Source organism: Musa acuminata, chromosome BXJ3-2, assembly GCF_036884655.1.
Source record: "Musa acuminata AAA Group cultivar baxijiao chromosome BXJ3-2, Cavendish_Baxijiao_AAA, whole genome shotgun sequence".
Classification (NCBI taxonomy): Eukaryota; Viridiplantae; Streptophyta; class Magnoliopsida; order Zingiberales; family Musaceae; genus Musa; species Musa acuminata.
Window position 1 is genome coordinate 21,589,216 of NC_088350.1, and position 62,879 is coordinate 21,652,094.

The window sequence follows — 62,879 nt, forward strand, 5'->3', positions numbered from 1 at the left end:
GCACCATTTACACTACTGTTAGAAAAGAAATTATTTTTTCAACTCATTCCCTAAGGACTCATTACAATATTACGATCTCCTTTTATAGACACATGTATAAGAAGAAAAGGAAGGATTAATAAGAAAAAATCTAAACAGTCAAGACTAATCAAATGAATAATTATTTTACACTCTTCGGACAAGAAAAGTTTCTAGGTTCATCTTACCAAATGATCTTCCTTTTCTTGATACTTAATTGTTTTCCCTTTTATTTAGCTAGATTATTTCTTTCCTCCCTTTTTAAAATTACTTTCTTTTTGTCTTCATCATAGCCAATCTATGAAACAACACCATGTGGTAATTTACAGAATTTGTAAAAGATTCTTTCAACAAATAGAATTTTTTTTTAATGAAACCTAACATAATTTGCTACTGCTACATAGGAAATCTTCTTAAGTGTATATGATTGATATATAGATCAGAATATCTTGGCTAAACCAAAAGCTTTAATACCAAACTTGACAACGGGAAGTAATATTTTTTTATAATATCAAAATAGAAAGAGGAGAAGAGAAAGATAATAATGATAAGATAATAAAGAAAAAGATAACTACGAAATCATAGGATTAAGCTTTGACATCTTTAGGTACATGGACAATTAAATTATATCATTGAAGAATTAGATATGGCTAGATGCCACATATACAAAATGTCAATTTATTGATTTTTTAATGATTCTATCACAATATTTTGGCATCTTTTATAAGAACCAAGAAATTACAATCATATCAAGGCTAATCAAATAAATTATATTTTAACTTTTTGGAGAAGATAAGTTTCTATATTTGTCTTGACAAATAATAAGGAATCAACTTATTGTTACCATATCGAGCCTCATTCATTGAAGGTATTAGTTTAAGCTTGGTTACAGTACAAACTTTAATTTGAGTGAAAATACTTAAATTTTTATTTTTTAGTATTAATTCTTAAATATTCTTACTTATGTAATAAATTAGGGTTAATTACAAATTACTCCATGTAGTTAGCTACCTTTAGCGTCTTAGTCCTTATACTTTAAAAAGTTATATTGGTATACCTATGGTTACGAAAGTGAAACGATTAGGTTTATTTACCTTAATGACATCAGTTTTTATTGATAGAAATATAAAAATAAAATGTAAAAAAGAAGGTAATTTTAAGTTTGGTGGTGGACGATGTCGATAGCGGACGGTGACATCGTTGGCATCGGTGGTGGTAGACCCCTCCCCCTCCCCCCTCATCCCCGATGTCAAGCAGTCATCGCCCTCCACCTACTCGACTACTTCCTCGCCACTACCCCCTTTGCCTTCCCCCTCGTCCTCCCCTTCTCCTTCTCCTTCTCCACCCTCACCCCTGGCATTGAGCACGTCCACTATATTTCCCGCTACCATCTTATTCATAGCGTTGGCCTAAGAAGATGAAGAAGGTGTCATCTCTCTCGAAGCTCGACTTTGTTAATGACATACAAAGGACCCTATTTCGCCCCATCGAGTAAGTAGTGTCATCGTCTCCCACTCAATGTCACACTAAGATATCCATGATTGGTGTCGGGAATGTGGGCATGGCCATTGCTAGATGATCCTAATGGATGAGCTGGCACCGGTGGATGCCAAACTTGACAAACTATAGAGGGGGATGCTAGACCTACAGCACGTCGTAGCTTGTCTCCTGCGCACTTAGATCCTAGCATCTTCGGACCACATGGCGATGATGAACTTGACCTTTCTCCTATGCACCTAGATCCTAGCATCTCCGAACTACATAATGATGAAGAACTTGGACATCTATATCATCACGGTCGATGCTTGGTAGATCTGGTGGAGATGTGATTGAACCTGTTGCAACGCAATCTGGTGCTATTCAAGGAGATCATGCCACTATTGGCAAGGTACTCACTAGGGACGACACTGCTAATGGTGTCAAATCCAATGATGTTACGTGTATCACTTGGAAGCTGTCGAGGTTTCTACCTAACAAAGTGATCGAGTTGGGGACTAAGCTTGACTCCTCTCGTTTCTAATTCTTGCTCACCAAGGTCGATGGTGAGGTGGTGGGTCAAGTCGATTAAGAAGTTGGAGAGGAGGGCAAGTGAGGGAATGGGACTAGGAGACGATGGTAGGGCAGAGGGAAGAGAGGGCATGGATGAGGGCGGTGATAGAGTTGTCGTAGGAAAGGTGCGGATGTGCTCAATGCTAGGGGCAAGGGTGGAGAAGGAGGGGGGGGGGGGGGGGGGGAGGGGTGGAGTGGTAGCGGTGAGGAAGTGGTTGAGGAGGCGGAGGGTGGCGGCCACTCGACGTCAAGGACAACAGGGGACAGGGAGGGGTTCGCCACCACCGACGCTAGTGGCGCTACAATTTGCCATCAACATTGTCCACCATCAAATTTAAAATTATTTTTTCTCCTTTATTTTTATGTTTCTAATGATAAAAACTGATGTTCTTAAGGTAAATTGACCTAATCGTTTCACTTTCATAACTACAAGGATGCCAATATAATTTTTGAAGTATAGGAACCATAATACTAAAGACAGCTAACTATAGGGGGTAATATGTAGTTAGCCCAATAAATTCATATTTAATAGCTTATTCGAAATGTTGTGTATTCTTTAAAGAAGATAAAGATGATTATAAGGTAATTGATATATATTTTATTTTTAATAGTATTATATATTTTTAATTTTTTATTACTAGACACTTTATATATATATTTTTATTTATGTAGGATTCATCATGCATAGATATGTGATCATGAAAATTGAAAATATGAAATTAATGAAGAAAATTGAAAATATAAAATTAATAATTTATAGATTTATTTGGATATATTTGTATTTGAATATTCTTATGACATGCAAACTTTATAAATATAGTTATTATTATTTATAAATTTTTGTATAGTTAATTAGTTTTGATAATATTTTTATTTTTTTCTAAAATAGAATGGATTAATTAGGAGAATATGAAGAACCTATCAATTTCTCGCCCATAATGTAGATTCTCTATCCCCTCTCCTATCCCATCTAAATGAGGAATGGTGTGGGGATGAGGGTATTGAATCTCAAATTTTGATGATAAAACGAATTGATGAGTTTATTAGACTAATATACTTTTGAGATAAGTAATGCAGGAAATACTTCAATTGTAGACTTAAATCATCAAAAAGCCAATTGTCGAGTAAGAGAGTCAGATGTTATGTCAAAAAATTATCATGTTGAAAATTGGACGTCGAGTCAAAGGATTGATCGTTGTACTAGAGATTGAACTTCGTACTATAGGATCGGACATCGTGCCGCAAGGATCAAATATTGTATTGGAAGATTAAATATCGTGGGAAAGTCGACATATTGGTGGAATGGATAATATGTTGAAGAAAAGAGTGATATGCTAGAGGTTCAAATGAAGTATCAAAAGATTCGATAATATACCAGAAGAGTGTATAACATGTCAAAAGCTTCATAAATATGCCAAATGTTTGATTGATTTATCAAAGTATTGATTGAGGTCGTTATAAGTTAAGTTTGTATTGGGCTAAAACAATACAAACTTATCAAGATAGCCATTGGGTATAAAGCCAAGTCGAATTGGGCCCAATAGGAGGCCAAATCAATGGCCTAAACTAGGATTGAGTTATGGTACCTCTTTCATCATCTCTCATAGATCTATAGGTTTTTAGGGATATATGATCTCCCTTGATAACATATCTTTTACATACATGTAGTTTTCGGTTTTGTGGGCTTTTGCGCATGCTTTGTCTAGGTTTCCCAATAGTTCTGAGTCCAAAAGAGTTATGATATGTGCACATTATGGCCAGCTCGATATTGGGCCTAGAGGGTCATACACATATAGTAGATAATACGATGAATAGAGGATCAATATGGGATATCTACTAAGCTCCTGTTTTAATATATTCTTGAGTGAGACCCAATAAGGCATAGAATAGTTATTGGATGGTGATCTAATATCCATTAAGCTAGGGGTTATTGGATAGATATCCAATACCCAAAAGAAGGATCCATTAAGGTTAGTTAAATGAAACTCTTTATATATAGGAGTTGGGGCTTAAAGAGTCATAGGTTAGACCCCTACTATTGCCACCTTTTACATCTCCTCCCTACCATTTCCTTCAGTCAACTATCCCCTCTTTGGTGTGAGAGGACAGTAAGAGGGATCGATCCCTCCTTGGTTGTTGTAGTGGGGTGGTGCGCAAACACGAGGAAAAAGCATGCTTCGTGTAGAGATGCGTTGTCACCACATCTACTATGTGGATCACCACTAGAGAGGAGTTTGCGAGAACTCCTTCATCCACAGATTGAGATATATAGATTAGGGGATATATGATTTCTCCTATATGAAAACATCTCAACTACTATATGCAGTTACATGATTTTTATCGCTTTGAAGTTTTATGCTCTCGATCTTCGCACGATGATTTGATAAATCTATTTTTTGAAAAACTAATTTTTGTTTCTATTTTATGCTACACATGTGATACTCTCTGCAGTTTCCTAATAGTTGTATTAGAGCTAAGTTGTCCATGCAAAGATCGATCATTAACTGCATCTTGTGTTGAATCACATAGAATTGGTTTTTGCGTAAAGTTACTAATCGCATATTTGAACTACATATGTTCTAACACTTTAAAAGGCTTCATTGACCACTAGTTTGTCATCAAAATAGTTGATAGAAAATTGAAAAAAAAGGGCAGCAAATGTTGCAGCCCTATAGCACTAGCAAAAGGTTGCTTGAAGCCTTGGCCGAGAGCAGCACTTGCTGCTCTCAACCTAGCCAAGGGCTACATGGCCGAGAGTAACCTTGCTACCCTTAGCCAAGCCAAGTAGAGCCCTTGCAGCCAGGGTTCCTTGGCCGCAAAGGGGACCCTAGCGACCAGGGTTTCCTGGGTGCCAAGGGTACTTGGTATACCTAGTGCCTCCGCTTGACCAGGCTTCAGCAGCCCTGCATCTTTGCTTCATCCTTGGTAGTGCCAAGTACAGCCCAAGATACCAAGCTTCAACAGCCCTACGCTTCTACCTCGCCCTCGACAATGTCAAAGATAGCCTAGGGGACTGGGCCTCTATAGCCCTTAGGGCTCCTTACCTCTTAGGATACCATATAGTATGAAAATTGTAAAGTTTTCAAAATTGAAATAAGGGTTAATTCAAGTATTAATTAAATAATTTAATTAATTATTATATAGTTAATCCTATATATGCATATACATGTGATGTATGATGTGGACAGATGATCATGGGCCATGTGTGATGATGTGTATATATGTATGTGATTATTATTTAGGCCTACGAGCCTCCCTCTCTCTTATTATATATAGCATGTAATAATATCTCCCTCAGTATTATACCTCCCTTTGATAAGATCAAAGTTTCTCATTTATGCAATATAAATTTTGAACCTCTCTCTCTCTCTTGTGATAAGATTAAGATTTTCGAACCGACGTAATTTTATCCGCTGCACTAATTCACCCACCCCTCTTAGTGTCAACTCATTCCTAACGTGACCAATATATGATTGGTATATGACCAACATATGATTGACACATGACTTACACCTCAACAACCACCCATCGTAATCGACATCGATTATAGAAGTAACCATAGTCCATTATAAAAGGGCTCCCTAGATGTACTCCCGAGGACCTTTTTAAATATTATTCAAGCCCTTGGTTGAATCCTCTAAATACAAAACTAACTTAAGTTTTGAAATAACATTTGTCAAGTATGCTCCAGATGTGGTTCTACAAGATTCAACCTCTTTAGGGTCAGTAAAGTTCAACCTTTTCAGAGTCGATAGGGTTCGATCTCTATAGAGTCGAAAGGATTCAATACCCTCGAGGTCAAATAAGTGTGGTGTCAATTGAGATTGAACTATGACAGATGTGGAAGGAACTTTGATTGGCTCCAAGTCTACATCTAAATTTAACAACCAAATTCTATACTAATAAAAGGGTATACAAATGATTTGTGTTTGAGTCGGGATTAACTCAAGCGTATTTATAATTGATTTTACATGATAAATAGTTTACTTTTCTTTATACATTTAGCCAATAAGTATCAAACTATATAAATATTTTACATAATAAATAGGTGAGGTGCTAAGGAACATGAGTAGGTATAAGTTTAATGACCCTTCGAAGAAACCTAATGGAAGATAATAGTTGTCAAATCATCACCAATAGTGATTGGTGCTACTAAGAGTATATTGTCCGCTTCATTTCCCAGAATATCAATTGAAAGTAGAAGTGATATGAATTTACTTGGAAGTGGCAACTAAGTGAAAGAAGAGTCGATGGGCAGATTTTGTGGAGGATGGACCCAAAAAATTAAAGTCTGTGAGGCGATGCTTACCGAGTTCAAGCAGCATGAGGTATTTGAGACCGTAGGCTTAACAACCCCATTTTCATTGGCTTTGGTGGCCACTTTAGACTTGTAATCGAATATTGTGTCTTATGGACACTTATGGGTATTTCAGTTTGTAGTTGACCATTTTGGACCCTTTGTTGTGTGACCGTTCAGAGCTTATGAAATTTATGTTTGTAAATTATATTGGCTATAAAGTGTTTGCTAAAATGGTTACTTATAGATCCCGAGTGAAATGCTTTCTCTAACTTATTTCTCTTTTGTAGGTCCTAAGGGACCATAGTGGGTTTCGAGGAGGCTAACCTTTGTGGATAGACATGAAAGGGTACCGCACGACTTAGGTAAAATCAGCTAAGTTTGTGATATAAGATTGACCTTTGTGGACGGACATGCAAGGGTGCCACATAACTTAGACAAAATCAACTAAGTTCGTGACAGAACGACCCATAGCATATAAATCAATGATGTGTGAGGCCTTGTCAACCCATTGTGCACCACTACCCCTAGCCTAATTGACCCATTGTGCATCATCGCTCCCTGCCTAGTTGGTCATCGTGCACCACCATGTCAGGTCTAGTCGACCAATGGTGCGCCACCATACTTGTCCTGGTCAACCCAGTGCACATAATCATGCTTAGCCTTGTAGGCTCATCGCGCGCTACCTCGCCTAACCCACTAGACACCATCGCATGTGGCCTAATCAAGCACATGACATTATCGGCTCATCGAGCATTGCCATTAGCCATAAGGACCCATCCAAACTTTAGTGCTAACAACTAATCAAGCAAGTACCTCCTAACCTAATTTCGCTTTGCTCCCCAACTCGAAAAGTGGGGGGTATAGGAAAATTACATGGATGATGGGGCTAACACCTCACCACCACATTAGTGCCATGTGGATGCCATCCATATAATGTGGATATCACATTAATGCTAGTGACTGCCACATTAGTACCAAATGGCAACGTCAATATCATGTTGCTGCCACCTTAGTGTCATGTGATTGTTGGCACGTGACCAACATATGACCAACATATGATTGACACATGACTTATACCTCAACAACCGCCCCTTATAATCAATATTGATTATAGAAGTAATTGTGATCCGATATAAAAGAGCTCCCTATATGTACTCCTAAGGACTTTTTTAAATGCTATTCAAGCCCTTGGTTGAATCCTCTAAATACAAAACTAACTGAAGTATTGGAATGACATTTGTCAAGAATGCTCGTGATGTAGTTCTACAAGATTCAATCTCTTCAGAGTCGACAGGGTTCGATCTCTATAGAGTCGGAAGGGTTCGATACCCTCAAGGTCAAATAAGTGTGGTGTCAATTGAGATTGAACTGTGACAGTTGTGGAAGGAACTTTGATTAGCTCGAAGTCTTCATATAGATTAAACAATTAAATTCTACACTAATAAAAGGGTAAACAAGTGGTTTGTGTTTGAGTCGGGATTAACTCAAGCGTATTTGTAATTGATTTCACATGATAAATAATTTAATTTTCTTTATACATTTTTAAGTATTGACTTTGAAGGTTGGATAGTCAACATGCCTTAATTCGTTGGTGGCATTGTTGAGCAAAGCCTTCCAATGACAACGTTCATAGCTGAGTTCATGATCTTTCTGGACTCTTGCAAGGGGATCCTGGATATTCCCCTTCCTCCTTAACTTAGAACAATAGTTACTGCATACAGAAAACAATCTAGTATTGTATTTAACTGGACCAAAACAAAAATTCTAAAGATCAAAATGTAAGACAAGTCTTTGAAACTTTTAAAATGCATAGAATCAGATGTATATAGTTTAAAACAATAACCAACAAGTTTGGACAGTAACGTATCGAATATTCGATTTAGAACAACAGCAGCAAATGCAAGATTGTTTGCCTTAAGAAAAACAAGAATTAATTTTAAAATGATTGTAAAAAATTTGTAGCAGTTTTAGATATGGTAACATTGTTTATAATGTTGTTTTAAGAAAGATGTCTTTAACAAGTAAACATATTCTAAAACAAAACAACAAATAACATCTTTAAAGAATTCTTAATTTTTACTTCTAAAATTTAGAAAAATCCAAAACTTCACTTCAAATTCAAACAATAGGAATTGAAACCCGAAATAATTTTCCCAAAAAAAAATTGCCTGATTTATTTTAAATATAAATATCAGAAAATTGGAAACTTAAAATTTATTATTATTTTGATTATTAAATAAATCAACTTTTTAATTTAAAATTCAGAAATTTTGTAAATTTTATATAGGGATTTCCTTTTCAAAGATAGAATAATTATCCAACTGTTTCAAGAAAAGATTTATCAAAGTTTAAAATTAAGATATTTTTCAAAAATTTCTTGATAATAGATGTAGTAAGTAAATTGTTTTAATTTTCTAGAAAAGAATAGTCAAAAAAAGTCTCAAAGATTATTTTTTTGACTCACTAAATCTAGATACACTTAAGTTGGCTATTCAATACAAAGTTTGATATTTTTCTTTTGGAAACAGTAATATGACAATATTTTGTTAACTAATTAAATTGTAGTAAGTCTATCCTCATGTCCCTCAACACCTTGCTTCTGTCATCATCTATGCCAACCTAGTTCAATACCAGAAGGCCTTCAAAGTGGCGAACATGCAGTAGAGACTTCCATCGCCGCCAACAAGACTATCGATGAGGGAGAAGATGATGCAGGAAGTCACGCATAGAATCGTAAGGGCCGAGGCCAATCACTTGTTTGAATCATAGCAACTGACATGGTCAGTGAAGAAAGACTGGGACAGAACTTGAGATGGGGAAGAGCTTCGCGATGTAGAGAGAACGTTGCTGATCGAGGATCCGAAGACGTCGGAGAAAAGCATGTTCGCTGACATCAATGATGTGTGTGCTTAGGGATGTTAGTCCGTTCTTTAGTACATACTGGTGACACAATTTTGCAGTTGCTGGTGTTCAATGCAAATGTCTCCATGCTCTTCCACTGCTTTCCAATCGGGACACCATGGCTCAATCTCTAATAACACTTCCCCTTGATAAACACCCAAACAAATGTTTGGAGGGCTTGAGAAGTTGAATCACATCAAATGTAAAATATATTGTACATTTTGCTCTTTTTGCAAACAAGGTCAAACCATGCAGTCAGGTAGTTGTAGTTGGGTGGATGATCAAAGAACTGGCAATGGTCAGAATGAGCAACGAGAAAGGTGTGATAAGTGAGAGGATATTAGGACTCGTTATTGGTTTCACTTAAGCTACATTTGGTCATCATCAGTGGTTTAAGTTAGACACCTCTCCTGCATTCCTATCCCAGATACAACCCCCCAAGCACCCGTCAGCATATCTAAAATCTCCTTGGCATTAGGGAGGGGGAACTGCCCATTCATTATTTGGAGATTTTATCTCTCATGATCACCTCCTTCAATTTCATTGGTGCCAAGCGCATCCTTCTCATCCTCAATGTTAGTAGTGCTGGCATTGATCACACTTTATGGGTCAAGATTATATCCGCTAAGTATGGCACTCCTCACCACTGGAATATCTCGCTGCAGAGGTTTATGGTTTAATCTCTTACTATTGAAAGCTATGATTTTGATTTATTCTTTGATCTGATTTGTATTTTGGTTCCTTTAGGTCCTGGAGTTGGCTGGAAATGTGGCGAGGGATAACAAGAAGAATAGGATCATTCCGAGGCACATCCAACTTACCGTCAGAACAATAAGGAATTGAGCAAGCTCTTGAGAACTGTCACGATTGCCAGCTACAGTGTTCTGCCTATTATCCATCAAACCCTCTTGCCCACTAAGGCTGGGAAGGAGAAAGGAGACAATGGATCTGCGTCACAAGAGTTTTAAGATCCTTGCTGGCTTATATTGACTCATCATGAAGGTAAAATCTTACGAGAGTTTGCTGTGGTTTCTGGTGGGAATATGGTATATGGAATATGCTTACTGCATGATAGGATGAGCCAATGTAAATCATATATGGAATATGGTATATTCTAGTGGGAATATACCATATTCCCACCGGAAATATAGCAAACTCTTACAAGATCTTATTATGAGTCAATGTAAACTAACAAGAATCTTAAAACTCTTGTGACGCAGATCCAATGTCCCCGTTCCCCTTCCCAGCCTTATTGGACAAGAGGGTCTAATGGATATTAGGCAAAACACCATCGCTGGCAATCATGATAGTTCCCAAGAGCTTGCTCAATTCCTCATCATTTCTGATAGCAAGTTGGATGTGCCTCGGAATGATCCTATTCTTCTTGTTATCCCTCGCTGCATTTCCAGCCAACTCCAGGACCTAAAAGAATCGAAATATATATCAGATCAAAGAAAAAAATCGAAATCGCAGCTTTGAAGAGTAAGGGATCAAACCACAGCAACGAGGTACTCAAGGATGGCTGCAAGGTAGATGAAGGCATTGGCGTCAACACGGTCGTCATACTTACCGACCTAAAACATTCATTAACCTTTATACCACATATCATAACATATACATGTACTAAAAATTCATAACATTATCTCTCGTGATCATCTTCTTCAACCTTTTCAAGATAGATTAATTAACAAAATCATCTCTAAATTCAGGGTTGGTAGACGAATATGATTTCGCAGGTAGGTAAAACAATACTCATCAATTTTATTCTCAACTCTCTTCCTCTGTACTTAAAACAATAACATTTCTATGAGTTTCTTTTAGAGAGACTCTAATGCATCCAAAAAGTTAAGACTTTCAGTTAGAACAATATCACCTTCGCCAAATCTTGTGTAGGCCTTGACTTTCAAGACCTTTCTCCAATTAGAAATTCTATTGGTGCCAAACTTATCCTTCTCATTCTCAATGTTAGTAGTGCTGCCATTGTTCACACTTTTATGGGTCAAGATCATATCCGCCAGGCACTCCTCACTCCTAAAATATTTCTCTCAAAAACTTATCCTACACTTTGGAAAAGTATTTGTTCTAACTATAGAAAATGCTAAATATAGTCTTGAGAAACTTATCAGTTCTAATACCTTCACTGACATCTAGGACGATTCCCAAATTACAACATTTCTCTCTCCAAATGGTCTTTCTTAACATCAATGCTCTGACATCAGGAACGACTCTCGAATTACCAACATCCCTCTTTCCAAATGATCTATTTTTATTAACATCAATACTCTTGGATGCCACTATCTCAAAAGGCCCTTCCAACTTTTTGCGAGATAGGCATTGGGGTCATCTTTCCACTTCCATTGGCTTGCAAACATCATTCACCAATTTCCGTCGGATCTACCATATGGATTCTGACTCCATTGAATACATTTTTTTCAAATGTCATTTGGCTTTGCATTAATTGGATCTAGTTCCAACACTTACCTCTAGTCTTGGCTAAAAGAGGGAGAAGGTTTTGAGAAAGATTCCTTCAACAAATTAAGATGTTTTATTACCACGTCTCTTGGATGCTTTGAAAGAATCGAAATAAAACGTTGCACAGCAACTACTATTCCTTCCTTATTTCCATATTGGCAAAAAGCTCTCATCTTATTTGATGAGAAAAAGAGAACCTACCACCTGAGATGGATTTCATGCTGTAATTATTGCTAGCTACTAATCAAATCTGATTTCTTTGGAATGAGGATTTTGTCCCGCATAGCTCAGATGTTTCACTTTGCAAATAGTTTCTTTGCCTTGGCAAAAGAAGAAAAACAAAAACTCACACGCAGTCTGGATGACCCACTGACTTTGCAACTGTTAAACCTTTTGGCGAGACTAAACGAGACCATACTGTCAAAGCCACAATATATTTACTTGTTTTACGGAATTGATATGAGCATATGTGAAACATGTGCATGTTGTGTGACCAATGTATCACATAATACAATGAGCATAACTATGATGAAATAAGTTATCTATCATGAGTGTTCAAGCTTCTATACACCACAAAATAAAACATGTACTACTGAGCCGTAAATATTTATGAATTCACCAATAATGACCAAAGAAATAGTTCTCCAAACGAACAATATAATATCTGGGCTGCACAAACACCTCATAACATCACAAAGCTGAAGCTTTCTCTAGAATCCAACATTACATCAGCTGGTGACCAACAGAAATAAGTATCGGTTCTGTTAAGATTAAGTTCATTCAAACTATATTCTTTGTGGAATCTACGTCGTAAATTTCATACAGTTAACAAATAGATGGTAGCAGTTACCTTATCAAAGTATCTGAAGAAAGACAAAATCACAAAAATGAATGTAAATAATATAGCACCAGTCAGGTATGTTATACTAAGATTCTTATTTATCTAGCCTTCTGCAACCTCATGCATCCTATTTATGATTGGAAAGAGAAGTAACAACTCCAGTATATTGGCCAAGTTCATGGATATATATACTCAGGAATTAGCATCTGAAGAACTACAGCGTGAACACGAATTTGTTACGTGCCTCTCTGAAGAGATGTAGGTTGTCTTCTTTCCCCTGTGCCCACCAAGTTGTTTACACAAAATGCAACGAGCTTCATGAGAAGAAGGGTATGAATAATTGTCCTTCTTGAAGGACCTGTATTTTTGGTCATCAGAAGTTTATTTCAATAATCCATTTCTTGCATTAAAATATTTCAATAATCCATTTTTCATAAATAGATTTACCAAAGTTTTAGAATAAGTTTGCTTCTTTAAAATAGATTTCTTATAACAAATTTAGTAATTAATTTTTAATATACTTTAAAAGAAAAGTCAAAAAGGATTTCAAACTTTCCTTTTTGACTTACATGCACTGGATTTGGTTGTTCCTAAAACAGAAAAGACTGATTTTTTTTTTGTTTGAAGCAGTTATATGGAAATTTTGATAAGGAATGAAATTGTAGAAAGGTCTTTTGTTAAATTTCGGAATTTGAAGTTTTTTTAAATAATGGAATATTTCAAAATTGGTAATTCTGAAACCTTCAAATTCTGAATTTTAAAATATAAAAATAATTAAATAACCAAGTTGGTATTAAAAAAATTCAGTAAAAGGTTACATCTTGGATTTGATTTTTTTTAATAATTTCTAAACAGAAATTACTTTAGTAGAATTTTTATTCTTACAAAAAATTATACAAACAAATTTTTAGGGTTTTTCTTTTTACCAGCAGAAGTTCAATGGAAACAATATTTTTATCAGTAGTATTAATTTATTTTTTTGATAAAATGTGCAAAATATTATGTTAGTGTGGTGCATGAACATCATAGCAAATTGCAAAAGATTAACCATTAGCAGAATATTAATAACAAATACATAACTATAAAATACAGCATGGATTAGCATCAAAAATTATAAAATGATGCAAGAACTCATCAGAAGCTAATCCAGTTATATATGTTTAATTTAATGATAATCAACAAAATTAAATTTTCAAATATAAGAGAAAGGAATAAAAATCACGTTGGATGTTGGCCCCATGCAAAACGAGAAAGAAAATTTGGATGATTAGGTATTATAAGGAAGTCCCTGGTAAATAATATTTTTGTCCTTAACAACCCAAAAGATTGAATATCAATAAATAACATTGTAAATGCCAAAACATTAAGAAAAAGGTACTAATGAGAAGAGTAATGAAAATTTTTATTTTTCCCCTCATTTCTAAAAATATATTTTTGAAACATAAACTAATACTAGACTATAATTAATTAATAAATCAAACATAATTATATTTTTTAAATATAAGATAAAGAAATAGAAGATGAGTGCAGAATCGTGTAGGACATTGTCTTAGGGCAAAATCTTGCCCTATTGCAAGTTGACTTCAAGAAAATGTCCCATCGTGGGTGGTTGATAAGATATGAGGTTGAATTGATAATAGTGAAATATTTTTTATAAAAGAGAAATTGTAAGAAAGGAAGAGAATAATTTATCAAAATTTTTTTATAAAACATAACTACTGTCAGAAAAATAACTAATTTATCAACTCATTACAATGTTATGGCCCGTTTTTATAGACCCATGTACAAGAAGAAAAGAAAATAATTAATAAGAAAAAAGTTCAAGCATATCAAGACTAATCAAATGAATAATTTTTTTTACATTCTTTGGAGAAGAAATGTTTCCAGGTTCATCCTGCCAAATGATCTTCCTTTTCATGATACTTGATTGTTTTCCCCTTTTTGTGACTAGATTATTCTTTGTCCTTTTTTAATTATTATTATTTTTTCTTCATCATAGTCAATCTAGAAAACAACATCATGTGGCAATTTAAAGAATTTGTAAAAGACTCCTTAAACAATAGAAAATTTAGTTAAATGAAAACGAATAGATTTTATTTCTACCACATAGGAAATCTTCCTAAGTGTGTAATTGATATATAGATCAACCTTGATGGAATATCTTAGCTAAACCAAAAGCTCTTATATGACCTGATTGATGTATGACAACTAAAAGTGAGATATTTTTATAGGAGCGAAATAGAAGGAGGAGAAGAGAAAGAGAAAGATAATAATGAGAAGATAATAGAAAAAAGATAACTACTGGACACTCTTTGAGAAATCTTTGCATAAATGAACAATTAAAGTATATCATTGAAAAATTAGATGTGACTTCACACCACAAACATGAAATGCCAAAAAAGGAGTCAATTAATTTACCCATTCTTTTAATGATTCTATCACAATTTTTTGGTCCCTTTTATAAGAATAAAGAAATTATAATCATATCAAAGATAATTAAATAAATTATATTTTGACTTCTTTGGAGAAGATAAGTTTCTATATTTTCTTAAACCTCTTTCAAGCAATGGATTGAACGTAGAGGTGTCAATTGTATCATACCATAGGGACTCACACTGAATGGGGTGGGAATATGGGATAGTTTCTATTACCCATAGGGTTATAGAATGAGGTTTGGTAATGTATTCATCATCCCAATTTATATTATTCTATTATATATAATATAATATTATTATTAATATAAATAAAGTTATATATTTGAGAATCGAACCAAATACCTATAACTACAACATTCCAACATTAACCACTAAACTAATCTTGTATATAATTTTTAGTATATTTATAAATTATATAAATAAATATTAAATAAATGAATAAAATATTTCATCAAAAGTTCAAGACTAGTTATGGTATGAACTTTAGTTTGAATGAAAATACTTTAATTTCTATTTTTTAGTATTAATTCTTAAATGTTCTTTCTTATGTAATAAATTAATATTTAATAGCTTATTTGAAATGTTGCATATCATTTGAAGAGGATAAAGATGATTGTGAGGTAATTGATATATATTTTATTTTTTTTAATAATATTATATATTTTTTATTTTTTTTGCTAGACACTTTATATATTTTCTTATTTATGTAGGATTCATCTTGCATAGATATGTGAGCATGGACATTAAAAATATAAAATTAATGAAGAAAATTATTAAAGTATAGATTTATTTGGACATATTTGTATTTATTTGGTTGTGATTATATTTGGAAATATTTATATTGAATATTCTTGTAATATGTAAAATTTATAAATATTATTTTTATTATTTATAAATTTTAGTATAATTAATTTTTTTATAATAATTTTATTTTTTAAAAAAATAAAATTAATTAATTAGAAGAATATGAAGAATCCACATGTTTCTCGTCCCTAGTAGAGATTCTCTATCCCCTCCCCTATCCCGTCTAAATGGGAAATGAGGAATGGGGTAGGAATGGGGGAAGCACTCTCCGCTCTTGTCCTAACCTATTGATATCCCTATTTGATGGAATATATTTAATTGATTCGTCTATAAGCACATTTGTGAACTCTTTTAAAATATATGATATATAAGGCATAACTCTGAGCTCATTCCTATAGTGAATAGTATTCATATATAAAGAGATAAAAAAAGTATTACCTGAATAGTAATCCAAAGTGATATCTTATATGAGATATAACTCTATACATATTCCTAATATGGGCCATTGTATGCGAGAGAATATATAAATGGTTGCAACTAGGATTTGGATAATCCTTAGAAATTCTCATTAAAAAATTAAGATTATGCATAATCATAAACATGTAACCCTATGATAAGAGTCAATTATGATTTGTAATAATGAATATTATGGTGTAAGAAATATAGTTCAATATTGGGGTTGGCAAGTGTTTCAAAAATTCAAATTACTTGGAGTATTAGGATTATGAATTCAAGCAACAAGATAAGTCTTTAATGAATTAGGATTTATTATTATAAATACCAATATATCTCTATATTTTAATGAATAAGCATCATATGATAAAATAATAATTTCAGATGGAGGGATGCATGTCATTTGACCTCACAAATAATATATTCTCATGCCTCTCAATGACTCAATCATGTCCTCATGTGTGCCAATGAAGTTGAAGACTTATAAAGCCTTTAGAGTGGTGATCACTTAGTATAGACTTCTATCATTGCCAAAAAAATCTATCTATGAGGGAGAAGATGATATAAGAGATCAAACATAAAATAACGAGGGTCCAGATTAGTCAGTCAATGGAGAAGACTTGGAAGGTCAACTTCATAACATTGGGTCTAATATAATTTAAAAATATAGAATCCCTTGATCATATAGATACTATAGTAGGACCCTCTATTGTGATCAACAAAACTGTTTGTCAGAGAAAAGATAAAGTTTGTGATTATGGTGGTTGGACAACATGCATGCCTTCATTTCATTGATGGCATTCCTAAGCAAGATCTTCGTGATGTCGAAACTCATAATTTTTACTTCAAACATAAAGGAACTAGTAGCAAATCTATTGTTGAGCATATAATGAAACTCTCCTAAGGAGATTTAATATTTCTCTTTATCCTTAATTTATAATAAAATTAGATAAATTCTCAAAAAATACCTCTTTTTTTGGGCTTTCCAAGAAAGTGACTCCCATTTTTAGAATTTTCGAGTAATGGCCCTTCTTTGCCTAATACATGCAATACCCTTGACTTGACAGTAAACCACCTACCCCTTTTTCCTCTCTTTCCCTCTCTTAGGGTTTCTATAGACAAGTTCTCATTGTTTCTATGGGCTAGTTCTCACTTATAGTATTTCTGTACTTCATTATAGTGTTTTCATAGTATTGATGAAACACTGTAACACAGTACAAAAATATTATAAATAAGTGTTTTAAAGTTGAAACCTACCCCATTTCCCACCCTTTCCCTCTCTTTTCATATGGACCGATTCTTAGGATTCCAATAGACCAATTTTCATTGTTCCTATGGAGCGATTCACACTTATAATGTTTTTGTACTTTATTGTGATGTTTTCCTAGTATTACTAAAAATATTGCAACATGATATAAAAATATTATAAATGAGATTTTTGAAGTTGAATCCTATACCTGATATTTTCACAAACATATAATTCATAGTTGTTGTAGAATAATACTAGAAATCGACACTTCAATCATATTATTGTTGTACTACACTATAATATTTTACTAATATGATTGAAAATACTAGAACATAATATAAAAATAATGTAAAAAATAGGATTTATCTTAAAATTTTTAATTATAATATTTTTACATTATGTTATAGTCTTTCGTGATGTCGAAATACAAGAGAACCACTAGTGAACCTATTATTAGGCATATAATAGAACCGGATTCAATATTTCTCTTCTTCCTTAATGATCTGAGTGGGATTCAAGTTTAACGATTCATCAACTCAATATCACTTTTCAGATAAAATTTTGGTGGAGGAGAGAACCATCGCAAAAAGGCCAATTGTAAAACCGAAAGAAATAACAAACTCTATTATTTGTAAAATCAAAGTACTAACTACAAGACTTTAAAAAAATAATATAATAAAAGCATGATAAAAAGCTTATGGGTGCGTAAGAATAGAGGTTGCCTTTAGACAGTATGTAGGTGCTCTCAACAAATTATACATTATTTTCAGTTTCAGTCTCCGCTCTTGCAATTAGAACCTTCTTTTAAAGTTTGTACAGCAATAATAGACATTAGGGACTTCTCAAAATTATTGGATAAAGCTTTGACATAAAGTTTGGACTACTACAACTTGAGGAAGAAGGGGATGCAACGGAAGGGCAGAACCCTATTAAGGCCGGCAACAAGTTGAAAATGATCTCTATAGTAAGGTGGTTGCAAATAGGAAGGACTATAGAACTTGCAAACCACTTCCTCTCTATCTCCCGTCTCATCTTAGCCTAAGGCCGATTGATTTCTCAAGAAGGGGCATGACTTAGATAGCTTTAGGATGCCTTGGATGGGTCTGTTCTCCTCCAATTATAGTTGAGAAATGAATAGAGTCCTAACTCGATTAGGACTTGGAGAGTCATAATGTATTTAAGATTTGGGAAGTCCTAATATTATTAGGACTTACTTAGGGTTGGCGCATGGAAGTCCTACTCCTATTAAGACTTAGCACTACTCATATCTTATGGCTGCTCGTATTTGAGTGAGAGTTACCCTACTCTAAGACTAACTAGGACTAGGATTGAGGTTAGTGGATTGTTATATTTTGGGCTTTACTTGGCCAAACAATGCTTCAAGTCTTCAAGTCAATGGAGGTTGGCCAATTTGGTTGAGTGTTATTAAGATCGTCTATGATCACTTAATTTAAAATAAAATTTACTATAATCAAAAAATAATTTAATATTATACATATTTGATGAAACTAAAATTTTTAAAGATTTAAATTAAACTATAAGATTGTGTAGGAATGTTAAAAGGCATGAAATCAAATGTACAAGTAACAAGAACTTGGTAGAAAGGTGGCTTCCCATGAGTTCTCACCTTCCCATCACCTCTATGCATATGGTTTTGGACCCTCACCCTCTTTCACCATATTCACCCCGACTTTTTGCATGATGATGCTCACCACCCCTGCCTCTATGCTAGCCTCTACTTCCTTGCTTAAGGTTACCTCGAACCCTTCCAAGTTGACTCTCAAATCATAGTCTTAGTCTACTTCCAAAATCCTTACTTCCCAACCAAGGATCGTCTCGATCGCTTTCTAAATAACCTTTATATAGCAGCCTCAATTCGTTTCCAAAACTCTAACCTCTCTTTCCTGGGCTATTCTCCTCCGACAAGCTTATGGTGTTTCCTTATGGAGTCAAAACTCTATATTGGAAGCCAAATTTCATATTACAAAATAGTTCAAAACTCTTTATCACTCTGGATGTTAAAGAACTCAACAATGCTAGATCCTCTTAGAAGCATAGCCTTTATAGAAAGTTCTTTGATAGAACCTCCCCTTAAGGCTGTCAAAGATGCTCTTTCAAAGCTTTTAAAAACCTTTATGGGTTTCCAATCAATCAATCTTATAGGGAGCATTTCCTACTTTTGTTTATAAGATGTGGATATGCTTATATGTGCAGAGAAGATTTTATCGTCGCCTCTATTGATGGTACAAGCTCCAACAACTAGCCTTCCAACCTCAATGTCATCCACACAAACCCATAAAGAAGATGATACCTTGTATAGACTATGGATCAAGGTCCAATGGCACAGTTGGACTAAACCCAAAAGCAATATGATTGAACTAATCAGGTTGGGCTCTAGACTAGGCCATAATATACATATTGTCCCTAATGTCCAAGATGGTTCTAGTATGATCCCTACTTTGCCCCTTTTGGAGTTTATCCAACTAGACCATTGGATCAAGTTCATAGATCTTTTAGAAACCTAGGAGGACATCTTATGTCTAATCCAATTAATCTCTATAGGTTTTATATCCTAAAAAATCCGCTCAAATCAATTTAAATCCCTTGAATGGCCTATTCTTAGTCAATATAGAAATGACTTGCTCCATTTATGTAACCCCCCCTGCTTCAAATCCTCAATAGTGATAATTGGGCATCTTTCTAGATTCTCAAAATTATCTCACAATCCATCTTTATTACACCCCTTGACATAGCCGTTGGTGAGGCCTATTCACCCATTAATCTATAGTCTTCACCACCTCTATGCCTCCCTTTCCTTATCCTATCATTCTCTCTCTCTCTCTCTCTCTCTCTCATTGTTATAATTGATATAGGGTCGGATACCTTAATAGAATTGAGGCATTTCTCTCTTTTTTCCCTTTATGCTACTCCTGAAGGAGACAACCTCCACCAACAACCTACCCCTAGCTCTTGGCACAAATCCTGGCTCCATAATAAATATCTCATTTGAGTTCTCTACTAAATTAGTGACACAAAGTGCTCATATCTCAACTAGTATCACTCTCTAGTTCTTCCTTTCTGAGACAACTTCAACACCCTTATCGAAAAGGTTTCTAAGTTTTTTGTGTTAGGTTGAATCAGCACTAAGGGGGTGGGGGCGGGGTGTGAATTAATACAACGGATAAAAATCAGTTTACAATGAAGGTAAATAGCAAGAATAGAAATGCAAACCAAGTTTTATAGTGATTCGGTCGTCGTAACCTACATCCACTCCCGATTCCTCTTCCGTCGAGACTACCAATATCCATTAATGATTTTCCTTCAATAGGCGAAGATCAACTACTCTTATAACTCAATTCTTCTTTTGACAGGTTCAGGAGAGAACCTTTACAACCCTATTCACTCCTCTCTTCAACAAGACTAACACTCAGAGCTTAAGAGGAGTTCTCATAAGATTACAACTGTGTTTTTGTTTCAATTCTTGTGTATGTTAACCAGGAATGAGAGGGGTATTTATAGGCCTTAAGTGGATTCAAACTTGGAGCTTAAAAGAGTCTTATCCCCAGTTTTCGGGGTACTGGCGATACCACCACCTATAACACTGACACTAGGCGATACCACCGCCTAGAAGACTGTCTGGACGGTACCACTGATAAAAATGCAGATAAAAATCAGTCTACAATGAAGGTAAATAGCAAGAATAGAAATGTAAACCAAGTTTTATAGTGGTTCAGTCGTCATAACTTATATCCATTCCCGATTCCTCTTCCATCGAGACCACCAACATCCACTAACGATTTTCCTTTAATGGGCGAAGATCAACTACCCTTACAACTCAATTCTCCTTTTGACAGGTTCAGGAGAGAACCTTTACAACCCTATTCACTCCTCTTTTAAACAAGACTAACACTTAGAGCTTAAGAGGAGTTCTCATAAGATTACAACTGCGTTTTTGTTTCAATTCTTGTGTATGTTAACCATGAATGAGAGGGGTATTTATAGGCCTTAAGTGGATTCAAACTTGGAGCCTAAAAGAGTCTTATCCCTAGTTTTTGGGGTACTGGTGATACCACCACCTACAACACTGACACTAGGCGATACCACCGCCTAGAAGACTGTGTCTGGATGGTACCACTACCCAAACTAACAGTACCATTGCCTGACACTGGATGGTACCACCGCTTGAACAGTCTTAGAGATTATGCCTCATAGACTGAGCCATTGATGATGCCACATATTGGATCATTGTTTGGGCCTTTCAGTTAGCCCAGCACAACCCAGACTTAAGCCCAATTATTCCCTAATTGAGTTTGCCCGATTCCAACCTAATTATATAATAACTACAAATTTTAAGATATACACTAAGCAAGTCAAGTCCGATTAGTCTAGGTTTCTTCCGACGAGCTTCCAGCGATCTTTCAGTGAACTTCCGATGATTTCTCGGTAATGTTCCAATGGACTCCCGGCAAGCTCCTGGACTTCATGACGATGTTCTTAGCAAGTTCCAACGAGCTTCTTTGGCAAGCTCCTAGACTTCTCGGTCAATTCCGGTAAATCTTCCAACGAACTCTCGAACTCCCAACGAAATCTCGTTCTTGACTCAGGGACTTCATTTTGCTTTATGTCTTGATCGCTATCGTAGTTAATCCTACACACTTAAAATCTACTTCGATCTAGACAATTATTACTAAGCTAATCAAATATTGTCCGACATGTTATTGGTTAATCGACGTCTCGTTTGATTCTTCGGTGCATCATCCTCTCTTGTGGCCTATTGCCTAATCGACCAGTTGACCTCCGTAACTCCGATTTTCTTGGCCCAATTTCTACTCTTCTTGGCCCGAGGCCTTCTATCGATATATTGATCGATCCTTCGTCTCGATGTTTAATCTTTTGACATGTTCTACTCCGACCCAACATGATTTTTCCTACTTTAATTATCTATCCCTGATCGAAGCTTCATGTATCACTAAAAACGTAGATCAGATAGACACTATCAATTGGTTTCATCATTAAAATCTGAGATTGAACATTTTGAGTGGTGGTAGATGTTGCATTCTTAGAGCATAGATACTTCTTTCCTAAAGATAGGTAAGCCCTGATCCCTTACTTTTTATCTAAAATACAAAAGAAAAAAGAAATGGCTTGAATTGAAAACAAACTCTCATAGTTCAGGTTCTAACTACGACATGGAAATCACCTCATTTTATTAGCTTTTCTTTCACTCGCTCACTATTTTAGCTATGAACATCATTTTCTAGAATTATTATGGGCTAATAAAAAGTCTTACACTAACCAATTAGATCAAAATATTTATTCACAAAATTTTCATATTGGAAACTCATATACAAGATAAAAAGTTTCAAACAATAATGGAAAGGTGATTTTTATCCAGCCCAATAAAGATCGAAAGGCTTTTTGATGGCAAGGAGGGCAGACCTCTTCAAGATGACTACAATGAGTAAGAATTCTCAATTGCTTCAAATTATTACATAACAACTAAGTATAACAACTAAGTCCTCATGACTCCATTTTGGTCCTCAACGGCGGACCAAAATGCTTAAGCGGGAGGTAACGTAGTACACTCATCAGGCCCTTATGAGCTAATCATACACATTCCACACATTCCTCACTTCCGATGTGGAACTAATGGGATATTACATTATCCCCAACTCAATTAGCTTGACGTCCTCGTCCTCGTCAAGGCCCGACATATCCCAAATCGAACCTCGTCAACTATTTTGGTCCTCAACGGCGGACCAAAATGCTTAAGCGGGAGATAACGTAGTACACTCATCAGGCCCTTATGAGCTAATCATACACATTCCCCACTTCCAATGTGGGACTAATGGGATATTACCATAACTGCTCATATAAGAAATCATATTAACTCCATCAACATCATCCAACTTGAGAATGGTTAAATCTTATATAATGTTAATCATATTTGAACATTTTGCCTCCTAGGATACACCAAGCTTTAGGATGCTTGTATCTTCCTTAAGTCTTCTAATCAATCTTGCTACCCTCATCTCTCTCATATCTCTTAATAAATGGGACTCCATTATGAAGGATTTTACTTACATCCATATCTTCTCTATTCTCAAATCTATGCCATTAGACGAGCCTTGACAAATTTATGATCAAATTTTATATTACTCTTAAAGCTTATTTTCTTCTAGCTTTCCAAGAATTTCATCAACATGCTTTCACCCCCAAACACTATTAGACTCGGATACCACCGGTGGGGGATGGAGAGATGATTCTAAAAACCAAAAAAAAAAAAATTACAGTTATCAACTATTAAAGAATATACTAGCTAGTTAGCATAAGATTAATGTGATTTAGCAAATTTTGCCTACATCCGTCGAGACAAATAAATTCTTCAATATATGAGATTAATTATAAAGCTATTGAGTTATCCCTATATAAGTACGACTCCTCTAATAAACCTCTCATATAAACCTAAAGAATTTTTCTTTCAATGCTAAAGATCATCCTTAGGAGCACTCAAAATGCCTTGCCTCTCCCTCTTATCAAAACATTGAGATTCAATATGATAACCTTCTTGGCATTAGGGAGGGGAATTGGCTATTTGAGGACTTTATCTCTTATGATCATCTCCTTCAACCTTTCTAAGATAGATTAATTGATAAAATCACATCCAAAATTCAAGGTTGGTAGATGAATATGATTTCCAAGATGGGTAAACCAATACTCATCAATTTTGTTCTCAACTCCTTCCTCTTCACTTATGATTAACACTTAGCTCCCTAACAACACTATCCATAAGATCTCTAACATTTCTAAGAGTTTCTTTTGGAGAGACTCTAGTGCATCCAAAAAGTTAAGGCTTATCAGCTAAAATAATGTCACATTTATTTCCTTAGAGACTATTTTCTAATCAAAAATTCTATTGGTGTCTATCCTTCTCACCCTCAATGTTAGTAGTGCTAGCATTGATCACACTTTATGGGTTAAGATCATGTCCACCAAGTATGGCACTCCTCACCCCTAGAACATCTCTCTCAAAACTCATCCTATACTTGGAAAAATATATGTTCAATTATGAAAAATGTCAAATATAATCTTAAAAAATTTATCAGCTTCACTAACATCCACTGAATTACCAATATCCCTCTCTCCAAATGGTTTATCTTCCTTAATATCAATGCTCTAAAAAGACTCATGAATTACCGATATCCCTCTTTCCAAATGATCTATCTTTCTTAACATTCTTGAATGACTTACTCGTGTTTTTGACCTTATCCTCACCCCCCCTAGGCAAAAGATGGAATTGCTACCTCGAAAAGCCTTTACAACTTTTTTACAGCATTGTAGCTTAGATGAGATCTGAGATAGCTGGATAACTATGTGAACCTCAATGTTCTTCAAGCATCATAATGTTTCTTTGAAAACTCTTTTGGAGCTATCTTTCCACTTTTCATTAGCTTTCAAATATCATTCACTAATTCCTGCATCGATCTAATTTTGACTCCGTTGAACACATTTTTTTTCAAATGTCATTTTGCTTTGCATTACTTGGATCTTGCCTCTGAAACATCAGTTCCAACACTTAAATAGTTGGCCCTCGAGTCCTTGGCTAAAAGATGTTTTATTACCACCTCTCTTTGGATGCTTAGAAAGAATAGAAATGAAATGTTGCATAGCAACTGCTATTCCTTCCTCATTTCCATATTGGCAAAAAGTTCTCACCTTATTTGATGAGATAAAGAGGACTACCTGTGATGGATTTCCTGCTGTAATTATTGCTATCCACTAATCAAATCTGATTTCTTTGGAATGGGGATTTTGTCCCGCATCGTTCAGATGTTTCACTTTGCAAATAGTTTCTTTGCCTTTGTAAAACAAAAACATACGCAGTCTGGATAACCCACTGACTTTGCAACTGTTAAAACTTTTGGTAAGATTAAATGAGACCATACTGTCAAAGCCACCATATACGAGCATATATGAAACATGTGCATGTTGTGTGACTAGTGTATCACATAATACAATGAGCATAGCTATAGTGAAATAAATTATCTATCATGAGTGTTCAATCTTCTAATGACCTTGAAAAAAAAATATATGTACGATGGAGCTGTAAATATTTGTCAATTCGCCAATAATGACCAAAGAAATAGTTCTCCAAATGAATAATATAATATTTGGGCTGCACAAACACCTCAAAACATCACAAGGCTCAAGATTTCTCTATAATCCAATATTATATCAGTCGGTGACCAACCGCAAGCGATAGTATCACTAGAGCTCGGGTTCTGAAGTTGTCAGACGATGATATCATCCAGGCAAGTGATAGTACCGCTAGAGCCCAAGTTCCCAAGTTATTAGACGGTTGTACTGTAACATCTCATTAGTCCCACATCCGAAGTTGACAATGTGTATGATTAGCTTATAAGGGCTAACTCCCGCTTAAGTATTTTGGTCCGTGGTTGAAGGACCAAAATGGAATTATTGGCCAGTTGGCTCATCAGACTCGGGTCATGACATTTGGTATCAGAGCCTACTTTCGAATGAACAAGGTCCTGCCTAAATCCACGTTTGGTGCTAGAAATTATGGCTGAAACAATGTAAAGGGGTCAGTTTACCGAAAAATTTCAGATCCATGATTTTTGTATCTAACAAGAGAAATATTAGGTTCTAGGCTGAAATCTTTCGAATAATTCAGAATAAATATGAGATCAAAGACTAATAATTCTGTAGGATAGGATTAGAACACTTGCACGAGGAGAAACGATCGGGAAACTTGCATCACACATGATTGAGTCTTTTGTGGTGACTTCCATTTTCAAATCCAAATGTCTTTTACTTAAGCTTACAACACCAGTTGGTCTGATGAGCCAACTGGCCAATAACTCCATTTTGGTCCTTCAACCACGGACCAAAATGCTTAAGCGGGAGTTAACGTAGTACACTCATCAGGCCCTTATAAACTAATCATACACATTGCCTAATTCCGATGTGAGACTAATGGGATGTTACAATATCCCCAACTCAATTAGCTTGACGTCCTCGTCAAGGCCCAACATATCCCAGATCGAACCCTAGCATAGTGCATATGAGGATTAACTCAGTGATGGCTCCACACCATGATGAGTTCTCGACTCCATCCACGGGTAGCCCTTTCCTACTCGAGCCCTCTCATCCTGTCCAAATGCTAGGTCGGCTCTGATACCAAATATCACAACCCTCTTGTTATCACTTTTTAATTCATTTCCAATCATATTTTTATTGGTAAACTTGTCCTTGTCATTCTTGCCATTGATCTTCAAAAATTCTTTTCATTGTTCCCATTAATGATCAACCTCTACTTCCAATATAAGGTGGCAAAAGAAATCTTTTGATCATTCAAGCAATTTCGTACATCAAATATCTTTTCCATTTGCATCATCCATTTTTTATGCCACTAACGAAATTAAGTTCACCACGCTTTCGCTGTGACACTCCGATTTGATATCCCCGATCAACCCTTTCATCACATTTAATTAATCAGAAATAATTGAAATAGGAGGACCAAATTGCCTCATCATCCTTGATTCCTAAAATGCATCAAAGAAATTTTTCACCATTTCTCGATTTGGCCGTGTCATCCTTGCGTAGGGGACATGCTAATCTTCTCTGTATCGTTCCAATTTTATCGGATGTCTCTGGGCAATGTGTATGATTAGCTTATAAGGGTCTGATGAGTGTACTACGTTAACTCCCGCTTAAGCATTTTGGTCCGTGGTTGAAGGACCAAAATAGAGTTATTGGCCAGTTGGCTCATCAGACTCGGGTTGTGACATTTGGTATCAAAGCCGACCTAGCATTTGGGCAGGGTGAGAGGGCTCGAGTAGGAAAGGGCTACCCATGGATGGAGTCAGAGAACTCATCACGGCGTGGAGCCACCATTGAGTTAATCCTCACATGTACTATGCTAGGGTTTGATCTGGGATATGTTGGACCTTGACGAGGACGTCAAGCTAATTAAGTTGGGGATATTGTAACATCCCATTAGTCCCACATCGGAAATGGGCAATGTGTATGATTAGCTTATAAGGGCCTGATGAGTGTATTATGTTAACTTCCGCTTAAGCATTTTGGTCCGTGGTTGAAGGATCAAAATGGAGTTATTGGCGATGACATGTACTGCCCAATCAAGCGGTGGTACTACCCAGGCAGGCGATGATATCGCCAGATTGTCAAGCGATAGTATTGCCCAAGCAAATGGTAGTATCACCAGAGCCCTGGTTCTCATGCTCTGTTAAGCGATAATACCGTCCAACGTAAGCGGTAGTACTGCCAATACCTTGAAAATCTGAAGATTTAAATTTTTAGGTCCATTTATAAAGTCATTTGGGTCTATAAATATCTCACTCATGCTTGATTGGTGAAAGCACGAAAACCTTATAATTTAAGTGTATAAACTCTCTTGAAAAGTGTTGAGTCTCTTCCTTCTTAAATTTAGAAGTTATTCTAAGGAATGTGTGATGTCTTCTTATAAAAGAGAGGTATGAATGTTCTCTCCTAAACATGTGAAAAGGAGAAAGAGTTGTAACAAAATTAATTGATCTTCGCTTATTCAAAAGTAAATCGTTAGTAAAAGCTAGTGATCTCGAATCGAGAGTTGCATAGACTGATTTTATGACTATAGATGACTCATTCATATATAGATGATAATGTTTGAACGTCAAATAATGTTACAGAGAACGAGCCAAAGGGAGAGGAGGTGGTGGTAGTGGTGGAGGAAGCGGAAGCAAAAGGAAAGAAAAAGGAGGGAAAAAAACAGAGGAGGAGGAGAAAAAAAATGGGATGTCTATTTTTTTTAATTTATAAAAAAATATCCTTGAGTAAGAACTGATCGAAGAGGTATCATTCGATTAAAAAAATAATAATATGGGTTTTTTCCCATAAAATATCTATTTTATTTAATTTACTTGGGGTTATGTCACGATATAATTTAATACATAGTTAAGAAATTGAACTTAGTCGTCGTCAACCGGCGGTAGCCGGTTAACTCATTAGTTTTATGCTATTTGGTGGAAGGTTAAGTGTGTTTAAGCAAAGTAGAGATATGCTTCATTTTATGCTTCGCGGATGGACACGTTTCGGTTGGTAAGCAGCCGATGACCGGACTGGTGATGGGTCATTCTCGCCGGCTGCGGTCATGATTCATATCCTTCTCTTTGTCTTGCTTAAGGCGATGGATTGCTCACGTAGACCATTTGCCTGCCTTTTGACCCCCTGTGTGTGTATGTGTGTGTGTGTGTGAGAGAGAGAGACAGAGAGAGAGAGAGAGGAAAGCATGATTTCTAGAATGCGTCAAGTCCGTAGAAAAGCCTAATAATTTTGTGATGCGTTCCCATTCGTGATGAGGAAGAAGTTGGAAATACACCAACAAAATAAGATGTTGTGGGCCTGTTTTTATAGAATTAAGTATTGTCATTCTATTCGAAAAACATGTGGAAATATCTAAAAGTCAATATCTTTCTTTGGCTTTGACCGTTTCCACTGGTCTTCCCAGCGCCGCCAAAATCTATTGGTCTAAGAAGAGCTATTTCCTGCTTCAAAGGAGACATCCGATCTCGAATCCTCTTCTCCACCTCCCCCGTTCCCTCCTACCGAATTGGAAGCTTCCTCCTCCTCCCTGGTCTTCCAAAACCAGGTCAATTCCGTGCGCTCAGAGGAGGATACTTGTTCTCCCCGGCCACTCGTGGCTCTCTATCGGAGAATCGCCTGAGGCGCTTCCCTGTCATCGATTTGCCTCTCGCAAGATGAACAATCTTCTCACGGTATTCTTCCTTCCTTCCCTTCGATTTAAATCAGTTCGACTCGTTTGATTCCCCTTCCGGTTTACATTTGGAGCTACCGGGCAAGCATATCGATCAGGATCCAGTAGTCTTTACAGTGCATGAACTAACTATTTTGTTTCTTCTTGGCTACTTCATTCTCATATCTATGTTCTCTTTCTTTTTTCTCATCAAAAAGATCGTTTTAGCTTCGTCTGTGACCAAATTCGTTTGCCAAATCAGATTGTCAAAGAACAATCAAGTGTTTCCCAGAAGATTTGATGAGTCTGTTCCTTTTTGCTTTCTCGATCAGACGTGAATATAAATAGTTGCAATCACAGTTTCTATGGTAATTGGAAATTTGCAGCAATATGAGTATATAAATTTTGTTTCTTCGGTAAGTAACTAAACAACTGAAACTTCAATCATATGTAATTTCTTTGGGGATTTATTCTCTAATTAAAAAGGTTACTTTGGTTTCAACTAGGAGCAAATTTGCCTTGTGAAATCAAATAATCCAAAGTTCTGATGGATTCCTTCTTTCCTTCCCTCTCTTTAGATATAATAGATAGTTCCAGTCACAGTTGCTCAGGCAAATAAAGAACTAACTTCAAAAACTATTGTATGATATCTAATGTTTGTGACCCAATTTGTATAAGCTATTTGATAAGATTGAAACAAAAAATAAAAAGCTAAAAATAAGATAGATATAGCTGAGCTCAGATGCAATACCTGTCTGTCTATCTTCAAAAGCTGGCCTTTCCATTCATGTTTAGTTCCAACTGACTCAAAAGGACCCAATTAAAATGCTCACAAGATTGCTGGTTGTTTAGGGAACCATCTTAGGACTTGCCAGACTATCTGATGAATGAATTCAGTGTTTCTTCATCTGTAGGAAAAAAATTGCACAACATGATTTCTTGAGTACGTCACCGAAACTTTCTTCAGAGTTGGGTTGAAAAGAAACTGAAAGTAAGTTACCTGGCTAAGTAGTTTAAACTTGAAATTGGAAAGTTATCAAGGAACATGCTTTCTTCATTATGCCAAGAGGAATCTCCAAAACACAACATAGTTTCTTTGGCATTAGTCGGAATCTCCAACTTTGAAACACCAATCATCGGTCATCGAGGTGTATCGATATACCGTATATCGGTATGCCAAAGTATATCAATGCTCAAAATCATCGAAAATAATTTTTAAAAAATCTAAAAAATAGAAAAAAAAATAGATTAGGATTTTTAAGTTAGAAATAAATATAAATATAATATAATTTTGGTAAAAATAATTTAAATTAGAAAAAAAACAATGACACTTTTTTTGGGCTTTGAGAAACAACTTTGTGGTACATTTTGAACCATCCTTCCTTCTATTAATATTAAATTATTAAAAAAATAATTTTAAATTATTATATTTAAAAAAAAAACTTAAACTTTAAGATTTAAATAAGTAATCGATCGATGAATATATTTGCTTTTACTAGAAAAAGAACGATAGGACTCCACAAGCAATGGATCATGGCCTTCGATCTTATGTATCTGTATATCAATTTGATATGTTTATCGGACCCAATTGTGAAATTGATCCTATAACATAATATATTGATGCACTGTATACTATTAGTATATCGATGTAGTGATGGTCATACTTTGATCATCGTGAATCACACGTTTTCGAGACGACTCTTGAGGCAATCGTGGCATGTATTAGTGTAGAGCATGAAGAATAATATCGGAACTTCTATTTTAGTCATTGATTTGTTGTTCTGTATCATAAGATCAATCACCATATTATTGCTCGGAGAAGTATGAACAACTATCATCGTACTATTGTTGGCCATAAGATTTTCCATGATATAATGGTTGTGAATACGATGAGCTTCGCTTTGTGTCTGTATCTTGCAATTTCTATCGCATTTGTTCAAAGTTATCCATTGCCTTCTCCTTCTCCTTTCATGTATAAACTTGATCAATACCTAGTCGAGTTCTATGCTTTGAATCTTGAATGACATGTGTAAAATATTGTTTCTCGATCTATGCACCATCCTCAAATTATGTAGATGGTACCATCGACTTTCCGATATCACCACCATCATCAGTCGAGGCATTACTATCTATGTCACTGCCATGCCTTTGGACTGAGTGGGATGTTGAATACGATTGAAAAGGTTGAAGAGAATAAGAGAGTGAAATAAATGAAAGAGGAGGTAAGGTAGAGTTTAAAAACTCTTTCCTATGGTGTAAATGATCAATTTGACGGTTTGAAATAGGACAATCACAATACTTGATTGATAATGTTCAAAATCCAATCGTAGTATTACCTATAAAGGACAGTCCATATATTGCCCCGATAAGGGATCATGTGCCACCCAGTATAACATGCTTTCTTCATCAGCATGGTCTCAAAAAAAAAAAAAAAACTGAAAGTCACCTGGTTCAGTAGTTTAAACTTGAAATAGAAAAGCTATTAAGCCATAGAGCTGGGAATTGACTTCTCAGAAATGCCAAATTTGTAAGAATTCTCTCACATCGCATGTATACTTGCCAGTATTGTTTTACCGGTTCTTTTTCCCTTATAACGCGATATGTCAGTCTTTATTTTAAGAAATTGATACATGTCAGTGGGGTGGGGCGCGCGTGAGGCTTTCAGAGCTTCAATCCTACATTCTGCAAAGTACTAACTAGCTGCTACTCATGAAAATTAGAGATTAGGTGGTCTCATACATCACATAATTCACTCGCTCAATTTGCCTCAAATGCAAAAGCAATGTTTATCTGCATGATCAAAAAGCTTCGAGGAGTAAATTCAGTGTCAGATTAATTTTTGTTTGACTTATACCAAGGGTTTCTTTTTGTCATTTGCCTGATATGTTAGCCAATATAACGAAAACACTATGCCAGTTCTTAATGTGTTGGTAAGTAAGATTATAAGTTTCTTCAGTATTAGTTGGTCCAGATTTGGGTTATTCTCATAGTTGATATTAAAGACCTTTTTGCTATCTTCTCATATTTATTCTGTTCCTTTACCTTTATTTGTAGCCTTTGAATCATTTGTTCCTTATCTTTTATAGGATTCCTTTGAGCTCCCTCGTGGTGAGGCTTCAGGGTATGGAGACGTTGAAATGGGAAGGCAAATTTCAACAAACTCAGCTGAAATGGGCTTTGAAGGTTTCTTCACACAGGTAATTTCTTCACAGGATTCCTTGGGTATCTTATAAATGTCCAAGACACAGGAATATTTACATTCTTCACCCCAATTGAGAGCTAGACTCTAATGTTCTGTACACTGTGTAGGTCCAAGATATTGAGAAGCAAATCGAGAAACTCTCAAAGCTATTGCAGAACCTTCAGGTAAGGATATTGCAGAACCATCTTTGCTGAAACTGAATTCGAATCTAATGAAAGCTCTCCAAATCTAATTTACTATTAGATTAGGCACATTAGCCTTATCACTTTTTGCCCATGTATCCTGTAATCAATTTCATGTTGCATGAGCAGGATGCTAATGAAGAGTCAAAAACTGTCATAAAAGCAGCTGCTATGAAAGGTACTACAGATGCTTCATCAGATTTTCGTCTTATCACGAATCTATGCACTGAAACCTAATGTTCTACTTGTTTAGCTTCTATTATCTGTCACTTGGAGCATAATTAAGTACATCATGGGTGCAGAAATTAAGCACAGGATGGAGAATGACATTGATGAAGTTTTGCGAGTTGCGCGCACCACAAAAACAAAACTTGAAGAACTAGACAGAGATGTATGCTGCTTTCATTTTCCATCACTCTTCGAGCCAGTAGAGTGTCTTGCCTTCATGATCAAAATACTTAACTTTGTTTTAAGAGCAAGCAAAAGAAGAAGTCCACTATTGCCAAACTTGTAGGAGCTTAAGAACTTGTAGTCAACTAAGCTTAGGTTCTTTTGTCATCCCTTCCACAAATATATTCAAGACTTCCATTGTCCTATTTCAACCAACAAACTTATCCTTTATTTACACAAAAATATTCCTACTTCAACCAACCAACTCTTTTTTTTTTTTCTGAGAAGAAAAACTTACATATTAATTTCTGTTATCAGCTACCTTCATCTTCCCTAATTCTCCAATTATTGATTTCCCCTCAATTTGAATCGAACGCTGAAACAAACTTTGAGATTTTTTTTAACCTTTAGATTATTATTTTTTATAATAATTCATCTACTTTCCACCAAAATTTTCTAGACACCCTTGGCTATCTCTTCTGTTAACACCAACAAGACATATTTCCATTCAAATTTCCAGCTCCTAAATAAACTCTTCTGTTCGCACTTGCATTATTTGAATGTACACATAAATTGCATTTTATATTCTTCTCTAGGTTAGCTAGGCACACTCAACCCATAGTAGAGGCCTTTAATCTAATAATGTCTATCGAGGAAGGGAAAACTTTTCTCAACTTTATTGTCTCAAGATCTTATAGCTAAATCTCATGTGAATTCTCTTGTTGGATCCTCTTTAATCCTTGTGCTTGTTCCTATTAATATATCAGGGTAGGAAAACAAAAATTCCACATTTACATTCTTTATTAGCTGATCATGACCTTTAATTACCTATTTTCTTAGAACTTGGCCAATAGGCAGAAGCCTGGATGCGGAAAGGGATCAAGCACTGATCGATCTAGAACTGCAACTACTGTGTAATATTTTGGTCTAAGTTGATTCTAGTTTTGTCTTTTAATTGATAAGTATTTTTATCTGAAAGCATGTCTTACATTCTGAATATGCACAGAGCATTGAAAAAGAAGCTGAAAGAAAAGATGAGCCAGTTCCAGGTACAGAAACATGCTTGATGATTTTGCAATTTCCCAATATATGCATATTTTCATTTGATTTGTCATGTTTGGTAAATTAACTTCAGAATCACTGGCATAAAAGATCCGTCTCATTTCATCATATACAAAAGTCATAACAAGATTTCATCTTAAGAATATGCCTAATGAGGTGTAAGATGAATAACAAAAAATAATAATGCAAGAAATTATTTTCCCTCTTTGCGGCCGAAACTATGGTTTTTTTCCATGCATTTAACCTCATCAACCATTGAGCCTATGAATATTAAAGGAAAATATGCATACTCACAAATGATATTCCCATTCTCACTTCAGTTAAAGCACATGATGATCATCTTTTTCCTGCAAAATATATAATATCTTCACTTTAATCGGTAAATGATAATCTCATTTTCTTATTTTCAAATGTGTAATGCAGACTCTAAGAGAAACGATACAGAAAGAATACCGTGAGGTCATCGAGAGAAGAGTCTTCACAGGTTCCCTTCTAACTCCATGAAACCATTCGTTACTCTCACAGCTTATCTCCAATGCTTTATTGGATGTTATTCTCAATTGTTATGCTCATTTGTCTGATTTATTTTCTCTTATTTTGTTCCTAAATTCCATATGAACAGTAACAGGCACTCATGCTAATGAAGAGGTAAGAAGATCATATTTCAAAGTTGATTTGGCCCTAGCAGCTGTGTTCATATGTGGTCCTTCTTGATTCCTGCAGACAATTGATCGACTGATAGAAACTGGAAACGGGGATCAAATATTTGCAAAAGCTATTCAGGAGCAGGGACGTGGACAGGTTCTACTCCTTGGCTTTATTTTGCCGTGCTCCCATTTATCATGAACATTGCAAATATTAGAAGAGGCTTGGAATGAACTATATTTGTCTTTCATTTGCAGGTACTGGACACACTTGCGGAAATCCAAGAGCGCCATGATGCAGTGAGAGACATAGAAAAGAAGCTTCTTGAGTTGCAGCAGGTACTTTCACTTGCAGAAATCTACAAAATAGTTTATAATTTAATACCATAATGATGCTGAGTAAGCTAACTCTTTACTCCCGCAATTGTGTAAGATTAATTCTTCAATCCATCTCTAGCTTTTCTCTCATGAATCTTTTTCAACAGCAACACACTTCATAAAAGTTTAAATGCGTCTCTGAAACATCAGAAAATAACTTTATATTTGTTCCTTTATAAACTGTACTCAAATGAAACTAGTCAATGGCATTATAGTACATGGATACCTGTGTGCAGCATCACTTTCACAAGTCTGATAATTCCCGCTGTATGCTTCCACAATGATAATCCCGCTGTATGCTCCATGGACATACTGTGTCCAGCATCACTTGCTTTACATCAAGTCAAAGAGAGAGGAGAATCTGGTGCATGGAGATGGAGAAAGAACAGAATTCCGAAAGCATATATTTTGAAGATAAAAAGAATGCAATTTGCACAACAAACAGCAGTGATGTGTGTGTGAGAGTTCAACAAACTGCATCATTGTAGCATCAGAGTAAAGACTTGTTACTTAATATCCAAAGAATTGCCATTCTTGGTCAATGTGGCTATGTCCAGAGATGATTTTCATTCTCTTTTGCACATAATACAACTTCCTTCCTTCTAAAATCTGCTTGGTAAACATGAAAGAAATTTCTGGATGAAATTTAGCAACTTTGTGAGGACTAAAAGATAAACTTTCACATAAACTAAGGGGCATATGTTGCATCTTTCAAGAAGGCCATGATCTTCCGATCTCCTTTGCTTTGCTCATCCTTGCAACTGATGGAGTGTATCAGAATTCATTATTTTATTTCTAATTTCATCATCAGATATTCCTGGACATGGCAGTGTTGATTGAGGCACAAGGTGAAATGCTTGATAACATTGAGGACCAGGTAAGAGTCCGACGTCTTCTCTACAAGTGATTATGAAATTATAACAGTACAATTACAATGTCTTTTGTGCAGGTTAACCGTGCTGGTGTCTTTGTTAGCTCTGGAGTTAATGCTCTAAGCAAGGCAAAGATATTACAGAAGAACTCCCGCAAATGTATGTGTATAGCAACAATCATCCTTCTCATAATCATCGCGGTTATAGTCCTTGCTGTGATCAGACCATAGGCATAAAACTTTGTAAGGCTTCAAAAGTTACCTGCATAGAAAGACAAATAACGGATGTCTTAGGTTTGTTGTTTTCTGAGTGTTCTCCTTTCTTTGTCTTTTAAAGAGATCTTATATCGGTTCTTCTTATCATTTATCAATTGATAGATTTGTTTCTGTTTGCAAGTTTATTATTATCATTTCTTGCAATATCAATGGTTGTCATAGCCAATTCAGTTGTGACGGTGTGAGATATGGCCTGTGATATTATAATAGTTTATACTATTTAAAAGTAATATTTGTGATTTTCATCTCAGGACTTTCAAGGCATACCTCCTAACATAAATTGTTTTATTGGATAAAGTTAAAAGAAACAAATCCATGGATAAACTCTTTGGGATAGCAAGATTTAGACTTTTAGCAGAAAGGAAGAAAAAAACCTTTATCACAATAGAGTGCAGAGAAATATGAAAATTAGTAAGAGGAGTTTTTTATATCCTATTGAAAGAGTGAGAAGTTACCAACCTCAATGAAGTTTTAACATGCCAAAATTGCCAGCCGCCGTAGATTAGGTGCTGAGACAGCACTAACATGATAAGCATCCCCATGATCCGAACCTCCAACACTAGGGCATGGCACAACATCCGTCAAGGTTTCACCCTGAAATGTCGCAATTTGAGTATCGAGTTCTGCAAACTCTGAAGAAAAACAGAAGAGTTCCTGCTAACCATACATAGGGAAGAACTTGATGTCTTATAATCCTGAAACAAAGTCGAGAAAATTTTGGATTAAAAAGTTCTGGATATTGCCAGCTTAGCATCCTGCTCTCTTTTGCAAACTTCAGCAACATCTATCCACTCAAACCTTACCTCATTAGCTGCCCCAACTACGTAGTCTACCGATGGCCTAGAGATCAGCAACATCAACCCAGTTAAACTTGACTTCATTAGCTGCCCCAACTTAGCAGCCTACCGATGGCCTAGGGATGGAGACTGAAAGGGAGAGGCGGGAGGAGGTGGAGGGTTCGAGAAAACCCTCACCGGGGACTGGCGCGGGCTCTTGCCTATGTCCGATGGGTGGACTTCGCCGATGGATGGGGGCGCAGTCGCCCGCAGCCGAAACCCTAAAGTGGGAGGCGAGAGCGAAAAGGAAGACGCGATCTCGAAGATCGGAAAACAGGGCTCGATAGTGCGTGCCCTGGGATGTGCAGCGACGCAAGGAGAAGCCTGATCGTACCGCATTGTACTGCTGTGGGCATTTGTCACCGTCGGATGGGAGATCCAATGCACAGAATTGGTTTAGGATTTTGAACACGGGTGGTACTTAAACGCCCGGTGGAGCGCGTGTCATTATATGAAAGAGGGGGATTATTCATATCCATCCTTGTGAAGCTTCGAATTAGCAAGTGGAACGCACCAGTCTTCCCAGATACTCAAAGACTCCTCTCAAGAAACTATGATAAAGGTTGGAAGCTTACTAGTCAAATTAAAAATAAAATTTATCATATATTAAAATTTTCATTCATAAAAGAGATTTGAAATTGCGTTAATAGTCTTCGTAACATGTTAAACTCAATATGAAACGAATATAACTAATTTTGGAGGCTTTAAGGAAGGATGTATACAACTTTGACATGGTGCGTATATTAGCATTTGCACGTAACCTAAATCCAGCAATATACTTAAAATATTTTTGCTAGATGTTAAAGACGTTCACTTGACAACAGCAACAAATAATACCTTCCTATTTGAAATAACACAGAGACTTCGACGATAGCAGCAAATAGTCCAAAAGGAAAAATATAGCAGCAAATCAATCGCAAAACAAAAAATGATGATCAAGCAGCGGCGGTAGTCGTGTATGTGAACATGTGGATGATGAAATAGCAAAAGTGGTGTACCATGTTGTGGAAAACTAACCGCTTCAAACTGAGAATCACCAAATCCACAAGAGGTTCTCAATAATTTTCTTTAAAAATTCTCTCGTGTCAATTTACATACCCTGAACTTTAAGATTTCACAAATTGATTTAGAATTGTCTCCCGATAGAAAAAAAACTGAGATGGTGGCTACTGAAAATATACTTCCAATTTTTGATTCCCATGACCAAACTGACAGGGAACAGGTGTTCAAAACATTGTGTTGAGAGACAAGAACAAAGTGTCTGGCATTGATGAATGAGAATATACCTAGGAAGAAATAAATTGTGCAACGAGGAAAATCTTCAGTCATAACTGAAGAAGAAATAATAATTATCGATCAAATATAACTTATATTTGATCAAGTCCAAAGCTATGGCAGAACATTCAGAGAGAAAGATCTTACTAAACAAACTCAAGTATCTGAAGGAGCTTCACTTCTGTGATGACAGGCTTCCCACAATTGCAATTCAATTCCCAACTTCTTCAGCTCAAAAAGCCCACGCTCAACTGCAACAGTGATGTCAATGAAGCTATGGAATTCAATAAACATGTAGATTTATATGGTATTTCCAGTTTGTTCAGAGAAATCAATCAAAGGTCATGCTATTTATCTCTACTTAGTGTATTATCGGTGGCCTCGCCTAGTCTTTTTGAGCCCATTGCAATCATACTAAATGAGTTCTATTCTACAGAGTAGATTTCACATGAAATCAAAGGACCTCTGAGCTTTCACATGAAAGAAAAGTTGCAGCACAGCAACAATTAACAATACTACAGTGGTAAGAACAAAGACACATTATTTATGCCCAAAAGAATGAAGAACCAATCACAAATTTATTCAACCAGTTTATTTCTATGTTTTCATGTCAACAAAAGCAGGTTAGAGTGCTTATGTTGCCTGAACGTGAATAAATCTTAATGCATGCCTTAGCTCAGAATAGCATGAAATGAAAGATGTTCCTTACCTTTGGTGTAATAACAAATTTGCCTTATGTTACATTAAGTCAACTATGACACAGCAAGTGAATCTAATTCTGGTCTCTATTGTATGTAGTAAACCTTAATCCACTCGTACACATCAATGAGAGAGTGGATAGAAATGGCAAGTAGAAAACTGCTTGTTAATGCAGATGCTTGAATCCAACTTATGTAAAATGATTGATCATCATGGTGGCTATCAAATAGAACTAAGGAAATGATGCATCAAAACACTGGTAAAGTATTTTCTTTAGAACACAAGAATTGATCACACAAAAACACAATATCTTTGCTCATTAATTATAAATCATAAATTACCTTCTACTGCATCGTGTGATGTAGGAGAGTGATTGCTTTGCTCAATCCAAAATTGCAGCCTTTCATCTGCAATATCTTCTTCCAGATCATGATCTTTTACCCTTCTCCAGAAATATGCCAACCAAGCCTATCATTTTCACCATGTAATTTTGTCAAGAATAAATGAACTAATTGATGTCATTAAATAACAGTGATTTAAAAAGCGCTAGGTATCAAAAGACGCTAAGGTCAAAAAACGTCCGAGGTGCTAAGCGCTCGCCCAGGCGTTTGCCCGAGCGAAGCGAGACGCTAAAATATAAAAATATATAATATAATTAATAAATATAATTATTTAAAATTTTAAATAAAAATATGCTATTAAATTAAGAAAATTAACAGTATTAGAATCAAAATAATATATTATTAATCTAAGAAAAACTATCTGCTAAAAGGATCACTCCAAAAATCAATTTATAACCTAGTTCAAGAACTAAAATAATATCATGTCATATGACTATTATTCTGCTCACAACATGACAAACAGAGCAGCAGATGATCAAAGTACTCCACTTCCATGTCCAAATTTTGGATGGAAAGAAACTTACACCCGAATCAACGCCAATGATTCTGAACATATATGATGAAAAAAGGATGCCTACAAAAATATTTATGCACATATATCTTTCAAAAAGCTTTACTTATATCAAAACAAAATCTAAGAGAAACAGGTTCTCAAGGCTTTAAAACTATTTCTTTGTAGTATGTTTTAAAAAAAGCTTGACTTGGATCAGAGCAAAAGAAGGTACCCAAGGCTTTAAACTATTTCTTTGTAGGGAAGGGTTGGACTTAAAACAGAGTAAAAGAAGAATACTCAAGGCTTTAAAACTATTTCTGTGTAATATATTGTAAAAAGAACATAAAGACAAGCCAAAATCATTCCAACAGAAAGCTCCTTGAGATTCCTCATATTACATAACCAATTATATGCTTAGCACACTCTTATGCTAGCCCCTGGTCAACTCAAATCACTAGATTAAGATTGCTGTTGTCCATTGAGGATAGAGACCACATGACCAAATGCAATGGTCTCATTCTCCAAATCAGGCTTCTAAGTTGGCTTAAACATGTTGGAATAAACTTGCATAGTCAGTACTGGTTGCCAATTGCCATTAAGAAGAATGCATATGATAGGGAACTAGATTTGCATATATGTATAGTAAAATAAGGATCATAATTATGAGCCCCAAAACAATGACTGTTTTTTAAATCAGCCTTGTTTTTCTAGAAAAAAAGAACATTGAATTGTTTAAGATAGTAAAAAGCTGATCTGATACTGCTGCAACAATATTAAGTATTTCTGCAAGCCACAGACCAATTATACTCGGAAATGATTGATAAATTAAGCTTAGATATCTAAAATAATATGGAAACAAGTGAAAATGAAACTCACTGATGCATAATCTTACAAGAAGAATTCCATTTACCTGCTTAAAGAGCACATCTTCAGATTCCTCCTGACTCAGTTCTGAAAGGAAGAGAATAAAGAGCGCACAATCAATGACAATAGCATGGTGAAATAACACAAAGTTGTTTGAGTAATAATTGGGAAGCATTACACAGAAGAGAAACACAATTATAACGAGGACCATGTTTAACTTTTACTATGAACTTTCATTAATGTTCTTTGCTTTTGAGCAGCCAAAAGTATACCTAAAAAAAGCAAAAAACTAACCAAATGCCTCTGCCGGATTTTGACCTTCCCCTGAAAGTGATGGAGCTGTAAAAAAAGTTACTTATCAACCAAAAGTAATATCTCCTAGAAAACAGAATCACTTACAAAATGATTTAAACATTGATGCTTCTCTGGAATACAATGAAAACTAATATGCTCTAATTCAATTAATATAATGGTCTTGGAACTAGTTTGCATGGACCAATAACACTACTAAGAATTTCAGCATGTGAGACAACATCTTGCTGGCCTAGACATATTAATACAGAAACCTAACAGTACAAGTAGACGTTTCTGAAAGGGAAGAAAGTGAAAGATGAATCTTCTTCATACATAAGCAACATGAGTAAATCTTCTAGAGAAACATTTAGTTTCATAAATCATGAATAGGAATGCATAATCAGATGAGAAAAGGCTATTACATCCAAATAAAACTTTGATTAGAACTATGTGTTATTCATATAGAAAAAAATTCCAAGATGCGGATACTTTATTTTTAAAGCAGGAGAAACTAAGAATGCATAAAGTCATGATTATAATTGCATAAAGCAGTTATAAAATAAAGGAATTTTCTATTTTTCGTGCACTCAAGATATGTTGTTAAGTGAAAGTAATTATAACATAATTATGATTTCCAATATCATGCTGCAACAGTTAAGTTTCTTTTGGGATCATTCATATGTGTTCATCAATTAACACAAACAATGTCAAATCTGAAAAAAGAGAAGTTTCAGAATATAAGTGTATAACCAGATTTGGTGCTTGCACGTCGATGCTGAGCCATTGAAAGAAGGACAGCTTCCTCTACCTTCAAAGCAACAAAAAATCTGAGAAGCCCAAAATATAGATTGCAGCTTAACTGTCTTCAGCAGTTTCTCTATTTTCCTAGTTCATATTAGCAGACAGATGCACACATATACATCTAAACAGAAAACATATCAAAAACAGTTTTGATTTAAGTCTCTGCTTTTTATTTTTTTTTCCCTGAGAAGAATAGCCTTACATCTGGAAAGCCCTGACTTCGTCTCAGGTCAACAATCAAGAGGTGACTATTTTGGTTGATGCATGTAGAATGTCTATGATAGACTGACTAATCAAAACTTACAAAAAGAAGTAAATGTAAGAAAAAGGGTTTGAAACAAACCTAATCAACAGGATCTTATGATAGTGAATTAAAGGAGCTGTATTTAAAATAGTTAACTGGCTTCATTAACAAGAACATAGTGAACCAAACCAAGTTGCCTCAAAATCTCAATGCGTGACAGCCTCCAGAGTCAATACACACTTCCCATGGGGTCTTTAAATGTATGGTTTCTTCACAATACAATATTTGATATTTTCATCTTTTTACTATTGAATAAACTAATTTCGTACTTGGGCCTGGAAGAAAAAAGATATACTGTTCAATCTTCTTTATTGAGAAAGTTACGTCCAACACAATGATTCAATTGGCACAGCACGATCACAGAAAATTCCAATGGCACTGAGATCCTAGATTGAAAAGTATTCAGCTGTCGGAGTTGATTTAAACTGCATGATCAAGCAAATTTTGACCATAAAATATCCACGCAATGTTTTATTTTCTGTAGTACCTTATTATCAGACACCAGTTACGAGTGCAGCATTAGTTAACAGAGCTTATATTAGCTTAAAAGAGTCAAAGAATAGGCTATGAACCAAATTCCCAATGAACAATTCAATGATAATCCAAAATTTATCTGGAAAACAAATTTATGAAAATAAACTAACTATCAAGTGTTAAAATTCCTGTACATACTTGGAAACCTTTGCACAGATGTAAACAAATATATGTTAAATGTACTAATATTGCAACTATTCTTTTTCTCAGACTATAAAGTGGAATATCTAAAGCCAGACTAAATTAGCTCATAAAAGTGACCTAAAGGGGAAACATACACTATTCCTGCCCAAGCATGATGCTCTGTTCTGCTTTAGGCAAAGGTGCCAGTTCCAATTAATTGAAACAATTGATGGGATGGCTTACGATGGTGTAGCAGACAAAATATACACACAAAGGACCAAGTTTCACAAAATGAGCAAAATGTCAGTACCAAGCTCCACAATTTCTTCCTTGTCATAACATGATATTTAGATGATCAAGTTATTTAATTATAAAAGAAACTATAGTTATATATTAGATAATGTAAATGAAACCATTTAAAATTGTTAGTCGAGAATGGCCAGATAAAAATGAAGAAATGAGAATTGGAATAAACCTTCAGTGAACTTAGTTCACGCAGGCCTTTTTCAACCACGAGCATGCTGTCAATATTTCCTTCTCCGGCTAGATCGCTTGCATTCCATGACACCTTCTCTTTCTCTTCTAGATCGGATTTATCTATTGAATTTAAAATATGAAGTAAAAGAATTGTGGAAGGAGAACTTGATGCAAGATTCCTAAGAGGCAATGAGTTAAGAATAGTAGCATAGCACCAAAGAAATCTAACCTGAGGAGTTCCCATCCCTAGCCTTCTGTCCAGCAGATAAGACAACTTCAAGTGGAAGTGGAGAGAAGGATGACCAAAATTCATACTTCGGTTCAGCAATATCAGCATATATGCCTAGAAGATATTGTCAACCATTAAGCCAATAGATAATAGGCCAGCTTGGAATTACTACAGCTCTTGAAGTCCAACAACCAAATTAGCACACTCAAACCCAGTAGAAAACAAAGAATTTTCACATCATACATTTGCTGCATATGCTGATTCAATATATTTTAAATATATGTTCTATACAATAGGGTCTCTTTCCCAACCACATCACAAGGAACCACACATCAGGTTTTGCTTCCATGGCTTTAAAGTCAAAAGTTTTGGGTATTGAATCACATGTAAAAAATTGATCTTAATAGCTGGAACTAGCTCATGTGAAATGGCTTAATAGAGTCTCCACATTGTCTCAGCTTCTCAAAGAACCCTACCTTACTATTAAATTATTTTTTCTTATTTACATAACATGCCTTTTCTCTGATGTGAGACTAGATGTTCCTCCTGATTTCATGTACAGACCATCGTGTACTTATTGGCAGAAACTATATGTTTCGAGCTTTCAATATGTATTGAACATTTCAGGACAGCAAAACCTTAATAGTTTCATTTGGAGCCCTAATAGTGTGTGTGCCTCTATTCTTTTCTGAATAGTCATTACTCAAATACTTGATTCAACTAGTAACAAATTCGCACTAATCCATACCGGGCTTGTACCAATTTGTACTGGTAGGTTATCATGGTCCACTTTGGTCTAGGTAAACCACCTAGAATAGCAATCTGTTTTGATATTTAATCAGGCCAATACTTCCACTACATACCAAGAAATGGGGGTTGGAGCAGCAATTCATGGTGTAGATTAATATCAACAAAGTCATACATACATTAGGATGAAAATATCTTTAACATGATTTTTGTTGGAGACTTTATGGTCTCAATCTCATGGTTTATAGCTATTTAACGTTGTCTCGTTTCAAAATATAATAGAGACTTTAGGTCATTAACATTTGACATCCTTAAAAGAATGCTTCAAAGAATAGTAACCATTAAACAATATTTTTATGAAAATATTGAACTGTTAGATCTTTCCGTAAGGAAAAATGTCATATAGAAATTCTATTACCATAATAAATGCATAGTTTCCAGTATCGAGCAAGCCAACACCGCTTAAGGACAACTTCCTCCTATGAAAAAAGTATTCCGAGAAACAAAAATGTTATTAACGAACAAAATCCAGAAAATTTTGGAAATATAACAAATATTACAAACAAACCATTTGTTCTTGCGACAATATCATTTTCTGTGCCATTGTTCTAAGAGATCTAATTTCAGTTTCTGCTTCCTGAAGTTGTTCAGATACTGAGGCTGCCTCATCCCTAGCAATCTAAGATGAATATAGTAAATCTAGCATGAAAAAAATGCAGCAAAAGAAAGCTCTGTTGAATCAAACTTATAAAAGATCAGGTACTACTCATGAAACAGTAAGTTATACCTTTGCTTCCTCTCTTAAAGATGAAATCTCTCTTTTAGCATAGCTAGTTTGTGCAGCAGCTTTCAGAGCAGCCTGCAAAGTTATCTAGATCTCAATACTCAATGATCCAGTACATTTTATGACAGAGTGTCATGTACTTCTGAAAAATAGTATCGTTACATATATGGCTCTACTCTAATCAATATTTTTTAAAGAAAAACCATTTCATTTCATTAGTTACCCATTACAGAGGGCTCAAAATTAGCAAGAGACACAAAATTGGGAGCTTCAGCTCCCCATAAGGAGATATCTTGAGATCTCCTACCAAAGTTAGCAAGTCTGTCTGCTAAGAAATTAACTTTAATGAATTAGATCGAGGTAAAGTCACAATTATTTTATTTCTAAATCAATCAATTAAATTATAGGCACCTTTATTGTACTCCATCACTAGTCAATATGCTGTACATTCTATATGCTGATACTTGTAAGTACTTGTAATGATTGTTTTTATATGAGAGAAATCCTAAACTATCACAGAAAATGCATACTTCATTTGCATACAAGTAATTGCTTCATTTGAAATAAAATGTAAATTACTGCTCATCATGTTACAAATTTCCAAGAAACACAACTAGCTCTCTCCTATAAATTTTATTTTTCTCTATCATGCCATTTTATTCTGAAATTTTTCAGAAATAACTTTTCCTAATGCTGCAAAATCCAAAACATGGATTTGAGTTTTGATCTTGTCAATGCTCCATACAGCACAAGATCCATATTCTGTATAATGCTAAGTACACGAACATTTGCTGATGGCAGAAAGCTTGTGCCAGACCCGTGCCAAACCAGGGTTCAGCATATATCATATAATTTGCTGACAAACATCAGAAAGCTTCCTTCAGATAAAATGTTGATTTTGTTAGCTTTTGTATTGCAATAATCTAATAATAATTGACAGCAGTAGTAAAGATTAAACAACATTGACAAAGTTAATGTTTAATCATGATCATGGATACACCAACTAGAAATACAACAGTGAACCGGTTGAGACCCAAGAGACACTTGGATCAAATTTTCCTTCACCTAGGTATTTGGAGAGATAAGATGTAAGATAACAGAAAACTTTTCAAGCTATGTAAAGAAACCTTTATTTTTCTAAAAGTATCATCAAATGGTCATGCATTCATTTAGGCATGTATTGGAGTGGAAAGATGTATGTATATCTAATAGAAAATTACATTATATATGTATATGTGTATGTGTATATAAATATATATTGCTGTCGAAGGCAATAAAACACTCAGATATACTAGTTAGAAAAAATGGAGTAGCCTGTTAACTGTTAACATACCTCTCTTTGTTGCAAGGCTGCCTCTTTCCTGAAAAGTAAGATACATCAAAAACCAGTAATAAAATCCAGAAGAGTTTTGAAAGATATGCATCTATCTATTGCTTGCCTGCTCAAGAGATGAGCTTCTGTTGACACACCATCACCAAGAGAAGCTACCTAAAAATGTGCTTAAAACTTAAATGTACTTGTGCTTCCAAAATTTTTCTAAAAGTACACCTATCTATTATAAGAAAATAGAATTCTCTTGCATCAAAGAACTGGGAAGAATAAGAATATCTTAGATGCATATTAAAGAGTTAAAGTTTCCTTGGTAACCATGCACACTAACCCCAAATTTTTATTGCAAGCATGTGACTGACACATAAATGACATAAAAATGGTTTAAACACTGAATGGTAAGCCATAGATGAAAAATATTAATAAACCCAACAAATAAAGATATGTTGAATAACTATTCCTCCACACTCATGCCTCCACAAGTATGTCAAACTAGTAATGATTAAAAAAAAATAAAAAGAAAGAAAGAAAGTCAAGCTAATTGCAATTTGGAAAAAGATGTGGCATCTATAATATTAAAAGTTATTATGAGAGTCATGTTCGTCTAAAATAAGATTTGTGAATTTTACTTATACCTTTGAATCAAGATTGCCAATTTTGTTATACAGTGGACATACTATATTTACCATTCATGGTCAGAAAAGGTCTAACAGAAGTGGCCACATACTGGAAATTCTTCATTAATTAAAAAGATAATTTGATAAGCTGATTCATAGTTGTTTCAAACAAAGATTGAAATTTCGTACCGCATCAGAGTTTCGAGATTCGCTCAGTATGGTACGGTACTGTATATCGAGCGGTACATTTCGATATACCATTCGGTATATATATATATATATTTATATATAAGTAAAAAAATGGGTGGGGAGAAGAAATCGTTTCCTTCTCCCCATGCAAAAAAGGGCGATGAGGCGACGTCGCCGCCTCGTCGCCTTGTTTCTTGTACCTTCGTGGGGAGAAGAAATGTCGCCTCGACGATGCTCAGTTTCTTCTCCCCTCGCAAATGAGGAGAAGTCTCCAACGACGCCGAGGCCTCGTCGCCTCAAACAATGAGGGAGAGCGGGCCGGATCTCTAGGTTCTCCTCTTCTTCTCCCTCTTCTTTCTTCTCCCTCTTCTTTCTTCTCCCTCGGCTAATACCACCTGATAACAAGCGATGACAACCGATTTAAGGTGATAATGGGGCAGAAACAACCCCAATCGACGGTATCGCTCGGTAGTGGGTGGTCCGCATATCGGTCTACTAGCGGACCAATATGTACTACCCAGTACGGGCTGTATTATTCAAATTAAAATCCTTGGTTTCAAATAAAAACTCCATCATATTCATAACCGTTAGTTTAATTTGTCTAATATTCAACTAATTCCATTTCAATTCTCCTTTTGTTTATCATAAACAAAGTGGCCCAGGCGGGTGTCTTCACTTGGGTGTTACCTAGGCACTCGTTTGGTTCAACTCAGGCCAGGTCAAACCTGAGTCGAACCAAACAATCCTATCTGGTTTGATTGAACTAGTTATCTATCGAACTTGAGTCAAACCAACTAGTCCTATCCGGTTTGATTGAACCAATTTTCTATCGCAGAAAGCTATAAACCACGCGTGAGCTGTGCCCTAATGCAGAATCCCTCTTTCCTATTGTGTTTCTGAATGTCATATGGTACTTCGGAAAATTTAAAAATTTTCTTTAGTTTCCTACAAATGTTGAAATGTTGATACTACCTTAAGGTAGTATTAGGTTTTGAGCATTTTCAATGTAACATTCATGCCAAATATGATTTGAAAACAATTACCAATCATCAATTCATATTTGAAATGTGTATTAGGCCCTCAATGCATAGTTCAAATGTATTCCCAAACGCACTTTAATAGATCCAACTTTTCAAACTGACTGACCTTTTTACGAAAAGGCTCCCAAAGGATCCCTTCTTTGGTTTTGAGGTTCGAACAATTCAAACTTAAATTAGTCAATTGATCTCAATTTCTAAAGGCCTTGATAGAAGCGTTAGGGTTTTGGTTTAAGCTAACTCTTATTACTGCATAGTCTCATTCCTCCGCCTCCTAGATTTAATGAGTATAAAAACGAATATAGAGAAAAAGAAAGAACAAGAAATTAGAAGATAAGGAGAATAAAAGAAACATATACTTGTTCAAAGCAAGGTCTGCCATACCGAATCGTACCGCCCGGCATGGGCAGTACGTACCGGTCCGACAGGCTAACGGTACGCGGACCGTCCACTACCGGTCCGACTGTAGTAGTGCACTGTTTGTAGTGCACTGTAGTACTACAACAGTAGTGACAGTACTGTTGCAGTGCACTGTTATAGTAACAGTACAGTGCACCAATACACTGTGGCAGTGCTACAGTGCTCGGTGCACCTGGGTATACCGCTCGGTACACCATACCATACCGATACCGAGCCCAGGTCGAAACACCGGTACGGTATGATATTGCAAACCTTGGTTCAAAGAACACAATATTGGCTTTTCTATTGGGAGTCTTCTCTAACATGGGTTCCACTTTTTATACACTTGTGTTAGAGAAGAGTCCCAATAGAAGAGCTAACACAGGGGAGAACCAATAAAGTGTATATTTCCCCTTTTCTTTCTCTAGTCTTCTAATTTCTCATTCTTTCTTTTCCTCTATCCCTCTTTTTAGTTATCAAAACTAAGTTGATATGATTTCCCACATACCCTACCAGTAAAATGTATTGTGTAAACACAAGGTGTGCTACATCTAAAGCAATAATTTTTATTAAACTAGTAATAATCATAGTAAAGAAAACCATAGGATATTGACTTCAACCATGAATTTCTAATATCATTCCAATCAGCTGAGTAAGAACTGGAATTTGTAAAGTTTGATTTAAAAATCTCAAAAATTGAGGGATCGCAAAATTCTGACTGGTCTTGGGACAAGCAAATTGATATTAAGCCGATTCCAACAAAATCCTGCTAATTCTAGCAATTTGGCCAATACCAGCAAGTCAAGTGAATTTTAGGAAATGCTGTCAATACTGCTGTTTTCAACCAATAGAAACCAATTTGCTAGCAATTCTAGTAAATTTACAATCATTAAGGAAAAGATCTGAATGCATGATTTACTTGTGTCCAAATAATCAATCCCGATGGCAAATCATATGACCTTCCTGAACTCAATCCCAATCCTGTGAACCTTGCTTTAGAAGGAAATAAACCTTAGACAAAGATCAAATAAATTTGAGAAATTGAACTTGTACCCCCATAGAACCATTAAAATGTGTCACATTGTTATTAAAAAATTTACTTTCCACATCTGCAACAGTTTAAGTGCTTCTTACAATAACAAGGGTTATAATCCTACCCAGTACCCAATGCTTATGATTTTCTGACATCATTAGGCCACAAATGCACATTTACTTATAAACTTGTTGAATTTCTTACCCCTTATGAGCTAAGGAAACAGGGGAGCTTTCTTGCTAATGTTCATAAGCAGGATGTGCCATGAAGGCCTCACATTGGAGATCTGAATAACTTCAAGGCACAAGGATCTTTATTGATTGATAAAAGCATGTGCACAAAAGCATTAGTGTGAGAAACCAATAAAAAGTAATTTCTCAACAAGTACAAACATATTCAATTTCATGAACCTTTCAGTAAGATAGCATGGAAGCTCTGTTGACACTCTTAGTCATGCAAAATTCCAGTTTATGATGTTGAACAGTATGAACTAATTAAACTTGTTATCTACTGATCCATTCAACTAGAAGCAGTCATATTTGTGTTTTCTGCATAAGAATGAATCTATTTACTCTGAATCCAACAGAAACAACATAAAGCATGTCTAATCTAACAAATAATACAAACAAGCCACACACATTGCTAAAATATCGGTTGTAACATGTGCTAATTAAAAAAGAACCTGTTTCTCAAGTTGTCTAGCTCTTGCTTCTGCTTCTTCATATTTTTCTTCTGCAAGCCGAAGCTGAGAAGAGATAAATCAGCATGAAGAAAATGAAGATGAAAAACAAAAGAAAGCTACTGAATGGCAATACAAGCTAAACCAACAGATAGGTGCATCTTTATAAAGTGCCTTTGATTGTGTTGTTCTCTCACCTTTTCCCGAATATTTTCATTCTCTTCTTGTAGTACATCAATCTGAAAATGAACAACAGAGGACAGTTCATTATACAACTTCTGAATATGAATCTATTTCATACGTATAGATACAATGGATGACCTGAATAAGAATGATACATTATTTTCTTGGACTCCAAATTTTGCATATGCATCTGCAATCTGAGGACTAATTACCTCATCTTGAAGAGCAGAAGATAATCGTGCATTGCTGGGTTCTCTCACAGTCAAATTACCCAAGTCAACAGACATCCTATATGCAAACATAGGTCATGAATCTAGCTGAGCTGGAAAGTTATAGAAAAGAAAGGAACATCATTTCACTAGAGCATTTGAACACACTAGTATAAATGGACAGGAGCATGTAGTGTATAACTTACCAAACAATTGCCAGTACAATACAAAGGCATCACACATGTACCATGTGTATCATGTTTGTCAACACTAACTGCTGGGTGTTGCACAATGTCAGTGAACAGCAGTTAAAGCACACAACAAATTTTGCTTAATATATGCCTTGCCATATACTTGGAAATGTAAAGGCTACTTATAGTAAGATAAATTGCTCGAACTTAAGCAGCATGGCGAATCATGCAAGAGATTTTATCTTTGATGACGACAAGTTGCATTTTAACAAAACTCTAGAAGTGAAATTAAGATATTTACCATGAAAAGGAGAAGTTGATGTTAAGAGAAATATGTATTAGTTTATGCCAAGCTTATGTCATCTCATATATGAAGCCAAGGTCCTGTGGAAAAACTTTTCTTTTATAGCAATCTTGTCAACCTTCAAAATAACCAAAGGAGATCCTAGGAATCTGAATAAAAATCCTTACAGATAAACAACTTGTCCAACCTATTCTATAACTATGCTAGAACTCTGATGTCCTGAATAAACTCAACACATGATTCTATAGACAACATAAATTAGCTGGTAAAAAATGGGGAAACACATCTGAAAAAGCTAGGAAAATAAGAAAAATCAAAATCGTTACCACTCTGACTTTGTCTCAGGGCTTGATTAGCCCTCGATTTTTCCTAACCAAAAAAGGAGTGGGTTGAGAAGTCTCCAATTACTATATAACATATTTTAATTGTATTTCAACAAATTACTTGAAATCAAGAAATAATCATAGAGAAAAGCAGGGTTAGATTGCAGTTAGCATTTGAGCTCTTAGTGGCCCTGTAAATACACCAGAAGAACCATGATCCAAACCTTGGGTTCTTTAGTATTGCAATCATAATTTTAATAGGAAACTGTGAATATCTCTATTTTTCTTTCCTCCTTAAACAGTCTCCTCCTATACATATCCCATCAGTCCACTAGATTCTCATTGTTTAATGTTTGATTTCATATAAGTACACATACATGGGTTTTCTAAATTCAACATAGCTCTTTATATTATTATTTTTCCCTTACAACAATAACAACTGAAAGAGCCAAATCCAGATTAGAAAAAAATTTCCATTTGATGTTCATCTAAACAGATGATAGCCAAACATCATCTGGAAACAAGTCTACCAAAAGAATATGTAAATCAAAAACTGTGTTGACGTTATATAAATGTGAAGAAGACATGGTTGTTGCATCTAAGACATACATCAAATGATATGTAGAACAGTTTAGCAAATTGAAATGAAATGTTTGAACATGTAGATAACAAGTAATTGTGCAAACTTCTCCAAATTCCAGTGTTGAGTTAGAAAATGGGTATCGACAATACTAATGTTAAACTTTGTATTGTCTCGATCCATTATCAACTATGATGAACAAAGTCCATGGGTATGGCAAACGGTATCATAAAATCACAAATTTAAAGTGTAATGATCAAGAATTATGAGTATAGAGTTCAAAAATTACATTTTCTCTCTTCGGCTGGAAACGGGAGTCTCTGATCTTTGACTGCTAATGAGAGGGTCTGATGGTGCTGTAGTAACGAGTTGTTTGGGAGTCTCTGTTCTTTGACTGCTGATAAGAGGGTCTGATGGCGCTGTGGTGCCAAGTGGTTTTGACGATGATTTAATTGGTGGTATCATTGTAGCTGGCTTTGCAGCCACAGATGATCGACCGGTAGATGTTGGACGAACAGGTGTTTGCTCAGCAAGGTAGCGATTTATCTAATAAGGAAAAAGAGGAAAAGTACTCAATATGCCAAACCCTAAAAAAAATTCTGCATTATACTTAAATTATAACTAGTAAATTTATTATTAGAGGCACTGGAAAGATGCCATAAAATCACTAAAATGTTTGACATGTTAAACAGTAAATCTTGAGCATACATATCCCGGCTTTGAACCCAGAAAGAATTTCCTGGCAGCTATTTTACAAAACAAAACAAGTTTATTTTTAATTGAATATTTGAAAGAGAGATTTTACAGGTAATGCAGGAAAACAGATAAAGAAATCAAGGAAGAAAGAGTGGAGAGATCATGAACGATATACCGCGGGCGATGGAGAGCGAGCAGAGCGGCGCGGCGTGGAGAGCAGGTCGATTGGGGGACCGGAGGAAAGTTCGTCGTCGTCTTCGTTGTCATCATCGTCGTCGGCGTGCTGGTGGGCCATGACGCGGGCGAGGCGCTGGGCGGCTGCGCGGGCGGCGGTGTTCTGGGCGCGGCGGAATGTGCCGACGCCGGCCGACCCGGAGCGGAGGTGGCGGTTCTGGTGGTGGTGGAGGGGGTGGGCTGGGGACATGGTCGTCGGCGACGACGGCACCCCCGTGGAGCTCGATATGCTCTTCTGACGCGTATACACCGGGCTCCCCGCCCTCAGCCGCTCCATCTATCCTCCCTCCGCCAACTCCCTCTCCGCCGACCGAAACCTCTAGGTTTTCCTTATCAGGTTTTCGCGCCGATCCACCTCTCTCTCTCTCTCTCTCTCTCTCTCGACGATTGAACTCTTCTTCCGAAGAAGTAGAGGAATGTAGCGGAGTTCGTGATGGCCAACGCAACGGTTAGGGGGGTTCGTTTCTTGAGACCAATAAAAGGAGCAAAGCGAAAGGGACTCGACTTCGTCAGAACACGCGACGTCGTGCTCGTCTCTCTACAATATTTTCCTTCGATTGGAGGGCCCCACTCGGGGTTTGAACAGTTGGAGAAGGCTGGGGGTCGGGTACATCTACGGGTACCGCGTTCCAGGTTTGTGTAGCCTCAGGGCAGTTTGAGAGCCAACGGTTCGGATTTTGAATGGCAACAGGGTGAGCCAGAGCGGGTCGGGTATCGCGCGAACTGTTCCTACCTCAACTGTGACTCCGATTAAGAAATATAATATCATTTTTAATCCGACAAATTAAATTATAAGCATTTATACCGTATATTATTTGTATAAAATGATATTACCGATGCCATTTTTTAAATTATGTCATGAGTCAAAGCTGGTCAAACATATTAAAGGATTAATTTTTAACATAATTGGATGGTAATTCAAAGAATTGAATCCCCTGAAAAATATTGAACAATATATTCAATAATAATTAATTCAAAATTATAAACACTCCTTGTTGTTGGGGTGTCATTAGACCATTAACCAGGCCCACCATGCTGATATATCCTCACAAGATGACATGTTTTATGCAAATATTGCAAGAAATTTAACCCATAAAAGTAGAGCTTGCAGCAAGTTTATATCAAAATAAATATATGATTTAGCTTCCAAATAAAAGAGATTTTTTCTTCATATCTCTGACAGCTTTATCCTCAAAAACACGTTCTCTTTCATGACATCTCTGCCTGCTCACAGAGACTAGAAGGCGATAAGAGTCTAGTGAAAAAGATGAAATGCAGCAAATAAACTTGAAATATATACAATTCGGTTCGACTGAGAGTACAAATATTAGTACTACAGTGCATCTGATATAAAACTAATACAGATATGTAACAAAAGATATTAAGGAATCTGCTACTGCTGTGGCTCACAAGGAATCTGCCAATACTAATCTCACAAATAGTATGTATCGTTCATGATGCAAATCGGCAATATAATGAATCCTGGAATTCACCGAGGCCGAATATACTTTTCTTGTTTCTCCCCTGTTCTTCTGGCTTATTGCCATCCATGGACATTGCACTCAATCGGGTCCATCGCGTTCGGTCGGTGAACCAGTAACAAGTGGAACAAATCCCCGCCCGCCAAACACCGGGCGCATGAAGGCATCATCGAACATGCGCCAATAATGATGAACAGAGCGCGATGGTGTCGTAAGAAGCATTCGGAGACTCGTTGGGCGAGGCACACTGTTCTCTGCTTCAACTTCTATTGCTTGTCCATTGCTGAGTAGTAGAGAAAGAAAAGACTCTTGACTCGAAGGATCTAACGACAAGCTCATGGTGAGATGTCTCGTGCTTGGAGGCAGAAAGAAGTGAAGAAGAGGCTTGGTCATCAAACCTAATGCCTAAGCAAATGAATAAATATCAGCAGCACATTCAAGCAAATAAAAATTTACAGTGCTACCAAATTTGGGAGTCATACTAGAGAAGAAAATTTCAATGTATTCTCGTTTTCGTTCTTCGTGGACAATATAAAGAAAGTTAAATGGATATAAGATCAGCAAGGCTATCTATGAGCACCAAAATGTATGTAAACCTATCATATTCAGGTTTTGCTTTTGGCTTTAAGATGAATGTATAAGATGGTCTAGAAAACAATAGCCAACTCCGTATGTTACAATAACATCAGTACAGCAAAATTGTCACTTTTGATGAACACTCCAGAACACTCAATGTACCACATGATTATTATCCAACTCGATGATGATTTGTTAAAACATTTATCGTTTCATCAAGATTCCTGTCCAAGACGAGATTGTAATAGATGTTTTGATATATCAAACGAACATTTATTTTTTGATGTTTAAACTGTTTAACGCAAACCCTTAGCTGCAAATGAGTAAATTGAGCTGGATTACACTCTCATAGCACTATGTGACTGGGAGATAGAATATGTCTTACCACTGTAGTGAAAAGAACAACTGTAATGGTGCTGGTGATCATAAATGCATTTCCTTGCTGATGAGTTTGGCCAGATCTGCTAAACTGCAGGAGTATCATTTATGTCATCACTTTATCATTATAACAAACTTGCAAATTGTTTGTCATCGATAAATCTAATATGATAGACTTGCTGATTATGCACAGTACTTGGTACGATGTATAAGACAGTGCTTTTCAGTAACATTAGCTTAAATTTTCTAAAGACTGCATTAATAATCATCTAGCAAGAAGGAAGAGACATGGATGTGTGCATTTAGTCAAGGCATGATGCACCATATTCCACAAGAACAGAAAAAGAAAAAAACAAGTACATATTTGGGACTAAAGGATCCATTTGGATGACTGTATTCCCTTCCTTTTGTTTCGAGCTGGCAACGTTAATTTTCATCTAAATTTTTTCCATCATCGTTAAAATTTTCTATTAACCAAATATCTCTGCTACCAAATTATTTAAAAGAAATTAAGAAAATGTGATGACACACTCATGAACTGGACTTGTAAATTGTGTTGTCTTGATTGCCTTTTCCCATGACAAAAGAATTTCTGTCACTGTTATCATATAAATGTTTTTTGCTTTTACATAACATAAATAAATTCTCTCTTTCATGATTTTAGAATGATGGGAAACAGAAAAGTAGTGAGCACTGATGTAATTGTCAGTATAATTGTTAATCTAAAACGAAAGCTTCTGGCACTGGAAAACACAAGCTTTGCATTTTGTCAATGAAAGATCAGGCTGACCTGATTGTAAGCAAGTGCAATTGATACCGCACCTCTCATAAGACCTGCCCACCAGATTATGACCTGTTGATATTTGAACACACATAAGTAGAAATGATATTTGAATTTACAAACAAAAGCCAAGACCAAGTAAATAAGGCAGGAAGATACTTGCTGCTTCAACGTAAGTTTATCATTCTGAGAATTTCTGCTTATGTTGGCGATGAGAGAGAGTGGAAAAACAAAAGCAGCTCTGCCAACCATTACCAATCCTAGAAGAACTACGCTCATACGAATTGATTTTTCAGGGCTGTGGAACAAGAGACACAGTAAGCTACCAACGCAAACAATCTCATAGCAGTAGTAAACTGCTAAGTGAAGAAAAATGCAGATGGTATATGTTTTTAGCCAAGAAACTTTCAAAAGAGATGTCATAAAAAGAGAAATTGTTAGGTATTCACTGTAAAAGAACCCTTCAGTATACAAGTTTGGAGCACTTTTGATAGTAATGGATTATAACCATTTCAAGACTCATATGATCTTCCTAATCTCAGTATATGTAATAACATGGATTATGCACAAAAAGTTAGATATCATAATAAGGCAATGCCTCTGTTGAAAGTGGATTTTATGTTCTGGTCTAACTTTGTCTAGAATGTCCAAATGAAGTCTGGCTCAAGATATCCACAACATGATAAAAGTAGTAAATTAATAAAAATATATCTGGTGCCAATATATAACAATTATGCATTGAGACCTCAGATAATATTGACATATGCTAGTTAGCAGAAGAAAACGCTGGAGTAAACATAAATTATATCTTGTTCCACTTTACAAATGAGCTATACAACCCATACAAGAACAAGTAGCAATCCAAAACGTAACAAACCTGCCACTGACAGATCTCCACTTCTCAATGTCTAATGCATCCATTCCAACATAAAGAAAGAGAAAAACTTCAGCGATAAATGACAACGTTGCAAAGGCATGCCTGAAATGACAAGAAAGAAAAGGATTAATAAATGTAAACTAATTTGTATAAGCCTGCAATAGAGATAATTTAAATATGAGAAGCAGCATTTAGTGCTGCTGAAAACAATAGAAAATAATTTACTTTGTGGTGACCCTGGAATTCTGTGTCACATTATGCCATGTATAGTGTGACATTACTATTCCACAAAAGAATACTGTAAGAATACCGCTTAAGTCTAACAACTGCAAGAAAATTAAAGTTTAGGGGAAACAATCTCAGTCTAAACTCACTAAATCCAGCATATTGGAGGTAAGAAAATTTTGTGTTTTCTTGATGATTTAAGATAAGATACTCACTTCAGCCAGCATGTAAGAAAGGTAAGCCATAAGTATCATAAGAGCAACTTCTCGGTCAGTTGAATGCCTGGAAAGATATCAGAAGTGAAAAATAAGCAATGAGAGATTCAGAAAAAATCAATCTATAAGATTATGCTTTCAATCATTTACATCAAAGTGAAAAAAACAAAGCAGCAGTTCAATTGAGCCCCTATGGTGCTGCTAAGTCATATAGAAATTTGTTTTCCTCTAGTAAACACTGTGCCAGGAAACATAGCTAAGAGAAGGTTGGCTTTCTTTTCACAAACCTCCCAAAATATAACTTTTTAATAATATAAGCGCTGAGCAATCCTGTCTGCAACAAGATAGACAAAACTCAGCCAAAACATTACATGATAAAAAAAGTAGAGCATATTCTTGGTGAGTAGAACTAATCAAAACTTACAAATGCTCCAAGAAAGGTGCTAGTAGAAAATAGATAAAAGAAGTTTACAACAAGCTTCATTACAACTTTGATGTCGATATGAACCAGATCAAATTTCTGGATTGCATGAAAAAGCACCACGGATGTAGCATCATTTACAACACCTTCACCGAAGACCAGGCTATAAAGCAAAGGTGTGTCATCCTGATTAAGCACCTGATTTTCAAGTAGTGAATTTCTGAAATCAATGAGTTGTTATCAAATAAAGAACAACTGTAAAGGAAATCTGCTATATTTGAGAACCTGCAAAGTGCAAACAGAATCTGTTGCAGAAAAGATTGCCCCAATTGCTGTATAGACAAGAAATGAGATCAAAGAGCTGACTAGAAGTCAAGAAAAAAAACACAGGAATTGATGCTAACATGTAAAGTATTAACTAAAGAGTGCAATGTAAGAGCATTTAGTTACCAAAATAATCTCTAATTTCCAATGCGCCTAAATCCATTATTCTGAAAACTTGTGAAGCACCTGGATCAATACCAAATCACAAATGAATGATCCACATCGTATATATCTTGTTAGATGCTCATAAAGAAAGAAGAGAAATGAATGATCCAGATAATGCCAATCCAGTTAAACTAGAAAGAGGTACTGAAATTCAAAGAATGAAGATAATTGACAAATAAGTGAAGCACGATAAACAATATGAATACGAATTTCTTATAGAATCATGTAAAATTATTGCTTAAGCTAATATATTTTGTTTGTGGGCATGAATCACCTGGAAGCTACTCAGGACAATGCCTTCTGAACATATAGCAACTACTGCCTAAGTCACAAGTCAGAACTTTAATATCTGCCATATTCCTCAATGACATTGCTCATAGCCTCACATCACTATAAGATATTTTTTCAGGGACAGGATCAGCTAAAAATATTTAACAATGTCATATCTATAGTGGTGCCAATTTATGTTGGTTTTATGATGACTGTTATCAACAGCACCCATATTTTGGATCTGAAAAGATAGTCTGTTGGGTGACTTTCTCCTACATCCCAACAATGTAAAAAATTCATCAGGGAGCAAACAAGAGACTTGTTCTCCATCCTTTTAGCAAATATGAGCTCGATGAGCCACCAAGAAATATTTTTAGCAGCAAGGCATAACAATCTAGTCCACAACTTATAGAATGCAACTGTATGGAGAAGTTGATGTGCTATTGAACAAAAAGGAGATGGGTAATTTATTGTTTATATCCATTTAATACACTTATCAATGACTACTTATCTTGCCAATTATAATTTTCATGGTATTGCAGCTTAGGATGTTAATCGATGTCCAGATCTTTCTGCAATAAAGTTGGCTTAGAACTTACCAAATGAGATTATGATGAACGAAATCACTGTTCCTACTACACCAAACAGCATAATTGTCATGAAATTGCGGAAGAATTGTTTCTTCTTTACTTGGAACCTGGTGCACAAGTCAACAAGCTTTTTTAGAATAGCCATTTATTTTGGGGATTGAAAACTCAAAATAATCTATACATGCAGAAAATTCAAGTTATAAGATGCAAATGGTGAAGCAACAAGACAGATGCAAACTTAGTGGCTTACACCAAGGTAAGGTGATAAACATTATAATTTGAGATGGCATAGAGTAATTTACAAGTATAAAAGCCTAGATATATTAATTAAGTTCTAATTATTTGAGAAAACCAGTGTAGAGAACAAATTTTTATCAAAAATCAGCGTGGAGAACAAACTTTTAGCGTTCGAAGTAAGTATGAAGCATAAAAAGTATGTCCAGCATAACTACCTAACAAATTCCATCACGAAATCCATTAAAGTATTCGTAGGCTGATTTCTCAATTTGTTAAGTGTTATCAGAGGAACCAATCCGATACCAATTAGAAAAATTCAACTTGGACGGAGTTGGAGTCGAAGTAAATCACTTCTCTTCACAAGAAAACCTACCCGGCATTGAAAATTATTGGTGGCAGCACATAGATAAAGAATAGATCTTCACTGAACATCATGATAACATAGTTCCTCCCTCCTCGGGCGAAAAGAATCACCGCTCCGGTGCACAGCCCCTGCGATCAAACCCCCCAGAATTCAAATCATTTCTACGAGCAGAAACGAAAAAGACCCCATCTTAATCCCAAAGAAGGCAAAAAGAACGTAGGAACTCACGACGATTAAAGCAATGATGGACTCATTCATTCAACTATTTCTTCGAGTAGAAATGGAAAAAGAACACGCTCTTTGTCACAAAATATCAAAAAGATTGTAGGACTCACGATGATTAGAGCAGCGATGGATTCATTCGTTCAGCCAAAAAGAATGTAGGAACTTACGATGATTAAAGCAGTGGTGGATTCGTTCAGCCACCGGTTCTCCTCGAGCAGGTGGCCAATCACGATGCAGGCACAGAGGAGGGCCACGAAGATGTTGATCGACACAACCGACGCGTAGTCGAAGGTCGAGTCGCCCGGATTGGTCGTCATCGTTCCCAGGTCGAAGGCCATGTCGTCCCCCGGCCGCCACGCTAACGAAAACCTCAGCAGACATGAAGCCGCGAACCATAATATTGCCTTTCGTGGATGTAAAAATGGAAACTTTGTATTATTATTGGCAGCGATTGGGATGTAAAGATTTAAAGTGGGTGTTGCAGGCACCGGCAATGACAGCGAAGGGCGTTGGCATCACGATGACTTGCCGGTCATAATATGTTGGGCAATTTTCCGGAAAAATCCCTCCTAATTACTCTTTAATCAAAAGCATCCCTCTATTGAAAAATTAGATAATGATTTTTTTTTCGATAATGAACAGATATATCCTTGTTTAATTGTCATTCTAGTTAATGACATGGTTAGGTTATTGAAGAATACATTTATAATTTTTTTTAAGATAAAAAAATCGATTCGAGCATACCTTAATCTAAGTATTTGAGAGTATATAGAAGAGGAGACGATGAAGGAGGAGGAGATGGAGGCATAGGAGAATTAAAGTAGAGTTGAGAGTTTAGAAATTTTGATCCGAATTGATTTATTTAACAAAAAATATATATATGTGTTTGATAAAATAAATTATTAATTTAAATTATAGGGATAGTAAATATCATCCACTAAACTAGTTGGGTAATTTTGATAGAGTTTTCTTTTTTATGAAGATAAGATAATTAATTATCAAAATATATTTTTTTAAGGTATTATGCACCGAGTGTATGTCGATTATACCAATATAACTTTGATAAAAACATTTCAAAATTTTATAATTCTATTAGAATATAATTCTAATACGAATTATATTGGTTTTTCCGATGAATCTAAGATTCTTTTCATTAAAATTAGTTTTTATAAATTTTATGAATGAATGTATTTCAATCTATTTTTTAATATAATTTGACTTTTTTTAGATAAATTATGACATCATCGAGGTGGAGGGGAAGGAGGAGAGTGAGAGACAAAGGAGTAGAGTAAAAAGACAAATTAGGAGGAGGCACAAGATGATTTAGGAAATTCTAAACTGGTTATTTGATTGGAATCAATTTATAGATTTTGAAAAAAAAAAGAAAAGGGGAGCCATCTTTCTAATAAAAATAATTATGAGGAGCTTTTTCTATAAACTATTAAAATAAAAATAAAAAAGAGAGAGTCACCTTTCGAATAAAAAATAATTATGAAAAGTCTTTTATGATAAATTAGCCTAATATGTTGTAATTCATCAACACCCATCTTTAAAAATATTATCTTTGTTCAGACATTTGGATTAGTTAGTGTATTATTAAATTCGAGTATATATGTAATAATTTTTTTTATTTTTTTTTAAGATTACCTAATATTCCTTTTGTTTGCAATTGATAATTTTGCCCTCATTCTTCCACTGAATAGAGCTTTGCAAAAATTCACAAGCTGGTTCGAGACAATAGTTCATTAAAATGTCTTCATGCCTCATCATGTCGCCTTCTTTAAACTCTCCTTAGTCCTTTTCTTGTGCTCCTCTCTTCTCACTCTACTTTTCAGTCATGATCTTTGCTTCTACTTCGCCTCCTCACCCTCTCTGTCTTCCTCGAAGCTCGTTGCCAAATTATATTGTCTGTTTATGGTAAGAGTTTGAGGTGCAATAGCTAAACATTTTAAAGTTTACACTGATAAATGAACATGTCTATATTTGTTCACAAAGTCAACTTGAAAACATACGCTTAAAAGGTTCCTAAAATAAAAACTATAGATTTACTATTGAAATGTTGTCTCTCATCTGTGATGAAAGTTTGAGGTGCAACTAAACAAAATGTCCCCAAGTTGCATTGATAGATGAACATAGTTATACTTGTTGATAGAATCAATCGTTAAAAAGTCCCTAAATTTATCAAAAAAAATAAAATAAAAATTGGATTCATTATTAAGATATTGTTGTTTACGGTAAAAATCTGAAATTCAATGGACACATTTGAAATGTTACATTGATAAATGAAGATTTTTTACATTCATTCACATATTAAACATGATGAATTTTATTTAAAAAAATCCTTAAAATCACCAACAAATGGAAAAATCTATGGTCCATGGTGAAAATTTGAGATACAATATAAATAATACAAAATTATATTCATATATAAATGTGATTATCTTCATTCATATTTTTTAGGTTGAATATAATGTAACAAATGTCATTTATGAGCTAAGGTGTTAAATTTACCTCAAACTTTAAAAATATAATGGAATAAAAATGTACATTATGAAACCATGAGTTTTTTTTTTATTTATGTGATT

At 35.4% G+C, this 62,879-nt stretch overlaps 4 protein-coding genes, 1 long non-coding RNA gene and 1 other non-coding gene across 8 annotated transcripts; 1 reads left to right on the forward strand and 5 right to left on the reverse strand.

The window, feature by feature from the left end:
• Positions 1 to 10,534: 10,534 nt before the first annotated feature.
• Positions 10,535 to 11,277, reverse strand: LOC103969670 (histone H2AX-like). The gene is made up of 3 exons (XM_065139253.1): positions 11,134 to 11,277; positions 10,765 to 10,842; positions 10,535 to 10,690 (listed from the first exon to the last, which is right to left on the reverse strand). Exons 1-3 carry the CDS (start codon positions 11,275 to 11,277, stop codon positions 10,535 to 10,537), a joined length of 378 nt encoding a protein of 125 aa, XP_064995325.1.
• Positions 11,278 to 27,100: 15,823 nt separating this feature from the next.
• Positions 27,101 to 27,199, reverse strand: LOC135632163 (U6 spliceosomal RNA). Its single transcript, XR_010494622.1, has one exon. It is a non-coding gene; the product is annotated as a U6 spliceosomal RNA (small nuclear RNA).
• A 1,931-nt stretch (positions 27,200 to 29,130) lies between these two features.
• Positions 29,131 to 36,420, forward strand: LOC103969225 (syntaxin-132). The gene is made up of 13 exons (XM_009382704.3): positions 29,131 to 29,317; positions 32,382 to 32,492; positions 32,605 to 32,661; positions 32,809 to 32,857; positions 32,982 to 33,070; positions 33,910 to 33,983; positions 34,076 to 34,118; positions 34,555 to 34,615; positions 34,754 to 34,779; positions 34,855 to 34,932; positions 35,034 to 35,114; positions 35,965 to 36,030; positions 36,103 to 36,420. Exons 1-13 carry the CDS (start codon positions 29,300 to 29,302, stop codon positions 36,253 to 36,255), a joined length of 906 nt encoding a protein of 301 aa, XP_009380979.2. The 5' UTR covers positions 29,131 to 29,299; the 3' UTR covers positions 36,256 to 36,420.
• LOC135631038 (uncharacterized) lies at positions 34,986 to 37,646 on the reverse strand. Of its 3 annotated transcripts, XR_010494258.1 has the most exons (5): positions 37,104 to 37,646; positions 36,968 to 36,995; positions 36,760 to 36,894; positions 35,380 to 36,286; positions 35,025 to 35,291 (listed from the first exon to the last, which is right to left on the reverse strand). It is a non-coding gene; the product is annotated as an uncharacterized LOC135631038 (long non-coding RNA). The 3 variants fall into 3 exon arrangements; XR_010494257.1 differs by having other exon boundaries at positions 34,986 to 35,134; positions 36,760 to 36,995; XR_010494256.1 differs by having other exon boundaries at positions 35,026 to 35,291; positions 36,760 to 36,995.
• Positions 37,647 to 38,044: 398 nt separating this feature from the next.
• Positions 38,045 to 53,904, reverse strand: LOC135630963 (coiled-coil domain-containing protein SCD2-like). The gene is made up of 17 exons (XM_065138297.1): positions 53,107 to 53,904; positions 52,525 to 52,781; positions 50,841 to 50,916; positions 50,643 to 50,684; positions 50,449 to 50,511; positions 46,601 to 46,650; positions 46,495 to 46,522; positions 45,165 to 45,236; positions 44,946 to 45,056; positions 44,796 to 44,856; positions 43,631 to 43,744; positions 43,400 to 43,521; positions 41,913 to 41,970; positions 41,163 to 41,207; positions 40,915 to 40,955; positions 39,452 to 39,578; positions 38,045 to 38,662 (listed from the first exon to the last, which is right to left on the reverse strand). The coding sequence occupies exons 1-17, from the start codon at positions 53,440 to 53,442 to the stop codon at positions 38,568 to 38,570; spliced, it is 1,698 nt and encodes a 565-aa protein (XP_064994369.1). The 5' UTR covers positions 53,443 to 53,904; the 3' UTR covers positions 38,045 to 38,567.
• A 708-nt stretch (positions 53,905 to 54,612) lies between these two features.
• Positions 54,613 to 60,656, reverse strand: LOC103969230 (sodium/hydrogen exchanger 1-like). Its single transcript, XM_009382717.3, has 14 exons — positions 60,462 to 60,656; positions 60,079 to 60,197; positions 59,478 to 59,575; positions 58,570 to 58,629; positions 58,405 to 58,451; positions 58,123 to 58,317; positions 57,986 to 58,032; positions 57,699 to 57,765; positions 57,484 to 57,584; positions 57,259 to 57,360; positions 56,541 to 56,679; positions 56,391 to 56,453; positions 55,608 to 55,691; positions 54,613 to 55,051 (listed from the first exon to the last, which is right to left on the reverse strand). The coding sequence occupies exons 1-14, from the start codon at positions 60,630 to 60,632 to the stop codon at positions 54,728 to 54,730; spliced, it is 1,617 nt and encodes a 538-aa protein (XP_009380992.2). The 5' UTR covers positions 60,633 to 60,656; the 3' UTR covers positions 54,613 to 54,727.
• Positions 60,657 to 62,879: the final 2,223 nt, after the last annotated feature.

Bases quoted from the DNA above. Each gene is read 5' to 3' on its own strand.
- LOC103969670 (XM_065139253.1), bottom strand. From the start codon at position 11,277: ATGATCTTGACCCATAAAAGTGTGAACAATGGCAGCACTACTAACATT. The intron at 10,843-11,133 runs GTTCTAACTGAA...TGAATGTTTTAG, and splicing joins GATTTGGCGAAGGTGATATT to GTCGGTAAGTATGACGACCG. The intron at 10,691-10,764 runs GTTTGATCCCTT...CGATTCTTTTAG, and splicing joins TTGAGTACCTCGTTGCTGTG to GTCCTGGAGTTGGCTGGAAA.
- LOC135630963 (XM_065138297.1), bottom strand. From the start codon at position 53,442: ATGGAGCGGCTGAGGGCGGGGAGCCCGGTGTATACGCGTCAGAAGAGC. The intron at 46,651-50,448 runs GTTCTTTTTTAA...GCACATTTTTAG, and splicing joins CTAGACAACTTGAGAAACAG to GTAGCTTCTCTTGGTGATGG. The intron at 43,522-43,630 runs GTTAGATTTCTT...TAAATTCAATAG, and splicing joins TAGGGATGGGAACTCCTCAG to ATAAATCCGATCTAGAAGAG.
- LOC103969225 (XM_009382704.3), top strand. The intron at 33,984-34,075 runs GTAATATTTTGG...GAATATGCACAG, and splicing joins TCTAGAACTGCAACTACTGT to AGCATTGAAAAAGAAGCTGA. The intron at 36,031-36,102 runs GTAAGAGTCCGA...TCTTTTGTGCAG, and splicing joins TTGATAACATTGAGGACCAG to GTTAACCGTGCTGGTGTCTT.
- LOC103969230 (XM_009382717.3), bottom strand. From the start codon at position 60,632: ATGGCCTTCGACCTGGGAACGATGACGACCAATCCGGGCGACTCGACC. The intron at 59,576-60,078 runs GTAGGTTTTCTT...CTTGTGCACCAG, and splicing joins CCAATAATTTTCAATGCCGG to GTTCCAAGTAAAGAAGAAAC. The intron at 55,692-56,390 runs GTCAGCCTGATC...ATACTCCTGCAG, and splicing joins TTGCACTTGCTTACAATCAG to TTTAGCAGATCTGGCCAAAC.